Source organism: Mytilus trossulus, chromosome 10 (assembly GCF_036588685.1).
Source record: "Mytilus trossulus isolate FHL-02 chromosome 10, PNRI_Mtr1.1.1.hap1, whole genome shotgun sequence".
Taxonomy (NCBI): Eukaryota; Metazoa; Mollusca; class Bivalvia; order Mytilida; family Mytilidae; genus Mytilus; species Mytilus trossulus.
In genome coordinates, this window is record NC_086382.1 from 67,970,244 (window position 1) to 68,041,274 (window position 71,031).

The 71,031-nt window shown below is 31.9% G+C and overlaps 2 protein-coding genes across 2 annotated transcripts; both read right to left on the reverse strand.

Moving 5' to 3' along the window:
- Positions 1–6,862: 6,862 nt before the first annotated feature.
- Positions 6,863–40,165, reverse strand: LOC134688107 (protein O-mannosyl-transferase TMTC1-like). Its single transcript, XM_063548577.1, has 18 exons — positions 39,813–40,165; positions 36,736–36,913; positions 28,845–28,918; positions 26,486–26,659; positions 25,554–25,626; positions 24,876–24,979; positions 18,258–18,447; positions 17,396–17,529; positions 14,834–14,998; positions 13,894–14,007; positions 13,107–13,250; positions 12,461–12,672; positions 11,597–11,732; positions 10,821–10,965; positions 9,655–9,792; positions 8,592–8,720; positions 8,183–8,260; positions 6,863–6,976 (listed from the first exon to the last, which is right to left on the reverse strand). Exons 1-18 carry the CDS (start codon positions 40,103–40,105, stop codon positions 6,863–6,865), a joined length of 2,595 nt encoding a protein of 864 aa, XP_063404647.1. The 5' UTR covers positions 40,106–40,165.
- A 17,393-nt stretch (positions 40,166–57,558) lies between these two features.
- On the reverse strand, positions 57,559–63,470 carry LOC134686529 (uncharacterized). Its single transcript, XM_063546195.1, has 5 exons — positions 63,344–63,470; positions 61,486–61,546; positions 60,197–60,439; positions 59,188–59,372; positions 57,559–57,867 (listed from the first exon to the last, which is right to left on the reverse strand). Exons 1-5 carry the CDS (start codon positions 63,344–63,346, stop codon positions 57,814–57,816), a joined length of 546 nt encoding a protein of 181 aa, XP_063402265.1. The 5' UTR covers positions 63,347–63,470; the 3' UTR covers positions 57,559–57,813.
- Between the last annotated feature and the right edge of the window lie 7,561 nt (positions 63,471–71,031).

Genomic DNA, 71,031 nt, shown 5'->3' on the forward strand with positions numbered 1-71,031 from the left:
ATTTCATTCAATAATTGATTAATTTCACAGAAGACCACAGGGACCATATTTATAATCCCCAGTTACCTTTGGCGTCATTGGTAAATTATGGGTTGAGCAAAGCATCGATCAACAACCTAACCTTAGACATTTGCTGTGTTTCTTCTTTCATGTTGGTGCTTAACAACATATGGACCCTTCTTTTATTTGTTTATGACACGCGTACGTAATGGCTGATTGTTGGTTGCTTAACGTTGACTTGCAAATATTTCATGCATGTTCAGGATAAGCACAAAGTAGCAACACATACTACATGCAAGTCCTAGAAGTAGACCCTCCGGAATTACGTCAGAGACGTTTTGACTACCACTGGATAAAATGATGTATACTTTGTAAGAACACAAATGGTGCCTTTCAACAGGCTATTTAGGGACCTCTCTTGACGTTTTTGCAGGGGTTCGTAAAGTGTAGTTAGCATGGTACTCTCTTTACACGAGACATTGGATTTTATATTCCCTTTTTCGGACTGGACGTGACTGTGTACTTTTACATCCCACACAACTAAACGGGTGGCCAACTTCGGTCAGTTTTTACTGCCAATCGGAAAAAGACCAAAGTGATCATATCTAATAGTATATTTCCCAGTCACCTTTCACCAAATTCTTTCATAAATAAAAAAACAGGTACAGCTAAACTTTCAAATATTGTGGCCAATTTTTTTTTTTGGCCACAATATAGAAAGTTTTGCTGTACCTGTTAAATCAAAACATCACTTAGCATTATTACGATTTATGCACACTTATGAGAACTCATAATATCGTACATCCTAATCCTCGATACTGTTTATAATTTGCATTGCACAAGTTCATGCGTTTTATTACGTCTTTACGTAAAAGCGTAGGATATACTGATTTACACTTTAGATACATGATTTACATCTTAGCTGTAATTCGCTTTTTGTTTTTGTGCCTTGTATCGACATTTTGAGTTAAGCCAATGGCAACTGAACTTTTTTTATTATGTTGTGCTGTCACACCAGTGTTCTAGGTTAAGGAGAGGGTTGGGGCTCACATGTTTAATCCCGCCGCACTTTTTTTGTCGGTACAACGTCAGAATCCTGTAGTACATTGGTTATATAGATCTGTCATTGTTTTTCTACTTTACATAATTCATAAGTTATAAATTAATAACCGTAAGTTGTATCGTTTTAATTTTCATATTTTTTCTTCATATCTAGGCCTTTTTTAGTCGACTTTATGGTATAGGTTTTCCTCATTGCTAAATGTTGTACATTGGACTATAATAGTTGCTTTATACACTCACTTTATTTAAACTTTGATGGAAAGTTATCTCACTGGCCATAACACCACATCTACAAAGCTTCATATGTAAAAAAAATAATAAAAAAATATAGCAGTTGGAATGCCATCTGTGGCATTCAGCAAATGAAGTTCAACGAGCTCCTACATGTATGTCTGCTTTCGTCTAGGCGAATTTGGACCAACATGGACATTTGGAAGAGCCTCAAATTGTAAAAAGGATGTCATTATATATTTTTTGAAACTTTATTTCCTTTGGAATATTTTAATCATCTGTTCATTTCATCTGGAAAAACATTGAAATTCTCAATTTACAATAGAAACATTCCAAGCAGGTGTACGCTGGTTAAATGTTTCAATTTTGGCTTTGTATGACAGATATTTTAAGTTCAATTTCTTTGACTAAGTTAACAGATGAAAATTTAAAATAAAATAAAGAAAAAGGGTCGCCGACACCATCTCGAAAACCTTGACAAGAATGTGATTTGTGACGGTTTTTGTCAACGAACTGTACAGTGATTATTTCAAAACGCACAACGAACGCGACACATTTGGTGGCACGAACAGTAAGAGAAAATTTATTTTGAATGATATTGCGTTTATCCTAAGTTCTAGGGAACATTTGAAGGCACGTGGTAGTTCAATGTAAAGTTATTTAGTATTGCTTAAGGTATTGATACGCAAAGATGTATGCACGAAAAGATATTCAGCATTGGTTATATCATAAACCGTATGAAATTGCACCATGTGTGTGCGTTTTGCATCTAGCATTTTTATCAAACGTTTTATACAATATCTAAAACTTACAACAACTGTATAATTGAATAAATAAACTAACATGCTCATTGACATATTTATATATACTCAAATAAGTTCTAGAAAAGCATTCGAAATTATTGTCATCCCAAATGTTGTCCTGATTATCGCTTCGAACGCGTCAACATCCGGATTCATTTGTATCGGGGTTATACGGGATGCTAATGTTTTAAAGATATTGATATAGTTTAAACGCGACACGCGAAGAGGACCCATAATGAACTGTTATACAAAAAGGAATATTTATATCACCGTTTGCTCAATATGGAAGCGGGGTTACAGGAGACTTTAATTGTTCTAGTACAAAAGTCTCCTGTCAAACTCTACAAATTTATTTAATAATGTAAATGCAAAATCATCATATAAGTATCCCATTTTGATAATTATTTAAAGATTTATAAACTATTCATTAGTTTGTCTATTTCTAAAATAGAAGACGGAAGTTTAATTAAATAATTTTGCAAGTTCCTCGGCATATAGGTTCATGCGCTTAGCTAGGCGAAATAGAAAACAATCGTGTTATAAAAACATCCCAGCTTAAGAAATGAAATAGAGGAGAAAGACAGCAAATTGGCTTTCAAACATAACGTTTAAGAATTAACTGGCAACACTATGGTTAAAACAGAAATAAATTACAATCAAACAAAGTACACAAAAAACAACATCGAAAACTAAAGACAAAAAGTACAATCATAAATAAAAACTGCACTCCGAGAAAATTCAAAACAGAAATTCCCTTTATTAAATGGCAAAACCAAGAGCTTAAACACTTCAAACGAATGGATAACAAGCAACACTAACTGCACAAAAAACTGAGAGTGATCTCAGGTGTTCCGGATTTGTGAGTACATCCTTCTCAATATTTGGCATCCGTCGTGTTGCTAATTACAATACAATCCTGGTATTAAGGCTTATTCAGTATGTAATATTCCAGGAAACTGGGATGGGATTATAATTATGCCAATTGAAAAATATCCGCTATCATCTGTAAAACATATATTACATATTATTCTTTATTATGTTTATTTATCAGTCCTTTTAAAATTAAGAAAAATACTGTTTTCAAATATTAAGTTTTTAATTAAGTGTGATCTTTTGTTTCAAATAATTTTTTTTCAGAATAAAGTACAGAAAACGAACTATGGGAAGCAATTTCAGCTTTGACATGGGAAACACATCTAGGCAAGATGATGTTAAACCAATGAATTTCGTCCAACGGCCACAGTTTTTAAATATTGAAAAGACAAGATCTTATTGACTAGACAAAACATGAAGCGATATTCATCAAATAACGTTTTAATTAATATGTTTAGTTAGCTATTATACCAGATTTAGTACACCATGTTCTACATAATGAAATAAATGCCTGTACCTTAGGTATATAACAGTTGTTTCAACTTCGGTGTGTGTGTTTGAGTTTTTAATATTCCCTATTGATGAGGTACTTTTCTTTTTGAATCTTACATGAAATTTGGTATATTTGTCATTTAACTTTATATAGGGAGATGATTTTTATAAAAGAAATCACATTACGACGAACGACAGACGACAGGCACGAAAAATGCTTATTTTGCCCTACTATCCAGGTGAGCTGTAATCTAGTGTATCGGAAGTCACCTTAGGAGCGCTTTGATATGATGTGAGGGAATAATGTATTTTATATTCACACCTGTTCAATAACTGCAGTGTCAATCCTCCATCGTTGTCACAATTTGTAAGATATTATTACGGCGTTCAATACGGAGCCTCGACATATACCGAACAGCAAGCTACAAGGGGACATAAGAGACTAGTGTAAAACAATTCAAACAGGAAACCAACGACCTAATCAATATAAAACAAAAACAAAAGAAACGAGAAACACTTATGAACCCTATCATATCAACAAACGATAACCACTGAACAACAGGTTGCTGGCCTAGGTTGGGTGCAAACAAATTTAGCGGGTATATCTTACAGCCACCTACCTTCACTCTAATCTGAACAAGTTATAAAACACATCGGAAGACCAACTCTAAAATATCAATTAAAATAGATTCACTCAATCAAAAAGAAATATCAATAAAACATACCTTTCATAGAATTAATGTAAATTCATGGTCGGCATTGAGAACATAAATACGTTCCATTCGAAGATGACCAAGCCATTATTGACCGTGTATCACGGTATCATACTAAAATGACGAGGTCAAATTTGTCAGCCGTCATCACGTAAAAAAAGCGAATCAAAGAATTCAACTTTATATATAACTAATATAGTACAAAGGTGTAGATTAAATATAACACTACTCCAGGTACATTTGTTTTCCATGTAATTAAAATATTGCAAATAACGCAGTTTTCCTGTATGCCAACTTCTAATGCAACTAGTGTTGATCCCTTTGAATATACCAAGCTTTACCAATATTAAAACTGGTGGGAAATTTCCATGATATGATCTATCAAGTGACTTTAATAAAGTTACCATTAACGATGGTTGTGTGAATCATGGTTCATTGATATGGTACACTTACTGAAACGGATGCGATTTATCTCAATATATGTTCATGTTTGAGAAACAGTACAGGTACCCCTTATTGAGCAGGAACTCTTTATCCTCCAGGAACTTCTGATTTTAACCACTTTTTTTTTAATATGCGTCATTTAATTACTGAGTCTTTAGGTTTCAGTGTGATATACTACTACAGGCATTTATTTGTTTTCGATTTTCATATTGTCCATGCTGAGTCCTGATGTTAAAAGACTTGTGCTTTTAAAATGTTTAATTGTCCCATTTGTTATTGTTCTGTCTCTCTCTAAAGATAAAAGAAAGTGTTGAATGTTTTTTGGAATCCGTGACAAAAACAATTTTTCCGATTTAGGCATCTGCATTTTTTTCAATTCCAGTTAGCCGAATTTCGTTTGTTATCATTATATAAGATGACTGTGATTGAACGAACTCAACTTCATCCTTGATATTAGATTGCATATACGAATAAAATGCATGTCTGGTAAAAAGAATAGCTTTTAGTAACATAGGGAAAATTTCAATCGTCTAATTTAACATTTTATTGTCGAGGGATTCGGTGATTCGTTTGTGTAAATGTTACGGTGCATTTGTCAAATGAGTAAGTACAGGTAAAATGCTGATGCACTCAGTTAATACAAGTAATTCACGAAACTGCCCAGCGATTACCAATACTATTAGTTACATAGTATGCTAGTGACCTAATACGGTATATATGGGGTAAGACCCATATATATCGTATTAGGTCACTAGCACACTATGTACCGAATTTATCTTACCGACTATCTTAACGTGTGAAATTTATACCTATTAAAATGAGCAAGTCCTCAATATTGTTAGCATTAAGAAACTACTTCCATTGATCCTACAAAAACAGATTACCAACAATAACAACTTGTTAGGGTTAAATGTGTTATATGAATTTATTTCAATCTTAATCATCAATATCTTCGTCTGTTGAAACCTTTACGATTTTTTTCTCAGAACCGTTTTGTTTTTATAAAGGGACGTAACACCACTACAATCCGTGTATGAAATAAGCCCCGCCTCCCTACTACCTTATATGGAATATAAAGGGACGTAACTCCACTACTTACCGTGTATGAGATAAGCCCCGCCTCCCTACTAACCTAATATCAAATATACACGGTCTCCACGAGGACGCATTTAACCAATCACAACCCTAGAAATATAGGAGGTAAGATAATAGTAATTACTTTTCTAGTGAATTTTACCCTTAATTTTTAGCTGATCAAACAATTTTGTAGGATGGTCATTAGGATAATAACATCAGGCAGTACTATTACAAAAGATCATTCCATTATTGTCAACCCTAAGCCCATACCAGTTTCGTTTCCTGGACCCCTATGACAGGCTAACGCAATACTATAATTAATTAAGTTTTGTCATATATATACCCTATCCGATGTATATTTGTGATTAATGATGAATAGAAATACAGTCATAGACACGTCGTCAAAGGTTTTACCAGAAAACACCAGATTATCCGGAAATCGGAAATAATGTCCCTCTGCCTTTGTTTGTTCGTAAATCAGGAAGAAATGCTTATTAGGGGTAATTGCACCCGTGTCCTTATCCGACATTCTCAATACATCAATAACTACTAAACATCTAATTATCATATACACTTTTTTCTTGTCCTGAAAGAATATTCATATTTTGTACAGAAAATGTGAGGTGACAACAATATGACATGCAATAATTTGTTGCAAGCATTAAGTTGGTTATTCTAGAAAAACTCTTACAAATACATTAATGAAACACGGAAGATGATCCTAGACTGTACTTTTCCGCTTTGACAGAAACATTTGTTGTAGTAAAAGAAAAACAGTAGTTTCATAAACTTAAACATACGGACAGACATTAAAAACGTATGTCCATGCCCTTTCACCAGGGAAATTATAAATTTACATGCATATTCATTATTAAACAGATAACATGCAACAAAATTAATTAATCTGAAATTTATTCAGGTAAGCACCATGTAAATAACATTGTAAAAATGACAATAACAATTATAATATAAAATTTTGTAAATAAATAACAATAATAAATACAAAACAAATCCCTTCTATCAAAATCACAATACGAAAATGCTGTAATAAATAAACATAAAGTACGTATTGAAATTATAATCCTTTTACGTTTGATAACTATTGAAAGAAACTTAGTTTTTAACATTGTGTAGTTGGAACTATTAAAGTTATTCGGCTTCAGTGATTTAATTCTGTTTTCGAATATTCTGTAGTTTTTCCAGATTTTTTAATGCTATGCTGTTATGTGGTTCATGTTGTAATACACTTTCATAATACCTCCTTGCCACTACAAAATCACCCTGTCAAGGAAATAAATCTTTGCATTACTATTGATTTTAATACTGACAGACTTCACTACGATATACAAATGTCTATAAAAGTGGTATTCTAAAATTAATTTATTAATCTAGCTGTGAACTTTGATTTTAGAAATTAATAATTTATTACAGTGTGCTCTGACAAACAAAGAAATATTCATGCTATGCGACAACTTTTAGTGAAAATGTACAGAACAGTATAACAATAAGGTATAACGTAAGACGTACTTTGAAAATAAGTTTCAACGTAGGCCGTGCTTTGAAAATAAGTTTCAATGTAAACCGTGCTTTGAAAATAAGTTTCAACGTAAGCCCTGCTTTGCATAGTCATTCTGCAAACGTAATATACATGCAGGAACCACCGACAAGAATATATTAGTCACTGAAACACATTAAACTAATTCAATTATGGGAAGTCTAAATGATTGTTATTTTCAAACAAAATATTTTTTTCTACTAATATTCAGTCTAAAACAATGGTATCTGACAAAAAAGATACTTTTGTCTGCCTTATTCCAATGATCAACCTCAAATGTTTCAGCAATTGCATTGATTAGTTTGAAGTTTTCAATTCAAGTTGAGCAATTGTCAAATCCAAGATCATTGTGTAAGGCAATAGCCTTCCAAACATATTGAATCAGAACATTAACAAAACTTATTTTTCCTGTGTTTTCGGCGTTGTGTCGTTTTTCTCCTCTTATATTTAATGCGTTTCCCTCGGTTTCAGTTTGTTACCCCGATTTTGTTTTTTGTCCATGGATTTATGAGTTTTGAACAGCGGTATACTACTGTTGCCTTTATTAATACTTTTTTGAAAGATGGTATAATTCTAATATAGTCAAAAGTAAAATCACAAAAATACTGAACTCAGATGAAAATCAAAAAGGAAAAAGGAAAGTCGCTAATCAGGTGGTAAAATCAAAAGCTCAAACACATCAAACGAAAGCATGTATACCAAATATGATATTCCTGACTGTGTACACACATATTCTTCGTGTAGATTAAACATGGGTTTATAGCTAGCTTTACTTCTCACTTGTACATGTATGACAAAATGCCATTATATTGACAATGATGTGTGAAAAAACCAAACAGACATAATAAGTAAAAATTTAAAAATAATGCATGTTCGATTGAAAAAACAATTTACGAAAAATAAACTATTACAAAAGATAAAGTTATTATTACCTTCAAATGATATATAGCACCTATATTCAAAAGAGCCTTTGTTCTATTCGGATTGAGCTTAATTGTTTTCTGGTAACTCTGAAATACAGATTAAGTGAAAAGTTATTCAGATATGATATATTTTACTGATGTGACTTAATGTACAGTGATAACAACGAAAAAGTGTATATGGGCAGGTTTTAATATCTTTAACTTTAAAATAAGATTAGGTATTGAAATCAAATTCACAACAGTTTCCAATTTATGTCTGATAGAGCAAGTACATAATTTGAGTGTTTAACGTAATTAGCTCTATATTTTGAAACATCGCATTATCCTTTTGTCTTATGTATCAAGCTATAGGAAAGAAAAAAATATGTCTATTTAAATAAAATTGTTCAGGAACCAAGTGTGATGTTTTTTTACTTACAATAAGTGCTTGGTCATATCGCTTTAGATCTTTAAGATGGTTACCATGCTGAAAATACATGTTTTCCAGGTCGCCAATGTCTTCTGAATGTTCCTCCAATGTTATGGCTTGTTCCAAATACGCAAGTGCCTAAAACATACCCGGTACAAGAATTTAAATAAACATCTTACCAATTTCTGAGATCAATGAATATAACACATTGAAAATAAATGCATAGAATCCTAATAATCTGATAAAAATGCCGAAAACAATATTTTATAAATAGTATGTGAACGAAGCCCTTCTCTTGATTTTTTTTCATAGGGAATGCTCAAAGCCGAATATTTTTAAGTCAAGAATGAAACGGAAAAAAACATTTGAAGAGCTATATATGCAATAATAGCAAAATACATCTAAAGTCAACTTTGCCCGAAGGAATGGAAATATTAATATCTTAATTATGCATAATTAAAAAAAAAACCGGAAAGTCTTGGGAACTGGTCTGAGTATAGGCATGCTTTTGCACAAGAGGGGTATTGACCAAGTGGAATTAAAATGAAACACGTTATTCAATAGTTATAGTTGATATAGTTTATTTTCCAATTAAAGACTATTTCCATGAAACCTGATTTTTAAATCCGTATTTTATATAATTGACAGCTAACCTTCTCTGTGGTAGAACATTTTGAAACTTGGTCAAGAACACCCAGTACAAGAAGTAAAATAAAGTTTACAATTGATGAAATTTTGAGAAGTTACTTGTTTATGTATTAACCGTTTTCCCCAAAATTGGACAGGTTGTGAGCTTGGTTGTACATCTTATAATTGCTCTTTACTGGCCGAGTTCCATAATGTCAAACCACATAGTTAATTACATGTCGACAAAGAACATACTCCTGGGTCAAAAATGGTTTATATGAAAAATTAGTTCCTTGTACCCATAGATATATATAACATAAAATCAATTCAGAATATTTATTTCATTAACTTGTTTTGTACAAATGAATGTACGTCAAGTGCTAATTTAAAATGTTGTTTTTTTTTAACTTGTGAACACCTTGTTCATTAAAGGGTATTTTATTACCTCTTGGTGTCGTTGCAATTTACCAAGTACGTTAGAAAGAAAGTGTAAAGCTTCTGTATGATTTGGACTACGATTTAAAACGTCAATAAGTATATGCTCAGCCTTGTTAACGTCACCATCGTTCGCCAACACTTGTGCCTGTGTGACATATACATCTTTACATTAAAATAACATACTGAACATTAACTTTTACTAGAATTATTTTATGAAACAAACTCATTGTCGATAATTTGATGTACAATCCTAAATTACAAATAAATCAGTATTATATAAGGCGCTTATCAATATGAAATAATAAGTGAGTTTGAAACAATTATAATTATATCAATTAACATGTAAAGATGAGTGTCTATACAAACTGTTTATCTAGATCTCAATACGTACTACAAGTTGTATTACATGACAATCTGCTTTAGAATCAGGCAGTAGTAAAAACATAACAATAAAAACTCATACAAGTTGACACTAATTTATGTTCAACTTCTATACTGCTGCCGAATATAACATTTTTTTTTGTTTGCTGTACTGGTAATTTAAGTTATGATTTCGTTGTAATGGGCTTGAAATTAATATTCAAGGGGAGCTAACTCAGTACTTGCTTCCATTCCAATTAAAGTCTATCTTGAGATTTATCAAGTTACCAGATACACAGAAAGGATGAGATACGATTTAAAATAGGATTGTAAGGTCGGTGGATGATGTTTCGACCATGTTTTTGATTTTGTTTTAAAGTTGCCTGACACTTACAAATATATATATCAGTTTCTGTTAATTTCAAATTCATAAAGTATTGTAACTTGGTGGAAACATATGGTGCAATTTTGTCGACCATAGACGATAGCGAATGTGCAATTGAAGCCTTTGTACACTGTTTGTAAAGATCGCACCCGGTGAAGATTATTTAAAAAAACATGTCATGCATGCACAGTAATCATATTATTTCGTAAAGGTTAGTAAATGAAAGTGTTGCTATAATGCAAGTTGTTTTTTTTAATGTCAGAGTATGTAGTTTTTAGCATTATTAGTTCTTTATCAGTTTCATCCCTTCGAGACATAAATTGTCAAAATAAGCCTTTGGTGCCATACAATTTGTACCGTTAATGTTATAACATTAAAATATAGACAAAATCCTAATCAAACAAGGCACAATTATAGACAGAACTTACATAGTGCGTCATTACATCTGTATTATTTGGATTATCTCCCAGAATTTCCTCAAATAAACGGACAGATTCTGAATACCTTCCCATCTGATAATATACAAGTCCTAGCATATCAAGTACTTCGGAACTTCTACCAAAACCTAACGCTCTGTAAAAACAATAGTTTCATTAAAATGTGTTTCCCTGTAGTCAAAATTCTTTTAAAACGTACATGTTAGATAAGATACACAATTTTCTCATTTAACATACATATACGTCTACATAATTGTAACTTTCACTTGAACAGGTTGAAAAAATCAATTAAATGTGTATTCATTAAGATACTTTGTCGTGTATATTTTTGATTATTTGTGGTTAAACTTTCCAACCGATTGTGTGTGGTTCTCTCCGGCGATCGGGCTTTCCCAGCCAATGAATAGCAAAAACATGTTGAAAGATGACAGTGGCGTTAGACTAATCAACCATTTAATCAATAGACAATTACACTAGCAAAAAAGACTTTAAAAGATACAAGAACATATCGTAATAAGTATTTGAACTAAAACGAAATAACTGCGCGTGTATTAGAAAACTGTTGAATAATTTATTTTAAACTGTGTGAACAAATGATCGAAAGCTATTAAATAAGAAAAATAAACACCATAACAAAGCAGGCAAAAACTGAATGATATGCAGTTGGAACATTATCTGTTTGACAGTTCTGATCGTCAGATAAAAATTACGTTTTATAGAGATTATCACAAATGCACTTTTGTATATGTTTGACTTCATGCACTTACCGATCAAGAATTGACACTGCCTCATTTAACCTCCCTATCTGACGTAAACCTCTTGCTGCATTCACCATAGAAACAGAGTGTTGAGAGTCCAGTGAATATGCTAGTTGATAGTAACGGACTGCCTCTTCAATATCACCTTCAAATATATTAATTCCAATACTATATTTTTAAGTGAAATAAGACGTTATGGTATATTTTCTTAATCATGAACAAATATGATAGACGATTGCACTTATGTTTTGTGGATCTTGAAGACGTTTATCATATTTCCGTATTCTTATGCAGATTCTATTTATGAGTTTGACTGTCCCTTTGGTATCTTTCGTCCCTCTTTTTCTATACAGAACACACCAACAATGAAAAGAAACTATTATTAATCTCAAACTCCACATTTCTTTGTACATATATGATGTTTTAACTGACGGATTCAAAATTTGATGACACTGTATCTTGAACCTATCCAAAATGAACATGAAATGAAGGATATCACAGATTACTTTGGTTGATTGTCTCAACACATTGACAATGAGGGTCTAAGAACGTTTTTTAAAACTATAAAAAAAATATTTCAATTATCTCATTGTGAACTTTCCATTTCCATGCAGCAGAATCCCAGCAGCAATTGCATTTGGTGAAGGGACCTCTTATTGCTGTTTAATTATTTGTATATTTTGTCATTCGTTCGGTTTTTTCTAATTGGCTTGAGATTTCTTGTATCCCTCTTAAGTCTCTTTTCTCTTTTATAACGCCTGACATCACCTCTTCATTCTGTTTATTAAATCTAAAAACAGTACTAGGTTTTATCAATAGCTTCTTGAGTTGTTTAACCTTTTTTCTTTTGGATTGAAATTTCGATATGTTTACCTTTCAAATGCAGATAAGTTCCATAATTATGATAAACTTCAGCAAAATCTGGCTTTTCCGTTATGGCCCTACTATAAAGATCTTCTGCTTCTTTCCATCTGTTTAGTTCAGCCATCATACTACCCAATGTCATTAAAGCCTCTATATTATGTGGGTCTATATCAACAGCCTTTTGTAACATCCTTAAGCTGTCTTCTTGATTCCCAAGTTTACTATAACATCATAAGATATTCAAATATTTTGAAATACAAATATATTATAAGAGTGTATACATTAATAATAAAATATCAATTGAATACCGATATGTATATAAATATATATAATAATAACAAAACAAGTATCCAACAGTATGATACAAAGAAAAAAGACAACGTCATAATAATCATCATTATAAGCAAAAAACAATAATACCTGTTAAAGCTGTTTCCTTTTTTTTTAAATTTAAAAACAATATATAAAACGCAGATAAAATCAAATAAATGGTATACAACATACTTGAATGCGTCAATTACTACAGAGTTATCAAATTCTTTATTCTTCATGTACTGTATGAATTTGAATGAGTTATTTCTTATTGACTCATTGATGTATACTGCACATTTCCTGCCATGCACATCTAAACGAAGTACAGCATTGATTTACTCACAATTTACGAGCTCCGAGGTTAATAAGTGCTCCCTGGTGATGTGGGAGAATCTCCAAAGCTTTCTCAAAATGATGTATGGCTTCTGTTGTATTACTTAGTATTGTACCAAGGTTGTTATGTGAACTGGCATGATCTGGATATAATCTGTAAATATTTAGACAGTTATAAGATATATAACAAAAATGTGGTATGATTGCCAATGAGACAAATCTCCACAAGAGACCAAAATGACACAGAATTTTTTATAACTATAATTACCGCATTTAAATGATTGGACTAAAGAATCAGTTTCTATGTTTTTGTTTTGTAAACATGTTCCGAACCATATGAGTATTTGGACCATACGCTTATGGTCATGACCATATGGATAAATACTCATATGGTCGGGGTAATTAACAGGTACATTTACAATGCTGAAAATAGTATCAAATGATTTTGTTTCGAACTTCTACTGCTTTATAAATGCATGAACAAAAAAGAAGCTTTCTTTTTAAAATAATGCTGCTCAATGATATTAGCATTATAATGGTGTATTCCAGACGGGTGTTAGTATTAAGCTGAAGATACAAGACATCGATAGGTTATGCCAAATTGCAGTTGGGGTATTCTAATCATAGAATAAATAAATTCTTAGTACTTCGGACAATTTTAAGTTTTAAAAACATTTACAAATTCATAAATATGACATAACCAATAATAACTCGTGTCAACAAAGAAGTGCTGACTACTGGGCTAGTGAATCATCCGTGGTACGAAACCGACTAAATTGAAACATAATCATAAATACCTAATAGCAAACCGATATTCATGGATGGCGTCTTCTATGTGTCCTTTATCTTTCAATAAATTTGCGTAATTGTAATGAACTTTGGCATTATTTGACAATTTTTTCACGCCTGATCTACGAATGAAATATTGATACTGAATATTGTTGGTATTTATGTGGTACACTTTGCATATAAGACAGAACACAAGCAGTCATCTGTAGATTTTAAGGAATGTAACAAAAAACAAATCGCACACTATTTCCACACAAATCATACATTTAAGTAGATCAACCTTTTAATGAGGTAAATTTATGTAATTTCTGATATAAATGCATTTGCTTTGCTTTTGTTTTATTATTAGTTGACAGTAAATATCTTTTGAAATTTTGGAGCATTCTTTCTTTAATATCCTTACTCGGATCAATATTTTCGAATAACATTTAATTTGTTGCGCTCTTTGATCAATCAATTAATATATTCTACATAAGACAATGCCTCTTCCAAGTTCGAAATAAGACAGTTAATATCCTTTTGTTTGAGCTTTTGATTTTGCCAGCCATTTGAGACTTTCCGTTTTAAATTTTCCTCAGAGTTCAGTATTTTGTGATTTTACTTTTAGTGAAATAAACATAAAATTAACGTGGTTATTTACATCTAACTTATCCATATAAGTTACTGTTTGGGGACCAGTCAACACTTGAGAAATAGATCAAAAGTGTATGTTTTTAAAGACCACTATACAATTTTTAAAGGATTATTTTCCTTTCTTCTGTTTCTTTCCGATTTCTTAAAACATGAGAACGTTGAGTTTTTCTGGATTTGTTTCTGGATTTTTGGCTTAAAACGAAATGAAGTATTACAGTGGTCAATCGGCGATAAATTTCCTGTCGTTTATTATAAATTTAACATACAGGTAAGCAATAACAAACTAGTCACAAATTATGTATAACAACAACTTACTCAAAAAGAGTTTCTCTGGAATTCCATACTTTGTTCTGTGTCCATGTTTTGCATAATAACAATATCAGAAGAAATAATGTTACAGCTACGATGAAATGTCGATATTTAAAAAATCTTTCAGCTAACAAACATATCCCATGAGCTACCAGTATACAATAACCAGTACTGAAAATATAAACAACAGACATGCAACAATATTAACCTGATAATGTGGTTAAATTAAATGAGTTTTCTTAAAAGAGAATAAAAATTGTGGTAAGATTAGTTATCAAAGGTACCAGAATTATAATTTATACGCCAGACGAGCGTTTCGTCTACACAAGACTCATCAGTGACGCTCAGGTCAAAATAGTTAAAAAGCCAAAAAAATACAAAGTTGAAGAGCATTGAGGACCCAAAATTCCAAAAAGTTGTGCCAAATACGGCTAAGGTAATCTACTCCTGGGGTAAGAAAATCCTTAGTTTTATTAAGCCAAAACAGTACAAAATTGACGGGCATTGAGGATCCACAATTCCAAAAAGATTCGTCAAATACGACTAAGGTTAGAAAACGCATTAGACCCCAAAAAGGCTAATCATAAAAATACAAATTTCGTGACTATGAATGAATTGAAAATAAAATCCACGACGAATTAAAAAATTGTGAATGTTTAAGTATTTTTGTAATAAGTATAAAGTTATGATAGGACAAAGCAAGATGTAGTGTAATTTTCAACCATGAAAGGGTCACAAACTTTTCACATACATTTTCTATTGATCAAGTGATACCTGATTCTGTGTAATTTTCTCCTGACAGCGTAGATAATATCATATTCAATAAGGTTACAATGTATCAGATATCTAATAACGACAATAAGGAGGAAAATTACCATTTCAAATGAATACTACCTGATGGTATTAATCAATTTAGGTGTTTACAAAAGCTCAGTTATATTTATACACTATGAAATTAACAACGCTATGGGTAGCTATTATCATTGACGTTTCGGAAATAATTCATTTTTATCAACGCAAGCTAAATATTTCATTATAAGAAAAAGACGATTTTTTTATGGACAAGTGTCTTAATATACTTAAATCAATCAAATGTTTATCAAATATCACTATGTTTGCCAAGACAACGGCAGATACACAAACATCTCCTGATAATTTTATTAGTATTGAAAAATTTGGTTTATATCTGATTTATTGCTTAACACAGAACTATATCCGGATTCGAACTTTATTTATGATGCTCAAATTTCAACTTATCTCTTGCTTGATATCTTTCACATAGTGACTTTAACCTCGGGGTTAATACTAGATAAATCTAAAGAAATAGTTGCTTAAAACGTATTTCAGTACTTAAATAAATATTGTTGAGAACATAAATGTTGACTTGCGAACGACCACGAGCATTATATTTATAAAGCTATAAAAGAAATAAGACGACGTGGTATGATTGCAAATACTTCAACTTATCACCAGATACTAAATGGCGTAGAAGATAGCAACTTTAGGTTCCGTATTTGGCTTTTTTTACTTTTATGGATTCGAGCGTCACTGATGAGTCTTTTGTAGACGAAACGCGTATATACAGAATTTAGTCCTGTTATCTATGAAGAGTTTAATTATGATAAACCATATTGAAAGAGAAGACAAACCGCATGATAGCAAGCCAAAATAACCACAAACTAACAAATGCAGAAGAACTAACGGTCTGATGTATGTACAAAATAATAAACTAACTCATTCACATAACATATAGTTTCTCCTGACCACTAACATTAATTAATCAACTGTGTCTGCACATTTTTCTTCTCCATTTACCCCTTGTTTTCAAATCGATTGAAACTTACTGAATGCAATTGAGCTATCTCATACATGTATCAAGGAAGAAAATAAGTTGTATGATACCACGGACTGAAATCAAGCTATCTATCATTACGGAAGTAAATACTCATACATTAAGTACAAGATGATTTCTCGCTTAAAAATTATAGTGTTCCGGCAAACTTGCAAACAAATCTTCACAATGAAGATTATCTTAAATTATATTGGACTTTAAATTTAACTAAAATACATATTGTTGTTGGTTAACAACATTGCAGAACAAAATGTTTAAAATATCTGATATTGTTTTAAAACAGGAATCTTGATTCTATCCTATACTAATATAAATATTTTAAGGTTTCCTTTATCATTTATTAAACAAAATGTAAAAATTATATTAAGAGAAAAACATACCAAATGCACATTCGTTAAAAAATACAACAGTGGTTTACCGCTGTTCAATAGTCATAAACGATTTATCGAAAACAAATCCGGGTCACAAACGAAAACAGAGGGAAACATATGAACTATAATTATCGTAAATTATAGTTCAGATATTTACAGTTAACACCATGAACACAAATGAAAACGACAAAAAGAATAATTAAGAACTGTAATGCAAGACATTGCATAGAAAACTAAAGGCAGAGCAGTACGAATCTACAAAACAAATGTGGGTTACTGTTCTATAGTACTTCACGATCCACATAATGAATAACTAACCGCCAATAATCTATGTATATCGCCTACCTTGGTATATATAGAGTTCTCTCTGCTATCACAAATCCTACTCTAAATATCAGGTTAGAGGCTGGTATAAATGGCAAGATGGAGAAAATAAAAACAATGAAGATAACATCTGGATGATGGAAAGAGTTAGATTTCTGAAAAAGAAAGAAAAGATGGTTGCACTCAAAGAATAACTATAATATAATTATTGATCCTTTATTCTACATTTTGTGTGTATACAAAAATAATGCATTCATTGAACTCACATAAATCGTTTCTAAAATACACCGACTGATGATCATCTTAAAATATTTGAGTAAACGTAAAACATCAGTATTAAAAAAATTTCAGAACAGAAAAAAAACTATCAATGGGGCTGCCATGACAGGGGCAATTACACATATTTAAAAAGGAATATGAAAAATACAACAACTGCAACACAAAATTCAAAAAGACACATTTTAGTTACTTGCATCCCTTTGAAGACCAAAACGTTAGTGTTGCAGTTCCGTCGAATATATGTAAAATGCAATGAACATGATGAACGAGGAAAAGGATTGACTCGGCTCTAGATATACAAACGAAAGATATCGGTAGTCACATGAAACGATGATATCGATGAATAGTAAAACGATTCTCGACAAAGGCCAACATCCTACTACTTTTTTCCTGTGTGATTGTTAACAACATCAGTAGTTACAAACATATTAAATGTGTTACTGTACATTTCGATATGGCTTTACACAGCTTTGACAATTGTTATCCATTCGTTTGATGTGTTTGAGCTTTTGATTTTGCCATTGGATTAGGGACCTTCCGTTTTGAATTTTCTTTTGAAGCAAATATGGTTTCCAATGAAAATCAATAATTAAGATCTTTTTACCTTCAAACTAGAGATCCATTTTAAAGCAAAAAGAGTCGTAACCGTTAACAGAAACAATGTTGCTAAGTTACGAGGGTCCAAAATAGTTTCGACCAATGGAATGCTTCCTACTTGCCAATCGTAGCATAGTGTAGATGGTAACAGCAAAATAAAAATGTTGTAAAACCATATATATGGATAACTGAGACATCTGAAAATAGATTTGTAAATAAATAGCAATTCAAAACAAAATGCATCAGATTTGATGAAGATGAAGATTATGTGATGCCAAGAAAGCTAGATACAAAATAAAAAATGATAACATTCCATTATTCTAAGTTCATGCGTTAATTGAATATAAAACTGCTTTATATATATGATTCAATTTGCATACAACTCCATGGTGACATTATGATTTCCATAATTGAGGCATTATTTCATACGTAATTTGAGAGACAGGTGCCATATTTTGGGTCAGGATCTTGGATAACCCTGGATGTTGTGGGCTTCGTATTGGGTCAGGGTCTTAGATAATCCTGGATGTTGTGGGCTTCGTATTGGGTCAGGATCTAAGATAACCCTGGATGTTGTGGGCTTCGTATTGGGTCAGGATCTTAGATAACCATGGATGTTGTGAGCTTCGTATTGGGTCAGGATCTTAGATAACCCTGGATTTTGTGGGCTTCGTATAGGGTCAGGATCTTAGATAACCCTGGATGTTATGGGCTTCGTATTGGGTCAGGATCTTGGATAACCCTGGATGTTGTGGGCTTCGTATTGGGTCAGGATCTTAGATAACCCTGGATGTTGTGGGCTTCGTATTGGGTCAGGATATTAGATAACCCTGGATGTAGTGGGCTTCGTATTTGGTCAGTATCTTAGGTAACCCTGGATGTTGTGGGCTTGGTATTGGGTCAGGATCTTAGATAACCCTAGATGTTGTGGGCTTCGTATTTGGTCAGGATCTTAGATAACCCTGGATGTTGTGGGCTACGTATTGGGTCAGGATCGTAGATAACCCTGGATGTTGTGAGCTTCGTATTGTGTCAGGATATTAGATAACCCTGGATGTCGTGGGCTTGGTATTTGGTCAGGATCCTAGATAACCCTGGATGTTGTGGGCTTCGTATTGGGTCAGGATCCTAGATAACCCTGGATGTAGTGGGCTTCGTATAGGGTCAGAATCCTAGATAACCCTGGATGTTGTGGGCTTCGTATATGGTCAGGGTCCTAGATAACCCTGGATGTTGTGGGCTACGTATTGGGTCAGGATCGTAGATAACCCTGGATGTTGTGGGCTTCGTATAGGGTCAGAATCCTAGATAACCCTGGATGTTGTGGGCTTCGTATATGGTCAGGGTCCTAGATAACCCTGGATGTTATGGGCTTTGTATTGCTCCGTCATTACTTCTCTATGATGTGTTTTGTAGGGGTGCTTGTCTTTTTGTAAGTAATCTTCGTTTTGCCAAGGCGTTATCATTTTTTTTTCTACTTGTGACTTTGTAAATCACTCTGTAACCAATCGTAAAGATCAAACCGGATATGATATGCAGCAACAACACGTTTGAAACATGGTGTATATGATGGTTAGATCTAATATAAGAAGAGAGAAAACGGGTTTTTAAAGAATATGACACTGTTACATTCATAACATCTCTGTGAAAGTACCCCAATATAAAATATTTATCTCTTGTGAAAAGTGTCGATGTGTTGTTATATTATTCCAAGGCTGTATTCAAATGAAATGTAGTAATTGTGGTATAAAAACATAATTAAAAGAAAATTAAATACAATATAATTGTTAACGATCAATAAAAACTCAATTTACTTTACAAATGAAATTGGCAGAAACATAACTTGTCTCAATTCAAAAGTAAAATAAAAGATTTAAATAATTAACACCAATCCTTGAAAAAAGTGACACAGGATAATTTGTGTTTTTATTGTTTTGTATTATTCATTGTATTGTTGAATGTTCTCTCCCTATAAACAAGTCTTACTCATCACTAGTCTTTAAATACCTAAGATGTTAGATGCTATCGTTAGGAGACGTTATTTGTGGGATGTTAAAGGTATTATGGCAGTCCATTAACAGTTCGTTTACTTAAGTGGGGAAACTATAATAGCCTCGGGATATTGTTTATAGTTCGACAGATAAGGTCACCTTTATTATTGGATTTGTAGCCAATATTTAAATACAGCCAGTTAAAATTTGTAACAGTTTTCAATGACTGAATAGCCCTCGGACATAGATGAAACATTGTGGTCTGAATCGTCATAAACTCGTGAGCCTGTTATTCGGTGGTTGTCGTTTGTTGATGACTGTTACATTTTTGTTTTTCGTTCATTTTTTGTACAAAAAATAGGCCGTTAATTTTCTCGTTTGAATTGTTTTACATTGTCTTATCGGAGCCCTTTATAGCTGACTATGCGGTATGGGCAGTGCTCATTGTTGAAGGCCGTACGGTGACCTATAGTTGTTAGTTTCTGTATCATTTGGATTCTTTTGAAGAGTTATCTCATTGGAAATCATGCAACATTTTTTTTTATATTATGTAATGAATGCTCAAATATCTATTAGAAATTCAAATTAGTAAAACTTTGGCCCATTAATGTTTATGTTTAACTGCAACTCTTTTACCCCTGGGAGTAAATCACAAGATACACATACATGATGTTTTGTAATTCTAGATGGTCTTCAGAACCCCCATCTTGATTAAATTGTGACATCCAAATATAATTATAAATAGATGCAATTCAGGCGGTACCATAAATTTTATGACCCTTCTTAAAAAGGCAATAAAATATGAATTTTATCTATATTAAATTCAAATGCATGGATAATATATATAAAAATGGCATTAATTATGGAAATATGAGCTGTTAATAGTTGCATAGGAAATTTTAAGTTTATTTGAATTCGAATATAAAAAGTGTTTCGGCACTTTCTCGGGGAATTTGAATAATAACATTAGTAGTGTAATAATACCTGTTGGTTTTGGTGATAAAAACCTCAAAATTCGTAAAAAAAAAAACCAGTCAAGTTCTCTTTATGTATCAGTACAAGGACAATACTTCAATATTTCATTGTGTATAAAAATCTGAATACATTTTTTCCGGTGATATTACGGTGATGCATATCACCTTTTTAGCTTCTGACAGACTAGCTTTACTCTGGGTTTGAGAATTACTTGCATAAAACAAGAAAACGTATAAAAAAATTGGTGCACATTGTTAAAAAACCCGCTACGCGCGTTATTCAGTGCGCACCATATTTTTTATGGTATTTCTTCATAGACAGAAAAAATATTACAGTCATTCCTTAATTAGACAAGAATACTGTAAATGTTAGTTTTCATAATTTCAAACTGAAACTGTCCCAGTGATGATCTGAAAATAACATACATTGTATAAAATAAGAGTATATATATATTGTTTGATTTCAATTGAGACAATTATTCAACAGTCCAGTTATAATGTAAGCACTTGTAGTCCATTTATACACAAAATACATGTTGCATCTATTATAATGGTCAAGCAAAATAACAAATATGTTAAAAGTAATAGGCCTATATATTGTAATATGCATATCGTTTCTTTACATATTTCCTTTTTATGTAGAGTGCAGTTTATCATTTTCGTTTTTAATTCACGCAAAGATAATTTGATATTCACACAGTTTATAGACTCAAATTGTAATTGTATAATCCCGAACAAAAGAGAAGGTGTACAGTTGTGAAGAAAGCATTAACTGTACAGCCTATGTCATAAACGCAACCTTACTTAATAAAAATATCATATATCATAAAAGTGAATAAATGTCATCTAAACAAAAAAAGTATGGTATAATACAGTAAAGTAGTATATTGCTATATGCACTATGTCACACCATCTGATATACTGAACGACTTTAGAAACGCAACACTCATTTTGTTGGTTTTTTTTACCAAATCTTGTTTGATTTTCTTACAACTACTTTGCATGATTATCATACTTCTTTTTCCGTACAAAAAAATCAAAATTTGACTTACCTGTGGTTATTGAACATACCGAATTTTTGAAGTCGCACGAATTTCTTAAAGCGAAATTATGGACCCATGAAAGATTGTTTCAGTTGTTTTGCTTCGTGAAACAGTTCTTTCAATCCTTTGCCTCATTTTTAAACCAGTTTAGAAATGTTGCATCTCCATTTTGCAAAGACTGAGAAACAAAAAAACTGAATTACCCCTTAAAAATACTGCAAACATTAAAACATAAACGTACTGCAACCATACTGTATGACTTCAGAAACTCGTCTTACTGTCCTTCCGACAACGATACAAGAAGACAAGATGTGTTGCTGGCCATCAATGAACAGATAAACGTTTAGTGACAATGAAACGTCAACAGAATTTGATTACGCAACGTCATTTGCCAGACATGTTTACGGCCGCAACGTCAACTGCTAATCAAATTGCCGAAATCCATTGTGTACAGATTCATGCCATAAATTTTCCCATCAACTGAATTGCCAAAGAATCGACTGAAGGAAAACCTTAAAAGCCCTCAAGTTCCAACCGTATAATTGCCAAAACCTATTAATGGGTTGAACAAATGCAAAACCAGAAGGTGTAAAACAGAACCCAAAACATGTCAGACAGAATTTGTTGACCTTTCTGGAAACTATTTTGGCGTTTGTAACATGCAGTCATCGCTTTTGACGGGGACACATTCCTTCAAAAATAACACAAAAATAATCTAGTGCTGCGTTTCTAAAGTCGGTCAGTATACATTTACTATTTAAGAACATTCTCATTTCTGATAGATACTGAGTGTGTCATCAACTCAAACCAAATTGAAAAATTAATCTTTTAAATAAAGAAAAATATAATTTACATGTTTAAATTCCATTATTAAGAATATTGAATAAAATGCAGGGAATATAATAAAAGGTCTCAGACATTTAAAGATGAAAAAAACAAGGTCAAATAGAAAAGTTTAAGTTAATGAAATTTTTTTTTTTATCATCGTTTAATATACATGTACAAATGTATGTAGGCCACTTGATACAATATGTTTCTGATTAGTTTACATATCGTAAGATTACCTGAAGTTGTGATATATGAACTATTTTCCATAGCTGATATAAAAATAAAAATCGTTCATTACCAATAAAACAAATTCAACTAAATGTTTAAACCGCTTCATCAAAAGTATATAAAGCAATCATTTATATTTGATATACTTGATGCCCGTCCAATTAACCTCGAACTTCTTTAAATGGTACAACAACTTTAATGGTCAATGTTTCTTTTCGGTTTATAAATCTATGCAAAGCATAAACTATCATGGGAATTCGCCTTGTACTTAAGAAATACAAAATAGACCACTTTCGAGTTTGAGCGTCACCTGAAAAAACTCGTCAATTATGCGCACCTAAGTGACATCCTTTACCAGATAGAGGGGATCGCTTGTATCTATTAACGTTCATCAAGCATCTAAGTGATCATCATTGTGCAGGACAAACTAGAAATAATGTTTAATCTTTAGGTACAATCACAATTCCCTAAAAACAGCTGTGCTGATTGTCAATTATGAAAATTGAATTTGCCGAATAATTTATGCAATATAGCATCATGGTTTTGCAACCACTCCCTCAACATTGGAACGAAAGTGACGATGCCCCTTATCGCACGAATAATGTTTACTAAAATCAAAGTTTTTGACGGAAATGCATCAAACTCGAAAGTTGTCTATTGCGATGTGATTCCAACAGGACATATTTTGAACAAGTAAATATCAGTGTGGCTTTAAACTTGAAAATGAATTGAAATGATCTTTTGTATAATTGCCTCCTTGGTAGTATATTTACCAAACGATAAAGGCGATGATTACCTTGTGACAAGATAAGGTGATGATTACCTTGTGACTAGATAAGGTGATGATTACCTTGTGGGTGATGATTACATTGTGACTAGATACGGTGATGAGTACCTTGTGACAAGATAAGGTGATGATTACCTTGTGACTAGATAAGGTGATGATTACCTTGTGACTAGATAAGGCGATGATTATCTTGTGACTAGATAAGGTGATGATTACCTTGTGACTAGATAAGGTGATGATTACCTTGTGACTAGATAAGGTGATGATTACCTTGTGACTAGATAAGGTGATGGTAACCTTGTGACTAGATAAGGCGATGGTTACCTTGTGACTAGATAAGGTGATGATTACCTTGTGACTAGATAAGGTGATGATTACCTTGTGACTAGATAAGGTGATGATTACCTTGTGACTAGATAAGGTGATGATTACCTTGTGACTAGATAATGTGATGATTGCCTTGTGACTAGATAAGGTGATGATTACCTTGTGACTAGGTAAGGTGATAATTACCTTGTGGGTGATGATTACATTGTGACTAGATACGGTGATGAGTACCTTGTGACTAGATAAGGTGATGATTACCTTGTGACTAGATAAGGTGATGATTACCTTGTGACTAGATAAGGTGATGATTACCTTGTGACTAGATAAGGTGATGATTACCTTGTGACTAGATAAGGTGATGATTACCTTGTGACTAGATAAGGTGATGATTACCTTGTGACTAGATAAGGCGATGATTAACTTGTGACTAGATAAGGCGATGATTACCTTGTGACTAGATCAGATGAAAATGAGGCTGGATTATCTTGATGTTGAAATAAGGGTAGCTGCCCATTCATAATCCACCATCTAAACAATAACAAGCAAAATATCTACAACAGAAAACAGTTGAAGATATATTGTGAATATGTTTGGGTTTTTGTTGTTAAAAATGGGGGTTTAGTTCTTAACCTTTTAATCCAGAAGCAGATAAAGATTATAGTAAAAACCAAACCTAGACAACACAGCACAAAAGAACTGAAACAAAAACCCTTGTCATACATCACATATTTTAGAAGGCCACTGGTCAGGTTAATAAATATTTTACAATAAAACATAATTCAGATAAGTCCCAATTCGAGATGTAAAGGCATAAAGCTATTTAGATGGTCGTCATCATTTTTTGATAACAATGCCCGAAGTCTAAGGCAGAATTTTAGTATCTTAATGAATAATTCATGTCTGATGAGAAAAATGTTATCAAATTGAATGTAAGACTCAAACTTGTAAGTTTCTTGTTCTGCCTATATTTCTCTGTTTTTTATTTCTATTGCTCCTTATTCTTCTTTTTTTGCCGATTCTCATCATTTAGCATCGTGTGACATACACAACCGAAGGACTATTTTAAACGTCAGTCTCTTCCGCATTTTAAGTATAATCATATTCTAATTGTCATACTATACTTACAATTAATGTAGTGACTAACAAACGCTTTACTAATGGAAGACAATCTTTGGAGAGATTCTTATCTCTCAGACATCTGTAAAAGTAAACATATTCTTCAAGTAAGAAATATTTTATATTAGTATGATACTTCTGGCATTTTGATTGGTTAACACGAGGGAAATAGTCTACTTTATTCAATCAATTGCAAATACTGTATTGCCCTTGACCGGAACGCTTTATTCAAGTGTACATATTTGAGAGGGTGATTGTTGCCCCTCGAAACTTGGCTTCGCCTCGTTTGACAATGCTTTCTGGGGGTAAAAATCAACTCTATAACTCTCTCAGCTACAATGTATGTGTTATTAGTACAAGAATAATTTTTTGTTCTGTTGTGCAATGGTGCTATTGATTCTGTTGTGTAATAAAACATCTCACTGTGAGTTAATTAAAACTGTACCGGAATCATACAACAGAAATTAACTTGTCTTAGATCTCTAAATATTGATGATCGTATATTAGTAATAAGCATAATATTGAACACAAAAAAGAAATACTATAAAGTATGTCCGAAATATTTATAAGCTTTTCGGCGGTATGCCTCTTTATATATATATATATATATATGTATATCTTAAACTAAAAAACTATTGAAACAGATAGATAGGTAATACGCTAAATATGTGTTGCGTAGTACCTTGGAAGCCGACATTTTCCCATCTAGTTTAGGTGAAATTTTCGACGAGCATTATAATATTCGCATTTAATCTTGCATCGTTAAAAATAATCTAAACATGTATACGCACGACAGTAAATTTACAACTGTAAAAAAAAAGCTCGTATCAAAGCACTGGCCTTCCATTTCATTATAATAAATATGTGATCAACATCAAAATCAAATATTATCAAAGAAAAAAACATACAAATATCCAACATATATATGACGTTATACTTACTGTATTACTCCTGGTTTACAACATATAAATACATCATACAACATACAAACAGGTAGAACCATTATACCCTGTTCTTTGCACAACATGGCCAGGATACCACATACTATGCTGACCATAAACATAGGAACACTTTCTACATGGGCAAAGTGTTCAAACTTACGAATGCGTAGATTTCTGAAATGATATGCGTATAAAGACGTTATAGAAATTCATAAAACATATATATTCAAGATTTTTTTCAGGTTGATATTGTAATAAACATGAATATTAATACATTGGACAGAGCTCATAATGCTTTAGAAGTGATTTGACTTTAAAAAGTGTGTCAGTATACAGGTGTCAAAAGCAACTTGGCAACATTTAGCATCTTCTCTAGGTGGGAAACATCTTCTGTACCCTCTATAACATAATTTGGTGTTTGGGAAGTTGATTGGTGAATATGAAAACAAGATGTAGAAAGGTAGTGTAACCAAATACCAGGTTGCTCTGGGAAAATTCGATAAATATTTCAATCATTTCTATAAGGTGATAGTGTATTTATTTGAGTGGAAATGGACGTTGAAGAAAAAGTAATATCAAAACTAATCACAAGTGATACATGTAACTAGGAATTGCGCACATGACGCTTGTTATCCAATCCCATGAACCTCTTGGTTCGTAGTTCTCATAAACAATATAATGTAATATTTGTAGACGAACGGACGGACTTAAGGACACTTAGAATGGACGGGCGGAAGAACAGATAAAGTAAAGCAGAATCCCTCATTTTGAGCGAGTATATAATTAGTATACTTCAATTGTATATAAGATGTCTATCGAAATCAAGATAACAATGATCTAAATGTATTCGTCAAATCTGATTTGATTTTTTAATAAGATAACATTCATAATAAGGATGTTTTTGTAATCATATTACAGGTGAAAAATAGATTATATAATTACATTTCGCACTGACATCACCTGTAAGGCTATTGTTAAACTTGTCAATTCAGTTTTCAGTCAGATAATTAACTTTTACGTTCATCATTATATTGAACAGCTACTTCTATTTATTATATTAACTTTAATACAGATCTAGTGACATTTCTGTATATATACAAGTGGCATAACATATCTCGCATTTTTTATAATTCGGTGATTCAATTGATCGAATACAAATATAGTCTGAATTTTAAAGAAAAATACAAATATATATATAGCTTAAGATGACATTTTCACAATAGATATATGACATTTTTTACCAAGTGTCATTTTTTATATTTATTATGTCAACAGATTAAAAAATGTCAAAGACAATGCATTCTTTTTTATATAAATAATGATGCCTGTTATTTGATGCATAACATATGTACAAATATTTTTTTAGTCTTTTATGAACCGAAATGATTAATTGGAGTGTAAAAAAGGGGATATCATCAGATTTCTCCGATCCAGCAATAAAAACTCTGGCGTCATATGGATACGATGATATTTAAACACGCAGTGTTCAATGTCTGGACGAATAGCGGACTTTTTTTCATACAAAGTGAAGTGTAAGTCCAACGCTTTCTGTAACAACTCTCTATGCGTCCGTACAATTATTCACCTTTCATCCCTATCGGTATACCGCACATAAGCTGCAAATTGTATTAATTGTTGAGTTGTTCTTACACAAGTTTGCATGAAATTATTTGCTTCTAGTGGTGAATAAGTGGTAAAGCAAACAACAATCAACAAAGTAATGCTGTATGTTTAGTCTCATTTTACGGAGCAGTGACGTTTTTACGAATATGAATTCTAGTCTAACCAATTCATACTAAAATGCATCTTATTCATTACTTTCGTTAACCGGACCACATTGTATTGCACTTTTTTTTTATAGGAACTCAAAGCAATGGAAAGTATTTGACACCGCAATTGTTGATGTGTTCCACTTACAGAATTTAAAGTCACAAGGAACTACGTTTTACTTTCCTTTGCTTGAATCGTTTTTAAGAATTGATAAAAACCATGCTTACTAATTATAAATGAAAGAACGGTTGCCATGATTCTTTTTATTGTTTGTGGTCTATGTCTTTGTTGACGTTTTAGAAATATACTCCATCCAAAAGTACATTTTTCCCAATGCCACGTTGACTTTCAACGCATAACCTTCTTTGCTATAATGATGTGCTCTCATCCAAAATATGCATTGGAAATTCATACCAAACAATTATACGCAAAAAAACAAAAAATTAAATAAAAAAACAAAAACAAAAATAAGAAGTTTATAGGGATTGTTTGTAAACTTAACCAAAATTACAAAACAAATCTGCAATGACCAAAAACTGTAACATATTTATGATAGATGTTAATGTCTTTCACAATGATATGAACTTACTTGGCGTACAATATAAAACATAACATAAAGAAGAAAGCTGATAGTACTTCTGCTCTGCCAACTAATCCTGTCACCTAAATAAATAGAAATATTCATTATGTATACTTTTAAGGTGATGTATATATTTTAAACAATTAAAAAATATTATAGAATAATTGGACGTGATTACTGATTCGAAACATAAAGACATAGCAGCAACTGCTGCTGATTCACAGAAGTTTGTGACTCGAGATAGAGTAACCGAACAACCATTGACGAGGTTTCTGATTCCTAACAAAGAGACAACAAAAAAAACCAAACCACTCCAAAGCTCTTGACTCAGTAAACAGAATCAGACGCATCTACAAACGATGTTCTTGACTCGGAATAACAGAGAGACAAAAACGAATGCGCATGTTCTGACGCTATAGAAAGATATTAAAGAAAACTTTCTGACAAAAGACAAAGTAAAATTGAAATTACCCTGCACGTTGGCTTAATCTAAGTTTTAATCTGTTCCAAGACAGAGAGACAACATTAACGACCAATGAACCAGACATCGAAAAAAAAACTGCATCATTGACCAAGTCACCTTACAGAAGACAAAGAGACGACAACAGACAACACAATGATCAAAATGCCTGAGTCCAGACAAAGAAAAAACAACAACTTCCAACCATACCGAACTACTAACAAAACGACAACAATTACACCAAAATACGTAGTCCTGACCAAAAGACAATAACAACAAATAAAGCACTTGACACCGGACGAAAAGACAACAACGACCAAAATAGCATATGAATTTTGACAAAGTGACAAAGTAATGACCAAAATGACTTGACTCCGAGCAAAGAAACAATCACCAAAACAGCTCATTCAGGACAAAAAGAAAACAACAAAAACAACCAAAGCAACAAAGATGCTGACTTCGAACAACGATTGATCATGAGCAAATTGGGCATTTTTCGGACGTGCGGTAAACATATAATAACTTGTACATTGTAATCTTCGTATATATGCTTTCATCTATTTTTCGACCCCATAAGTTTATAAATTTAGTAAGATTCTGAATTTAAATAGTACAACCTGGTGATGTTTACCTACAGATCAAAATCAAAGTTTAGTTCTACCTCTACAAGTATCTATATTCTTATTTGTATGACATCTTCTGTAAGCCCATGCGTGTCACGTACAAGAATTATTAATATCACATAAATTTTTACAACCTTTTAACCTATAAATGAAATATGTGAATATTAAATTTAAAGCCAAGCTGAGCTTATCAACGAAATTGCAAGCAAGGCTTAAATTTATTTCTTGACAAGCATTAAAGTATACATTAAGTATTCTATACATAATATCGCGATTTGAATTTTTTAATTTAAGTACGTAAATGAACGATGAAGATCTACCTCGTAATCTAAAGAATAGGAAAAAGTCTATTAGTTAATTTCCCCGATCAACTTCAAAGCTAGTCTAATAAAGCTGAAACTTTAATCTTCAATTATAGTTAATTGTCAAATAAAAGAGGCAAACAAGGGTAATTAAAAAGAAAACCAATTAAGCAAGCTCTAGTTCTTTCCATCGTTTCCTTTTTTGCTCGTGGATCCAGAGCTTAACACGTATAATATCATGTTTTGTTACTGATTAAACTCAGAACACTGAGAAAAACACTATCTCTAAATCAGGTGACTTAAGCCGGAATAGTAACAATATGGAAAGGTATTAATTGTCTATGAACAACACTTTCCGAAGATGCAGGAACTTGCCATGGTCTATTTATAATTGTTTTAATTAGTTTAAACATATGTTTTTATAGTGGATTGGGAAACAAGTTTTGCAACTTATATTAATCCCTTTCCACTTTGCGGGTGCGAGTGCTGCCTTGTAGCGGCATTAGCCTACTCTTTTACGAAATCTACAAGGGTGTCTTTAACGTGCAAGAGATATGGCTCTCTCTTAACACGGGTCAGCCATTCATCGTCCCCGTCCGACGGACTATCATCGTTTCCTCAAGACCATACTCGCAAATGGTGTCAAGTTGTTTTACTAGTAATTGTTTGGATGTTTATCATTTGTAGATATAATGATCTTTTGATAGGGAAGTAAGTATGTACACTTTTGTCATATTTAAAACGCAGATTTAAATTGAAAGTTTAAGTTAAGTTTTTTCAGAAATTGCCAAAAACTGTCTTCCTGTATTTTAGATTGTGAAATAAAGGTAAGTTAAAAGGAAGGGTACATAATAACGTCTTAGTTTCATTTGGCATAAAATAATCTAACAAGAGAAAGACGACGCCAGATTATCCGCGGAAGTACCTTGGAATTCTTCTTTAAACTATATATCTTCGGTTTATAAGGATATCCTTGACAAGTTCCATGATAAAAGTCAGCATTTATTCTTACAGACTAACAACACAGCAACACGAAGACATTTTAAGTACAAAATAAACTACATTACTATTAGATATTTTTTTACGTTAAAACCCAGCATTCAATAGTTTATACTTTCACAAAATCAAATATGGTTATTTACAAAGTGCAAATATTATGCACAGAAACCTCTATTTGCTTTTAATTTTCTGTAATTGATATCTTAGTGTTATACCCTATCTGAAATCGTTAACGTACTTCACAAGTAACATCTTAAAATGTAATGATGTTTATGGAATGAGTTTTTAATACGGATAAATCTTTCAAGTGGAGCCATTGAAGGATAAGAGTTCAATATTACACTCTATTATATTTACAAATGTATTCATGAGCATTTAATATAATCTAGGTCTATTTGATGATACATTCTGAATGGCTAATCAGCATAAAACAGCGTTCAAACTGATAACTTTCAAAGGAATTCATATTTGCTCATATAACTGCAAATGTAAAAGGTGAATCGAAATGGCGAGTGTCGTCAAAAACCAGTTCTCATTTAAAATAAGAAAAAAGTAAAAAGAAAAATTAACATAAAGTATAAAAATCCCCAGCGTTAAATATTCATATGTATTCATCCTATACATGGATCAGTGGATTAAATTTTAGGTCAAATATGTACAATGACTTTTTGGACAAATAACTTATCATTTTCAAGTCAAGATTCACTTTAAAGAATATAAAACCAATTTGTCTTCTATTCATTATAAAGAGAGGATTACAAAAAAGAATTCATCAGTTGAATGACATTACGTAGAGAAATTCTTATTCAATGTATCAAATTAAAAACTTCACAAGGGTTCCTTATCATACTGAAGAACAGGTTCAAGTGTTTTGAAACGTTTACAAACATGTCAACAGATGTCCAACGAATATTTAAATAGGGTCTTTGATTTCTATGTAATATTGTATAGACTACTGACGGTTAGATTGTATTATTCGAAAGAAAAGAAACACCCCCCCCCCAAAAAAAAACAACAACAAAAAAACAGGGTCGTTAACGATATATTTCCCAAAGAATTATTGCAGATGTGGATGTATTTTTTTAGTATTTTGTTTTTGTTTTGTTCTGTGTGGTTGTCGATAAGTTGAACCATTTGACATTCATGTTATATCATATCAATTCTTAACGTTTCATGTTACCAGAGTTAATCATATCATTATTTGTGACAATATGATAGGCTAAAAATATATATATAAATATATATAAAATATATTTATATTTATATTGATGATTATATATTCTTAAAATGTTTATTAAATTGAATAAAATAAATACAGGGGAATATCTATTAAGAAAATCATGACCTTGTAAAAGGTTGTTCAATTGACCGCTACTGCATATGAAATATTTACATGCAGATCATGAGGTGACATGTAACAATTAGTTAAACACTGGACATACGTGTATTGCATACCATGTGGAGACATGTAGCAATAACAATTAGTTAAAACACTGGACATGCGTGTATTCTTTGATCATTAATTTCCAGGTTGGCCAAAACATGTCAATTAGAGTCAACTTAATAGATATTCATCCCTGTATCTTTTAATTTAAGACTGTGATGGTCAAATTAATAGAAACCTTGACACTGTTTATATTCTGTATATATACTTGTGTATTTTACTGTATAGAGGAGACCGTCCGTTATGGACACTGGTCCAGACGGGCTTGAATAAACTACTATTCCAAATAACCATGTGTTGTGTCACATGTGGTTATTTTTGGTTAACCGTGACCAAAGGATATTAAGGTAAAGTGACTTTTTATTTGATACTCTTTACTTAATTTCTCAAAATGGCTAGACAAGAATTTAATGCAGGGTCTGTTTTTCAAAATTTAGAAACACAAGTTCAAAGTTTCACTCAAAAAGTATTTAAAAAAGGCATTAATTCGATTGAAAGCTTTGATGGTTCAAAATCTGACAAATTAGGAATAGGTGTATCAGATGTGAGCACAATTGTTCATGATCAATTTGCTGATTAACTCATTAAAAAAAATATTTATTAGATAATGGTTTTTTTAAGCGAAAAATGTAGATGTTTTTTATTTTTCTTATCAATCAATGGTGAAGGTTTTATTTTTTATTGATATTTCTTTTATGTAATCATTATAATAAGGGTGAAGGTACTTATGATAGGTATTTGATTGTTTTAGTCAATATAAAAGACTGGCAACTTTGTAGGTATTTGAAAGTATAAGTCAATATATAAGTTTTGCGTACATATTGTAATGATATAATGTGAAGTTTTTATATGCTGTTTTTTAAAAGACAGAATAGATATTTAAATAAGAAAAAAACAACACTTGAATATTAATATTTAAGAATTAAATAACAATAAGTAAAAATATTTTAAAGATGTTGGTTATATTTTAAATTATTTAAATGCATGAATAATGATAATATCAAAACATTTTTAAATATATCTTGATTTTGAATATAATAATTTAATTTTTGAATCATATTTTGATCTGTTTTCTGAAGAGACAATCTGTAATTCTAAAATATGCGCGCCTATATACATTGGTATAAGAAAGCTTCAAAAGAACACTTTTGGCGACGGATTTAAGGGTATTTCTGCGATGTTATAATCATATGGTTGTTCTAATATGGTTGACGCAGTTTGGTAAGTGCGTAAGCACATTTGTTTAGAGAAACAAAATATTCTATGGTATTTAGAATCCAAACCTTTATTTTCGCACAGTTATTGTGGTATTTTTAAAGAATGACGGACCTATCTTCAGAAAATAGCTCCTAAATGATGAAAATTGATATAAGTGGTAGGTCCACTCTTAGGGAAATGTAGGTTTCTATAAATTTTAAAAGTATTGACAGTTTTTAGCGATAGATGAGACAAAGGATTATTTATAGAGTACATAAATCTATACTAAGGGTTAGAAATGAAAATGTGTTCATAAGAAAACAATTTAGGATTTAAAATATGGAAATAAGTATCATATGATTAATCGTTATAAACAATAACGCGATACGTCTTCCGCAAATATTTTAATGTGATGCTGATTGAATTAAAAGAAAATTAGCAAACCAAGAACAAAATGAGAAAACATAGACTGAGGAACATAAGGTCATCTATAACTTCAAGTTTAAGTGATATGAAAAATGATAATAGTTCTGATAGATATAATTTAAAAAGTAGTCAAGATATGCCTGTTGATGAAATTAGAATACCAAAGAAAACTAAACGAACTGTTAAAAAGTCTGAAAAAAAAGACGAATTAATTTTAAGTTTTCTCTCAAACATTTCTAGTTATCTTAATAAAATGCACGACTAACATGTCGTAGACGTAGGCTTCGTGATGATTGTTTTTAAATGAAAATCTATGTGTATATAAAATAATTTTGTTTTGATTAATCATTCTAATTCTCGATTCAGATTGCTCGCTGAAAAATTGTTAATTGTTTAGAAATCCTATAAATATCAGTAATCTCTGAATCACAGCTTTGTTTATGAAAAAGGAAGGAAAGAGTTGGTTGAATGTCAAACCTTTATTAAACAATTTTTCAGTACAAATACTAGAGAAAAGTTTATCTTATAAGTTTATTGTTTTTGTATTTGAGTTCAATTGTTTTATTCTTATTTTAAATAGATAACATATTGATACTTTATTTTTTCAAAATTGAAGCAGTTAAAACTTGAGGACGACTTTGAACTATCAAATTTAGTAAATGCATTAATTTATTTTGTTGTTATTTTTATAGGTATTTTGTTATTAATATATTCTAAAGTTTAATAATAGGTGTTTAGCCAAGATAATTTAGTAATAGAGAGATTCAAATAGTCACACGATACCTTGGTGGCGATCAAATGGTGTCAACTGATGTTGAGGGCGATGGTACTGCCTACAGAGATGTTAAAATAGCTTCTGCACCATTACTAAGAACCAGCCACTAAGAACCATTATCCAGTCCTGGATATTGGCTTTGATCATTGGACACAACGCAGACGTTTAGATGTACATAAAACTATACGATCACATAACTTTATATTGGTACAGGGAATCGTTCTACAGCATCACAGGTAGATTTTCCTGTAATGTTTCAGCCGGTGATAACTGAGCAACCTAGTCAGGGACTCTGAGTTAACAGAGTAGGTAAGCTAGGTCAGTTAGGAGTAAATCAACAACGGATGGTGGATCACATGAAGGACGGATGGTGGATCACATGAAGTACGGATGGTGGATCACATGCAGTACGGATGGTGGATCACATGAAGTACGGATGGTGGATCACATGAAGGACGGATGGTGGATCACATGCACGTCGAAGTTACAAACAACGGATGGTGGATTACATGCAGGATGGAGTTTCAACAATGGATGGTGGATCACATGCACGTCGCAGTTATAAACGACGGATGGTGGATCACATGCAAGTCGGAATGATTGCAGAACTTCTAAATGACGGAAATTGGTGTCGCAGATAAACAAATGGATTGTTGGAGTTGACAACGACGATCAGAGGAGCAGTTCACTGGAGTCGGGGTTATGAAGACGGTCCGTAGTTGATGGTTGCGCCTTTTTCTGGAAATAAGAAGTTCCGATATTTGATGTTACGAACTTAGTTATTCACACAAGAATTGTATGAACTATACATTGCTGAACATTTAGATGTTGTTGAACTTTTGAAATGATTTTATTTATGAATATTTTTGTTGTTTTTAGGGAAATTTGCAAGCATTCATATTGTCACCGATTTTAACTAAAATATAAATTATATTTCTTAAGAAAGGGAGGAATGTGACAATATGATAGGCTAAAAATATATATATAAATATATATAAAATATATTTATATTTATATTGATGATTATATATTCTTAAAATGTTTATTAAATTGAATAAAATAAATACAGGGGAATATCTATTAAGAAAATCATGACCTTGTAAAAGGTTGTTCAATTGACCGCTACTGCATATGAAATATTTACATGCAGATCATGAGGTGACATGTAACAATTAGTTAAACACTGGACATACGTGTATTGCATACCATGTGGAGACATGTAGCAATAACAATTAGTTAAAACACTGGACATGCGTGTATTCTTTGATCATTAATTTCCAGGTTGGCCAAAACATGTCAATTAGAGTCAACTTAATAGATATTCATCCCTGTATCTTTTAATTTAAGACTGTGATGGTCAAATTAATAGAAACCTTGACACTGTTTATATTCTGTATATATACTTGTGTATTTTACTGTATAGAGGAGACCGTCCGTTATGGACACTGGTCCAGACGGGCTTGAATAAACTACTATTCCAAATAACCATGTGTTGTGTCACATATTTTGATAACACTATAATGAATTTTGAAATAACTTCGCCTAGAGCTTTTTTTTTAATCTATTTTAACATTAGTTTTGATACCAACTTGAATATAATTATACAAAATATCTGTATTTTATAACGGTCATTTCGAGGCAGATTTATAAATCAAAAAGAAGTATGTGACTTACTGCTTCTACGTGAACAGGATGAACAGCAAACAACAGTCCTGCCAGCAGTGAACACTGAGGAGACAGATACAAAACATACTGACATGTCCATGAAAATAAACTGGTCACTAACGCATGGAGAACAACATTTACAAGGTGGAAATATAATGGTTCATGGCCATTCACAAGGTAGTTCAATCTGGAATAAAAGCAAATGATTAGAAGAGCCACTTTAAAGTAAATTATGATTCAAATATCTAACATTTTTATAAATTAACTGCTTAAAAAACTTATCATTTTTTAAATATAAGGCTGTTCTACCTCAGGAACGGAGTACCTTAGCTGTATTTAGATTTTTTTTTAGGAATTGTTGGTCCCCAATACTCTTCGACTTCGTACTTTATTTATTTGACCTTTTTAACTTATTTATGCCCCACCTGCGATAGTAGAGGGGCATTATGTTTTCTGGTCTGTGCGTCCGTTCGTCCGTTCGTTCGTCCGTTCGTCCGTCCGTCCGTCCGTCCGTCCGACCGTCGGTCCGTCCGTCCGTCTGTTTGTTCGTCCGTCTGTTACACTTCAGGTTAAAGTTTTTGGTCAAGGTAGTTTTTGATGAAGTTGAAGTCCAATCAACTTGAAACTTAGTATACATGTTCCCTTTGATAAGATCATTCTAATTGTAATGCCAAATTAGAGAATTTATTCCAATTTCAAGGTCCAGCAAGCATAGCAAATGATTGTGTGAGTGGGGCATCCGTGTACTGTGGACACATTCTTGTTTATTCGAGCTCTACTGCTGAGTCTTTTGTAGGCGGATCGCGCGTCTGGCGCAAAAACAAAATTTCAATCCTTGTATCTATAATGAATTTATTTCCATAATAACTTTTTTGTCATAAATGTATCATGATTACATTAATGTGTTGTTTTTTTAACTGCACGATTAAAATTAAAAAAAACTCAAACGAATAGTATCTCAGTTCAATTCACTCCTAGTTCTGTCAGGTTCTTTTTAAACGAAACAGTTATTAACGACACAATGTTAAGATCTATTGGTAAAGACGAACAGAACATTTTAGATACCCGTTGTCCCGTTGTATGCAATGTTTAGATGGAAGGATGTCTACCAAGATAAGTACTTATGACATGATAAATGAGCTATATAATTTATTACTTTGAGAAGTACTTTTCCGTCTTTCATGTGTTATTGAAAACCAATTTCTCATCATTTAAACAACTTTTAATTTAAAAATAATAACTTGAAACTAATTTACACTTACTTGTAACCAAACACAAATTAACAAATGAAATTTGACACAGAATTTTGTTCATGCATTTAAATTAAATGTTTAAAAGGAACATCAAAAATGGATTCAGGAAAGCTGACACAGTAATTTAAATGAAAAATTTGAGAATTCGATTGACATTCGGTCACAAATGAAGAAAGTTCACACAGCGAGTAGAGTACCGTTTTTGTTTTAAAACGTTTTGTTATACAAAAATACCTGGGAAATAATATAACAATAAACAATTGCAAGCAACTGAGAGAAATTTAAAAGATATATGACTGTTAAATAACTTTAATGCATTAAGAATTATAGTTTGTTGGTTTTAATTGGTAACTAGAACAAATTGACATATAAGAACTAAAGTTCTAGTATCCAATCGTAGTACGAATATATCTAATAATTTATGGTAGGAAATGTTGAAGAATCCGTCCGTTCGGAACGATAAAGTAGCTTTATCCATACGGGCCAGACGAATAACGGATGGATAATCAAGAACCTCTAGCGCTGCTCTGGCTAGTATGATTAAAACGGTATTTTATATTTCTTTACTTCTATTTACATATAAATTATGTTTGTTGTTTTTATGATTTAAGTTTTATTTACATGCTATCTATCGTTGTTTCTGTATGAGATAAGACCCCTAGCAGTCCCTACAGACATTGCTTTTATGCATTGGGTATACATGTTCATGATACGGGCACACCTGTAGACATGTTGACAAAATATGAATTTAATTTGAATTATCAAACTAAAACATACAAGGAACGTTTTTGAAACAGTAATCGGATTACGTTTAAATTTAAATTTCAAATGTAAATATTTACGATCAAAATGGACAGACAGCATGTAGATTTTTATACAGACATTTAATCTGTCAGATATTAAGCAAATACATATCATAAGTACACATTTGAAGAAAAACATCATAATATTGCAGGGGTTTACAAATACATCACAATCCATGTAGATTATAGACATATTTTTTTTTAAATGTTTGGTCATTCACTACTAGCCATAAAATTATAACGAGCTTTTCAACTGCTATATTTTGAAGTAATGTTTTAAAAACGACGATCTTTCTATTGCAATAAATCAAAATAATGTATATTGCGGTTTGAAGTTTTTAAGTGCGTCACTGAAGAAAACAAAACATTAATTTTCACAATAATAATTTCTTGACATTGATTTAGTTTAGTGAGAAAGAATATGTATCAAATGTTAAAATATTCAAAAATAAATATATATATATATTTTATATATAAAGCTATAATAAATGTCTCTATTATTTGACTCTTGTGTTGTACATTGCTAATTACTTGTATTGAATAATACCAAAAAAGTTATCAACATAATGACATAGTAATACTTTCGATTCATCAAATGTGAAGATCCTTTCGTCATTCTATATATGTGTACTTACATGGTGCAACTGTATTTTGCTGGAGCTGAGACAGTCTTATATATAAATATAGTTATGTTAGAGCGTCAGCTTGTTAGGGTGCATTGATACTTCGACAATGTAAGGACAGACTTGAGGTGAATCTCGCGAGTTATCCTTATTGAAGACAGTAATTCAAATTTTATCGACTTTGGTTTATTTGATGCACCAGAATTGTAGTTCTTACTTTGTAATAATATTTCACCAAAATACTGGTTGTGACAATGTTATAAAGTCAAAGTCAAAATCTACGATTTTGTTAATATAAAATCCAAAATCTGGATTGTTATATATTAATTATACCAAGTCATATCAAAACACTGACTTTGTCATCTTAGTGATAACAACGTTATTATATTAAAACAAAACTTACTTACCTGAATGATAATATTGTTAAAGGTCTGTATGATTTATGGCTGGTATTATCCGACATTGATTTACCCCAGAAATCATTGCAGAATGTTTTAAGAATTGGATTGTGTCCTGTCACATCAGCATTATGTTTTATTGCAAATATATCATCATGTAAAAAATCTCCATGAAGACCATTAATAAAAGATACACAAGCCACAAGTAACGTTAAAACTTCATTCATATATTTCTTACTTTGATCCAATCCAATAAATCTATAATTTACATGATTTTTAATGTAATTATTGTTAACTTCCATTATACTTGAACAAGGAAATATTAAGAAGACAAGATGTCGTTATCCTTCAAATCTGTCATAATATCCATTTACCTGTGAAATGAACAAATTAAAGTTCTACCGCTACTTATGTTGATGATCTTTAAACGTCACATGATCGCAATGTGACTTCTCTCGTGCGTGTCAAGAAAGTAGAAGATGAATAGGCAGGAAAGTCATAATCGGAAATACAAAATGAACACTTCTTAATTTTCTAGCAACTTTTTCAAAAATAAAAAAGGGCCATATAGCAATTGGTGTTGCCGTTCATGTCGCAACTACTATTATATTACTAGTATATATTTGCTAGTCAGTGGCATGCGCAGATTCACGATCTTAAAAAAGGGTCCCATGACAAGTAAACGTTTAGAGATTTGTAGTGAGACTAATAAAAAGACCATACAATTATCATATATGAAGCACCTTTACCCTTTTATCCGCCCCTTAGTACAAAAAAAGTAGTTTTAGCATGACAAAACCACTAATGATACTAATAAATATGTTCATATAAAACAAGGAGAAGTTGTATGATTGCCAATGGGACAGCTATTCACCAAAGTTCAAATCGTCGAAGTGGATGTAATCAATTATAATAGGCAACAATATGACCTTCAACAATGGGGAAATCCCATATCATATAGTGTCGGCTATAAAATGCTCCGCCACGGAAAATGTGAACTAATTCAATTGGGAAAATACCGAAATACCGTTTTATAAATGTATATGGGACGCAGAAACCATATTGAAAGGATCATTTTAGATTTACGGTAGTTTATTTTAGGTTGGATGGATGTTAATTGTCACTAGATATCATCGTCAAGATTGATCTGTGTGGTTGACTCCAATTAGATTTTATTTTTTTCTCTCCTTGTTTGTTTTCAATGACGACCACACAAGTTGCTGCTAAATATACCCAAAGTACTTTTTTATTTGACAAAGAAAGCGTTAAGTATTTGCAAACAATTTAGTTGAAGAGAACTTAAAGATAATGGAGGTTAATAGATTTTTTGAGAAACATGTAAACAAACATTTTTTGTCTTTTTACGTTTATATGATACATGGTGCTTTAGTTCGACACATAAATTTTCTAGTACTAGTATATGAAACAGCAAGAAACATAAATTCGTTTACCAATTAAGAGATAACATGAAAAAATATGTTTGAACGTCATTGCGCATGTAAATCTATTTAACTTCGTGTTCATAAATTTTGAAAGAGGATTATCTTTTCAAAGCGTCCTATGATATAAATTAAAAAGCCCCGTGTGATAATCTGGAATAATAAAACACGTTAACATTCGTTGATAAGTTGTTCTACCTCAACTGTTGTGTGTCAGGTAATTGGTATGAAATGTTTACCCAAGACTCTTCAGAGTCTTACTGCATGACTAACACCTTATGCATAACATTCTGTGTAATGGGATTTACAATCATCGTTCATTTGTCTGGTTTTTGTTCGCATCAAACTAACTAAGTCGTGTATTCCAATATATCTTATTAATATTAATATTGTAAAGAAATGTTTTCTTTCTTTTTAGCGCATGTTATAGTGAAAATCTTTACCATGTTTGAGAACGGAAAAAAATCTCCCCCTCCCAACTAAGTCCTGACATAAAGCCAAAAGAATCCATCTTGGTAACACCTTCTGTTATGGTTCTACATGGCACAGAGATACAAAGTAACTCTTTATTCTAATATGACGTGCTTCTTTCGCTTTGTAAACAACACTGTGATAAAATTCTCGATATATCTATACTTAGCGCAGACTCCGTGGTGTACATAATAATGGCTGTTACAATATACTTCCCACGTAAATCCACATGTATTGAAACCTATTTGCAAACCCTTTGTCGATTTAATTGTTTTAAAAATTGCAATTCAGAAAAGACAAAATCACTTTTATTCTTATTCGGATGCATAATAAAAAGAAGTCATGCATAAGAGCTCAGAGAAACCAACAAAATAAACATAAAATAAAATTCCGCGAAAGTCTATTAATGTTTTTGGCGCATTTAAGTCATTTCAAAACATGACGTCATACAAATGAAAACTCTAACGTTAGAGTTGAACGTTTTCTGTTACGTTAACTATTGACATGTCGTTTACTATTGTATTAAAATTGATTATCAAGGTAGGTTATGTTTGATTTTCTATTCTATTGCATTATTCGCATATGTACTGATTTCAGCAAGTCAACATGGCGGCTCATTGGTTACGAAATGTCAACTTTGGATTTGACGGTAGCTCACGGGAAAAACATATAAATAAACATTATACCGTTGGTTTTCCCGTTTGAATGGTTTTACACTAGTAATTTTGGGGCCCTTTATAGCTTGTTGTTCGGTGTGAGCCAAGGCTCCGTGTTGAAGGCCGTACTTTAACCTATAATGGTTTAATTTTTAAATTGTTATTTGGATGGAGAGTTGTCTCATTGGCACTCACACCACATCTTCCTATATCTATGACAATTGTTGGTTTTGAGAATGAATCATATTTTTTTTCAGCGGTTGTTCACGAAATAATCCGTGCAAGCTACGGATCTATTAAAATGATGAGCTTTATCTAACAGGGAGTAAAAAAGAACAGCCATACACACAGATTTACCCACCCTCGCTTCAGTTTTTTTAATGATCGTATTTGTCCTATTAGAATCGAAATAATTCATGGAAGCCATAGATTATTGGAAATTTACACATGGCCTGGGCCGTGAATCTGATATTCGTTGATTTTATCCCTCGCTAACGCTCAGGATAAAATTCGAATATCACGGCCCAGGCCATGTGTAAATTTCCAATAATCTATGGCTTCCATGAATTATTTCTTAAATAAAACATAAGTACATTTTTTGTAAGACGCTTTCTTAAAGCTATTCACTACATCCTTTGCTGCCAATAAAGACGTTAATATTTTTATTATAAATTCAGACACAGATAATGCGTTCGGTATATATTATGCTTTTAAACCTTTTTCATGAGTAACATTGGAATGTAGACTTTTTAACAATTGTTAATAAAACGTTTGAATGCGGAAATATTATGTTTAGATTTCCCATAGATAAGTTGTTACTTTAGCAGACCGCTCTCTTTAGGGTATTTCATTTTAAAAAATGTCACCCATTTAACATTTAAGGTATAATTAAGATATATTTCCCGATAATATAACAGATATAAATCTAATATTACAGACCTCTTTGAGGTTCTAAGGTTGAGGGAACAAAAACGTTAAACATATTTTGCTCTTTTCAGCAATTGTTCAGATACACACAAGAGTTAATAACAATGAAAACATAAATTTAGATCACTTAGTATATGCTTAAAGGCCTTTTATAGCTGACTATATGCGGTATGGGTTTTGCTCATTGTTGAAGGCCGTACGGTGACCTATAATTGTTTGTGTCATTTTGGTCTTTTGTGGATAGTTGTCTCATTGGCAATTATACCACATCTTCTTTTTAAAAAAATTAAAGCACATTTAGTAGAATAGTTATTGCCCTTAGTTTTACATGAACATATTCAAAATAATCGTTCATAATTATCTCGGAGTCTAAAAGGCAAAGTAACAAGCTGTTAAAATAAAAGAACGACCATATTGCAATTCACTTGTTGCAAAGAGAAGTTTTCCGAGCAAATGATATTGCGTAGACCTTGTAGTGCAACCTTATATAACTATAAGCATGCCGAAAGTATTATTGTTTGTTTATTTGTGCCTGTTACGTTACGTTTCAACTTGCAACTCTAAAAAAAAAAAAGAAAAAGTTTTAACTACCGCATCCCGGAGTCGATCCTCAGCTGTGCCCTAAATAAAAGTATGAAATGGACGACACACTAAACTCCTAAACATATAAATAACTTGAATTAAAAAAAACCTTCAAGACTAACAAAGGCCAGACATATGCTCCTAACTTTGGACAGGCGCAAAAATGCAGCTGGGTTAAATATGTCTTATGAGATCTCAACCCTTCCCCTATTTACCTTTTGCCAATGTAGAATAAAGAAACACACGACAATATCCCAGTTAAATTCGGGTTAAAAGAAGTCTGAGCCTGATGTCAGAAAAGTTAAAAACGAAACTAAGCAAATTGGCAATGACTCATAAAAGTGGGACGAAAGATACCAGAGGGACAGTCAAACTCATAAATCGAAAATAAACTAACACGCCATGGCCAAAAATGAAAAGGACAAACAGACAAACAATAGTACACATGACACCACATAGTAAACTAAAGAATAAACAACACGAACCCCATCAAAAACTAGGGGTGATCTCAGGTTCTCCGGAAGGGTAAACAGGTCCTGCTCCACATTTGGCACCCGTCGTATTGCTTATGAGATAACAAATCCGGTAAATAGTCTAATTCGATAGGTCACATTTATGAAAGGGAAGGGGATTGTAGTTACGACGTAAGAAACATATCCGATATCATTTGTGAAACGGTTATTTCATAACGGCCGACCAGCTCATAAATTATCCAAGGACTAATAGCAATTACTGACAAGCCAGTTCCAGACCTCAATTAAACATGTTATATGAATGAAATTCCCTCATATTGTCTCTCGCTATCTTTTGTTATAATCAGGATTTCCAAATATTATATATTATGTATTATATTTGATGAGATATGGTTCATTTTTTTCTCAATGAAACAGTGTTTCTTTATTTCTAACGCAAAGGAAAACGATTTTATGTAAGAAGATATAAGAAGATGTGGTATGAGTGCTAATTAGACAACTCTCCATTCAAAAAACAATTTATAAAAGTAAACCATTGTAGGTCAATGTAGGATCTTCAACACACAGCCTTGGCTCGCACCGAACAAACTATAAAACTATAAAGGGCCCCAAAATTACTAGTGTAAAACCAATCAAACGGGAAAATCTAATCTATATAAAAAAAACATGTTTTTTTAAATTGTAATTGTTGTACGTGATACATACTAAATTTGTAAAAGCACTATTTCATACGTTTAACACCAAAAATATAAATATTCATTTATTAAAATGCATTTAAAAACGGTCATAAGATACCATATACAATGCTTTTTTTTTGTGAGCTCTTTAAGTCTCTACTAAAATAATGTTAAAAATAACATAGTGACGTCATAAAAAATAGAGATTTTTATCATTCGGTGATAAAAATGATATAAATCTTCTTTTTCATGCAAAGTGCATTTCAAATACTATTTTTCTCCCTACATAATTACTAAATGTGTTCTTTTTGAATTTTCTCTTAATTAACTGAGCATAAGATGGTAGCAGAATAAAAAAATATCACATAAAATTCAAAAACAAAACTGAAATGTACCATACATTTTAGGGTCTTTATTTCATCAACCGCGGTGAATCCAAGGTTGACAATGCTATTTCGAGGGGAACCAATTTCTCAGCTATGTGTTATTCAATTTATTATACTGAATGTCCTAACACTATTGTTTTATACAGATTAATTTTATTTTAAAAGTTCCTATGACGATACGTACATTACACCGTTATTGGTATTAGAAAAAAAAGTTATGCAAGATGTTTTTTTTTTTTATTTTGAAAGTCAAATAATAAAATCTGAGCCAAAACGTAGAACTTAAGCATTGTGTTTAATTACTTGATGAAAACTAAATACATTGTCCTTTTGTCCTTTTGATTATCGATGTTTGATTGGTCTCAACGAGAGGGTACCAAAATAATTTCAACCGCTCAGCCATGTGATAGACTAACGCTCTCGTGCCAATCAAATAATGGCATTTTAACATGTTTAACGTGAAGTATAATAAAATAAATTGAGACATTGAGATCACAAATGTTGACAGACTACACATCTTCTTTTTTATATATAAAAAGGCAAATACTTGGGCATTTCTTTTTGGAACAGTTATTGTGTTAAATTACAAACGAAATGATCTTAATGTTGAAATTATGATTTCCCGCACCTGAGTAGTAATATACCAACTTCACCTGCATATGGGATATATATTCCTAGCTGCTATTCAGATATGGTAAAACGTCACTAGTATCAGAATAGAAATTTGACAAACCAGAGGTATTTTAAAGTAATGTCTTGTCCTTTTTCTAAAACAAAAAAAATCATCGGAAGGTACCATGACCTTGTTATAAATTATAATTCGTATTAACTTTAGAAAAAATACCCGAAGTTCTTGAAGGATAGGTTCCGTGTACTGACGTTGTTAAACCATATTAACACGTGTTATAGTATTCTTTTATCTGTCTGTATGAATATACCCTTTACTGTTTAGGTTATTTGTGATGATATCCATTTGACATACCTGTCATGATTGTGTTATTGTGCTATGATTGATTTCTTGCCTTTCATTTCTGATAATGTGCCTTGTCTATATGCCTGTTTGTGTTTCTTTATTTTCATAGTGATTAAGATTATAACAAAACGATGACTGCTGTATCCATATTTGTAACATTTTTACCTATTATGTTCATTGTATGTTGGTTTTGTTCACACATCGTTGTCAATATAATGGGATTTAGTGTGATTGTCATACAAGTGAGAGGTTTAGCTTGCTATAAATAAAGGCAACAGTAGTATACCACTGTTCGATCGAGAGATAAATAAATCCGGGTTACAAACTAAACCCGAGGGAAACACTTCGAATTTAAGAGGAAAACAGCGTTACAACTAAAACACTGAGGTGCAACCAAAAACAAACGACAATGGCAACACACAGAAACGACCCATAAGATAACAACTGCCATTTTCCTGACTTGGTACAGGACATTTTAAGGAAGAGAAGTGGGACCTGTTTTTTTTGGCTACTCAAACCTCGCGCTTTTATGGCAATGTTAAAAAAGCACTCTAAAATGCGACATTACATGACAGGAATACAGTACAAATAAATGCAAGAACAGTTAGGACAGAGAAATACACAAATAAACACTACAATAGAACATTTCAACATGCTAACCACATAATAAAAACGAACACGTAAAACGTCAAACCAATTTCAAACCACCATTTCCGCATAAGCAAATGTCTGTTCTAAGTCAGAAATATTACAGTTGTTACCATTTCGTGTTTGAGCTTTTGATTTTGACATTTTATTAGGTACTTTCCGTTTCGAAATTTCCACGGAGTTCAGTATTTTTTTATTTGTTTTTTTTTCAATGCAAATGACGAAGCGTAAACAAAATAAAATGTTTCGCTTTTTCACATCATTCCTAAGGCGAACACACAAAAATGCTTGCATCTGGCAAATATCTGGGTAATAATAGGAATGTCAATACGGTAATAAACGAATGAAAAGTGTCATTTCTGCTTGTTTGTTTTATATTATGAATAGAGTGATGCTTACCTTAGCTGTATTTGGCAAAACATTTAGGATTTTTTGGTCCTCAATGCTCTTCTTTATTTGGCCTTTTATAACAATTTTAATTCGAGCGTCACTGATGAGTTTTTTGTAGACGAAACGCCTCTGGCGTAAATTTTAAATTCTATTTCTGGTATCAATGATGTGTTAATTCATAAATGTATCCATATAGTTTGCTAACTATGACAAAAGAAAAACGAAAGATATCAATGAGACATTCAAACTTTTTTTAAAGTCTGAAACAAACGAGCAATGTCATGACAATAGACGAAAAAAGAAGAAAGGGCGAACAGCAGTACATAACATACAACATCGAAAACTAAAAACTGAGCAAAACAAACAACTTACAAAAAACCTACTGCGATATCAGTTATTCCGGAAGGGTAGAAGGTACTTAAAGGGTAAACAAAGAGGACGGAATTGTGGTTACAACAAAAAGACCCGTCGTGAATCAGATAGTGCAAAACAGTCAACAATTGGTGATGACGTTCGTAAAATTATAGAAAACATGTTTTAAACTTTACCACTTTGAACTCTTTATTAATTCGCTTCTTTGTAAGCATCAACCACGGATAAAGGAAATCATGATAAAAAAAATGGAAGCTGTGGAATAAATTGTAATAATTTTATGGTTAACGATACCAATGTTCTTGAGCAGATATGCATTTCGTTGGTACGTGTCGCCAGGGATGCTCGATTTCATCATTAATGACAAATGGAAACATAAAACTATATAAGTACATTAGATGTATGTTTCATTATAATACGTTATTCTGATTGGCTAACTAGCAATCTCGTGATATTCCTTCATCAATTGCATTACACAATGCAACCTTTATTCATGATGACAAGAGGTCCCACAATAAAGTGAACAGGTAAATGAAATAAAAACTTGATAAAAGGCGTGTTTTCATGATCCTATAGGTAAAATTTTATTATAAGTATTGAAAGCTTTTTTTTTTTAACTTGATAGGGTTGTAAAAGCGTTGACCGTGTGCACATTTTTAGTATGAAGCGCTTCCGCGCTTCATACAAAATGTACTTCAGTCAACGCTTTTACACCCCAATAAATTTACAAAAAAGAGCATTCAATTCTTAAATGCAACTTTGAAGATCTCCTTAAAATTATAATGACTGAATAGCACGGAACCTAACACAAACTCTTCAGTTGGTATTTATTCATATGACAATGAAATGCTACGATAACATGTAAATTGTTTTATACATTTAAATAAACCATTAAAGTATGTATATTTGTATTTATTTGAATTGCATGCATTCACATTTAAGATTCTTTAAAATCCTAAATACGCTAACGGAAATATTTAAGTCAAAGAGTCAACAAAATGAGTTAATTTCTTTGTTAGGAAAATAATCATACACCTTACAAGTAATCTTGTATAATTTAGTAAGTTTAAAAGATCAACTGAAATTGTAAACCATAATAATTTACTTGATCCGTTATCGTGGCTTAAATTTTTGTAATTACAATTTTACATCAATTCAAAGATTACTAAAAGTCAAATAATTTCATATTTCATTCGTCTTTATTCATACGATTTTGAAATTAAGACCTAGGGTTCATGCAAGAAATAGACATTTGTCAAAATGTCACAATCGAAAATAGAACAAAATCAGAAAAAAATACAGAATAGACGACTGTTCTTTTATCTTAGGATCAAAAACTGCGAAAACAAGTGGAAAGTGTAGAAGCAATTGATGGATAGTCGATTTTAGTATTTCTTCTTCATAACTCTGTTTGGTCAGTTCTTTATGTAAGGTTCGCATTATTAATTTAATTAGGGATTGGAATAACTGTAAAAAAAATTCTGTCTATGAAGAAACAACATTTAAACATTTGTAAGGGTTCCGCGGAACCCAGTGTCTCGCCTACTTTTGCTGTAAATCGCAGGTTCAACATAAAGGAGGAAAAAAATCAATAAAAATATTCCTTTTGATTGTAAGAAGCATCTGTCCAAGTTTGGTAAAAATGTAGGATAGTTAATGAATCTAATTAATGTTTTGAAAACTTAAACTGCAGACTGTATGTTATGTTAACTGGAAGAAAATGTAAGTCCCTTTAAAAGTAAAATACAGAAAAAATGGAAATATCTTTTAACAAAATTTACTTCTGGATACTATCTTATGATCATAAATAAGCTTCTGTCCAAGTTTGGTACAAACCCAGCTAGTTTAAGAAAGTTATTAAATTTTTAAAAACTTTAACCACAGAGTAAATGTGATGTTTCTCTGTAGAAAAACTAAGTCCATTTAAAAGTAAAATACGGAAATAATAGATTTATTTTTTTACAAAATTTACTTCTGGTTACTATCTTATGATCATAAACAAGCTTTTGTCCAAGTTTGGTTCAAACAAAGGATAGTTTAAGAAAGTTATTAAAATTCTAAAAACTTTAACCACAGACTGAATGTAATGTTTCCCCGCAGAAAAAACTAAGTCCATTTATAAGTAAAATACGGAAAAAATGGAATTTTATTTTTACAACTTTTCTTCTGGATACTATCTTATGATCATACACAAGCTTCTGTCCAAGTTTGGTAGAAATCCAGTGTAGTTTAAGAAAGTTATTAAAATTTCAAAAACTTTAACCACAGAGTGAATATTTGTGGACGCCGCCGACGACGACGCCGACGGAAAGTAGGATCGCTTAGTCTCGCTTTTTCGACTTAAGTCGAAGGCTCGACAAAAATTGGTGCACGCGCGTAGCGGGTTATTTAACAGAGTGCACAACATTTTTTATGTTATTTCGAATAGACAAAAAAAATATTGCAGTCATTTCTTATAATTTAATTCTAAATTCCATTTTAAACCGTAGAAACCCATTATAAACGTTGATGACGTCACGGTCACATGACTTAAGTATGTCTATGGACTGATAACAAAATAACGTCAGCCATTCAGAAGACGCGTTACATCCAAAATTTAAATATTTGTTCATATTGTGAACACAAATTAGTATAATGAAGTTAACCAAGAGACAACCTTAAAATTAGATTAATTAGGTTTTTTCGATATCATTTGACTCAAAATCAATGAAAATCCAACCGAAACTCTAATACGTGATCGCATGCAAATGGCGAAATGTAAACAAGATAACGCGAACCGGAGACTTACGACTGTACACATTTTCCTAAAGCAGAATCGCAAATTACATTCATCAAGCATTTAAAATGCATATTTTAATATGTAAATATCGGTACGCGTCTAAACGAAATAAAAAGTTTCAGTCATGTGTATAGATTGTAGTACGATGTATACTGCAATGCTCTTATTAATGTATCCACTTAACTTGCAAAATATAATGAAAGAGAGGTAAACTATACTTAAGAGACTTTAAAATTCTTTATTGGAAAACAAACTTACAATGTCTTTGTAATAAAAATGAAAAGACAAAGCACAGTTCACAAAGACACAATCTAGATAACTAACGGCTGGGTAACACGAACCCCAAAAAGGTGCTCCGGAAGGGCAAGCTGATCCAGTACTAATTTTGAAACACATTATGTCGCCCATGTAAGTACACATTTCTTGATTAGAAGATCACATACGATGAAAAAAGGGATAGTGGTTATAACATTTGAAACTGTCCGTCTTGGTTGTGACAAAGATAGAAGTAATAGTCAAACAACTCATGATAGTCTTCGAAAAAAAAGAAACATTCTATTATCAAATGTCAGTTGTATATATTTTATTAAATCATTTCTATATCTGTAATATATTTAAAATCCTAAACACGCTAAATTTAATAAATGAATTATTTTAAGTCAAAGAGTCAACAAATTTATATAAGCTCTTTGTTACCAAAATAATTACACATTATCCAAATAATGTTGTATAATTAAGGAAGATTAAAAGATCAACTGAAATTGTATACCATAATTATTTGCTTGATCTTATATTTTGGTTTTAATGTCCTTTTAAATCAGTTAAAAAATTTCAAATAATGACTAATTTAATCTGCTTTAATTCATAAGGTATAAAATGAACACATAGGGTTCATGCAATTAACAGACATTTGTTTAAAATTGTTTGTTGTTAAACGAATTTGTTAAATGTCTGATTTGAAAAGAGAATGATACGAATTCTTTCCACAATGATACCAAACAATTATCTCCTTCGAAGTGGTATAAATTTATTGCACTTTTAAACCTGAATTAGTGCTAAAGATAGCTTGATTTTTTGTTGCTTACGTATTCCGAACTAAACTTTTAAAGAGTGGTAGATCATAAACATATCTACCCTTATGAAAGGAGAAAATAGGAAATCGGCATACAGAAAAATACAGATTTTGTCAATAAAAAAGTTTAGGTGGTCTTAATTGCTTTATTGTCTTATTCTTTAAATATGTATATTTAACTAGAATTCGTTTGTCGGTAAACAAGTTGATTCCGTACAACAGGTTTAAAAGGTGAAGGTTTAAAAGTTTAGTGCTTGTATTCACACAACAGAACCTGTATGCCTGTATGTAATAATGATTGGATACCAAAAAATACCTGATATGAAAATATGTGATTGGTAAATGATACACTTGTTCTTCACTTTTACGTTTATTAGGAAATAATTTTTACCACAACATTTATTTCGAAAACTGACTTACTGATTTGGATTTAATGAATCGTTAGAATTGCAGTATCGGCTACATTAGCCAACATCTACGTTTGAAAATATTTATACCACACAGCTATATAGATGATGTTCTTTCACTAAATAATTCAAAATTTGGTGACTATGTGGAACGTGTCTCCCATCGAACTAGAGATAAGGATACTTCAGATACAGTTAGGTCAGCCTCATATTTTGACTTACATCTAGAAATTGACAATAACGGTCGGCTAAAAAAAACACCTTACGACAAAAGAGATGATTTCAGCTTTCCAATTGTGAATTTTCTATTTCGCAGTAGCAACATGCCAGCAGCACCTGCATACGGGGTATATATATATTCCAATTGATACGATACTCCTGTGCTTGCATTTCCTATCATTACTTTCTTGATTGTGGGTTGTCGCTGACAAGGAAGCTATTAAACCAAGAGTTCCAAAAAGTTGAAATCATCCCTTCGTAAATTGGTTGACCGTTATGGAAAAACCGTTTCACAAATGATATCAGATATGTTCCTTATGTCTTTACTACAATACCCTACCCTCTCATGAATATGCCCTACCGAATTTAGGCTATTTACCATAATAAACATGACGGGTGCTACATGTGGAGCAGGATCTGCTTGCCCTTCCAGAACACATGAGATCCCCCTTAGTTTTTGATGGGGTTTGTGTTATTTATTCTTTAGTTTTCTATTTTGTGTCATGTGGACTATTGTTTGGCTGTTTGTCTTTTTGTAATTTTTAGCCATGGCGTTGTCAGTTTATTTTCGATTTATGAGTTTGACTGTCCCTTTGGTATCTTTATTTCCTCTTTTAAAGATATGAAAATCAGCAATCCCTACTTTTTTCTTTCTATTTCTTGACTTGGCTTTGGTTGGAATATAAAATCATGAAACTTAATTTAAAAAAAAAACTACACAAATAGATAAAACATTCATTTAAGTCCTGCCCTAGCAATACCAACAGTTTTGTTCCTTTAAGAGTTCATATTTTTTGTTTACTTTTGTTTCTACTGATGAATTGATGAGATTTGAAACTAATGGTGCCTCTAATATATAACTCCAATTATTGTGTACGTAATTACACAACAACTATAGTCGTTCTGGAAACAAGTCATCGAAGTGTTATAAAGTACAGTAATCTCCTATTTATACAGAAGGTTTAATGCAAAGATCCCCGACATCACGGAGAGATTTGTTATTTTATCAGCACCATTATGAAGATGTTGATGATGTTTGCTATGTCTGTCATGGCCAAAAAGAATATTACCGTTCTCTGCAGTCTAAATTATATATATATATCTGTGAACCAGGTTGAGTACGACGCCTTACTCAGGCTTCAGTACAGGGTTTTAACATTATTTAAGGAATTTATTCATCCTACCAAACATCGATATTAAAACAAATATCAGCATATTTATTATTTGTATAATATTCAAGATTGTAGTACGGTAAACTTGTTTTCTTGTCTTCAATTTTTGCTAATAAGGTCGTTCTATATGCCATTTTGTGCTTCGTTGTTGCATATTAATTTTGTTTGTGGTTTTTTAGTAATTAAGATTATAACACAATGTTGACTGTTGTATTAATGAAATTTTTGTATCTTGTGTTTGATTGCTTTGTTCACATATCGTTGTCAATATAACGGAATTTGATGCGAATGTCATACAAGTGAGAGCTTTGGGTAGCTATAAAGCCAGGTGCAATTCACCAATTTCTACATAGGAAAATGCCAGTACCTGATCAGGAATATGACAGTTGTTATCCATTCGTTTGATGTGTTTGAGCTTTTTATTTTGCCATTTGATTAGGAACTTTCCGTTTTGAATTTTCCTCGAAGTTCAGTATTTTTGTGGTTTTACTTTTTACTCAAAATATCAGTATATCTATAATACTAAAATAACGAGGTCCAATTTGTCAGCCGTCATCACGTGAAAACAACGAATCAAAGAATTCAACTTTATATATAACTAATATAGTACAAAGGTGTAGATTAAAATTTACACCACTCCAGGCCCTTTTGTTTTCCATGAAATTAATATTGCAAATAATTAAGAAGTTCCAGGTCAAGTCCGATACCGATAGTATATTCACCTGTTACCTAATACCTTATCTGTACGTTCCGCATCTGACAGGCGCACCAGCAAACGATGTATTCAGGATTAGTATGCTTATTCAGGATTGATATGCTATATACACGGGTCATAATCACAGGGTTGACACTACTAAATTGTCAAATTGTTACAGGTCTATTGTAGTATTTTAATCAGTAAGACTTTCTAAGATAACAATAAGAATACTAAAAATATGGACTAAAAAATAAGGCGTATAGGTACAGTTTTTTATACACCTTATCGCTATTAGCCTACTCGGCCGGCCGACCCGTCCGCTTGACCTTTTGACGCATACAACAAATACTTTTCCATTGTGGCGTCATATATTTTGTTTTATGACGTCAAAATTTTACGGGAACCTGTGTGATATCCAGTAATGGCGGACAAATAGCGATAAGGCGTATTTGTTAGCGTGCATGACGTAAAATAGCGAATCACAGAATTCAACTTTATTTGTAACTAATATAGGACAATGATGTTGATTAAAAAATACTCCATTCCAGGACCTTTTGTTTTCATAATAATTAATATTACCAATAATTGATAAGTTCCAGTTCAACGGGTTCAAACAGAAAGATTTGAAAGCAGAGAAAACTGTATCATATAATCGGCATGACTTTATCAGATGACAATTCTTATATTAAAATAAGGCTTGCGCATAGTTATATACTTTAATTCAGTCACGGACCCGCGACATCACGGGTGTGTTCTAGTAAAAGTTAAACACACATTTTTTGTTTTACCTCACGATCTGAACGAACGTACGTAGGAGACAAGATTGAACAACTCATTGAGATACGAGACAACACCGCCTGCACTGTGTCCAGCACTTCAGACCACTCGACCACCTTGATTGATATGCTATTAAATATCGAGACACCACCTCCTGCACCGTGTCAAGCGCTCACATAGTTCAGTCTGGTTTGGTCGAGTAGGCTAGAGTGCTTAACACAGTACAGGCGGTGTCGTTTTGATATTTCAATGTTCTGATCAAACACTAGGATTTTCATGCGGTTAAAGTAATCAAGTTTGTGACCCGACTGTCTGAAAAAACATTTGCGGTCGTATAAAAACAGTTGAGTATTCTTTTCAATGTATATCAGCAACAAAAATGAAATACAATGTGCTGATTGAGTCATCACATAGAACTGGTGAGTACTTATACTCGACGATACATATTATAAACTCATACACATTTTGTGGAAAAATATGAAATAAATGCAGAAAAGTAAAACATATGGTGAAAATTTGCGTTTTGAAATGTAATGCAAAACATTCCTCAACAGTCTATGAAAAGTAAAATCACAAAAATACTGAGCTCCGTGGAAAATTCATAACCAAGAGGTTCCTAATCAAATGGCAAAATCAAAAGCTAAAAAAAAATCAAACGAATGGATAACAACTGTCATATTCCTGACTTGGCACAGGCATATGTCTATGTAGAAAATGGTGGATTGAACCTGGTTTTATAGCTAGCCAAACCTCTCACTTATGAAAAACATAATCAGCTATGAATTGGTGTACAATTGTGTTATAGTTCTCGCATATTTCTGATTCGACCACTAAAACTAGCATAACGCACCATGTAATTTTAGTGCTGAATTTTAAAATAGTTTTTAATTCTAAGTTTTTGTGTATTATTGTCTATCTTATTTTATCTCCCTCTTGCAAATGAATTTTAAATTCAAGAATATAAGTTAAACTTCTTGATTACCGATTGTTTTCATCAATTTCTGTATGGGGAAAACAGTCAAAGATATACTATGATTTAGATTTTAACGAGAGAAATTTATGTATTACTGAAAAATTATTACACCAGAGTTTTCGATATCACAAACTAGTCAAAACATTTACTAAATTTTATCATCGGTATAAAGACATCATTCGTAAGTATAGCTCAACATGCAGACTTCTTATACGTTCAGGTATTTCACATCCAATTTTTTATGGAAATATTCTTTATAAAGCACAAAGGTGTCAGTATTCACCTCAGAAACTTACAAAACCTTTGAATAGACTTATTAAGAAGGGATATAATTACGATACTGTTGTCAAGTCATTAAATATTACATATTTTGGCGTTAATATTGAGTCACTGATAAGGTCTTTGCATCGGAACTAAACAAATTTATTCTAAAAACAGTTGTTGGCATGACACGGTTTATGTTCTTCTAATATATGTTATGACGGTATGATACTAAAACCCTAACGGGAAAGATTGTGCCTGATGTTCATATGATGAAACCATAATCTTTCTGTCAGTTTAATTGAAGTCTGGAGCTGGCATGTCAGTTAACTGCTAGTAGTCTGTTGTTATTTATGTATTATTGTCATTTTGTTTATTTTCTTTGGTTACATCTTCGGACATCCGACTCGGACTTCTCTTGAACTGAATTTTAATTGTGCGTAGTGTTATGCGTTTACTTTTCTACATTGGTTAGAGGTATAGGGGGAGGGTTGCGATCTCACAAACATGTTTTACCCCGCCGCATTTTAGCGCCTGTCCCAAGTCAGAGCCTCTGGCCTTTGTTCGTCTTGTATTATTTTAACTTTAGTTTCTTGTGTACAATTTGGAAATTAGTATGGCGTTCATTATCACTGGACTAGTATATATTTGTTTAGGGGCCAGCTGAAGGACGCCTCCGGGTGCGGGTATTTCTCGCTACATTGAAGATCTGTTGGTGACCTTCTGCTGTTGTTTTTTATTTGGTCGGGTTGTTGTCTCTTTGACACATTCCCCATTTCCATTCTCAATTTTATGGTAGGAAATTCATAAACAACACATAATTGATGTAGGCGAAGTCGAAATGAAGTTAAACTTTGGATAGATTATATAGAATAATATTCCTAACTGATGGATTCACAAGAGGCAACCTGAAAAGAACCATAACATAATTTAACATAACACAAAGGAACACTACAGAGGGGATCCTGGTAGAGTTATCAGATTCCTTGCAATGTTAATGGCATTAAGTCTAGAGGCAAAAGTTTCACACACACCCAAGGAGAGATCAAATACAAACAAATGGCACACTCTGCAAAGTAAGTGTACCAGGATGCAGGATAGGGACTATAGATTGCTACTTGAGAGGGTATTTCGGATATTTGTCAAATTTACCTTGCGACAGACCAATTAATGCCAAGCAAAAAGTTGATACAGTGGTTCTTTAACTAGCAAAGTGAGTTGAACTCTAGTAACTTCAGATTTAAGTGATAACATATGATTTTCTGGACGAGAATGCATATTTAAACATCCTACATATGATAGCACCACCTCCCCCTTTTGAACCTATTTTTATCTAATGGATGAGTGATGCCCTGAAGACCAATTGGGTACTAGTATATTGATAAATAATTAGTATAACACACATTTATATATAATTTTCAAAACATTACATGTCATTTATTTTATGTTTATAACAATCTTTCTAAATAACAATTTGACATTTCCTCAGAGTTTTTATCAGGTCACACACAATATTCTTTCTATGATGTAATTCATTCAGTGAAATTGATATTTATCTACACTTCCATCACATTCACAGCTTATGATGCTGTTGAATAACTGTAAAAACCCATTCATTTATGATTTCACTCATTCTATGGGTATACAGCCACATTTTCCTTATAACCTGAAGTTAATTGTCATTCTGTTCATTATTTCATGGTCAGGAATCATCTAAAACAAACACAATAGACATTTTATTATCTAATGATATATTTAATTGTGCTTTTTCTATCGAAACCTTTTTCAGGTGGTATTTACAGATATTCCTGCAGCTCAGTGAAATGTTTATCTCTTTCACATTATGTATGTTCTTAGCTTAAGTCTTAAGATCTCTGGTAGATAGTTGTTTAATTGTCAATCATACAACATTTTCAATTTTTTTAATATTATTGAGGTCATCAGCTACCTACTTTTAGATTCATTCCTTAGAAAATTATAATAATTGGTTATTCAGAAAAGGTGTTTTATTAATTTGATATCTTTCCTTGGAAAATGAGGTTTTTAATGTTATCACTGTTATCAATAATATTTATTGGTACTTCATATCCAATTAAAGTATACGTATCATATCTCAAACTTGTCACATGTATTATGTTATTGGTTCCAATCTGTCGAGGAATTAAAAAAATATATAATATGCCTGGCATCCTGACCAAATCTAATACTTCATCTATAATCGAGCAGTGAGCTATGATCCCAGGTTAGAAAATGAAAACAATATACTTAATACTTTTAATACTTGGTAAATAAAACCAAAATCAAACTTTTCTCATAACGATATTTGGGTAAATCAGTAAATAAATATACTAAATCAGGGACCACCAATTTGGGGGAGAGCTTTCTGTATAAAACTGAAGTCAGGTGCTTTTCTGATTGGTAGATAATGTTTATACTAAATATGTTTTGATAAATAGATCAAAACTACAGTTGCAAAAAATAATAAATGCTGAATGTACTATTTTTTTTTATTACAGAGTTGAAAAGTAATGAGGATCAGTGAAGGAATTAAGTGCGAATCTACAGTGTTTGTAAACAAGGCCATGTGAATGCCCAAAAATGCCACATGACCCTGTTTTTATTGTTGCAAAAGATAGGGCTACATTTGTACTTTCATGAATGATATATAAATTTTTCGAATTTCTGAAGGTAAATCAGGTATAAATTTAATTCAAGACATAAATTAGCATTAAAGTCAATGGGAGATTTTTTACTGAATTTATCCCTATATCATCATCATAAACATACTATGTAATAACTATGTAATCAGATCAAAGAGGGATAACTCAATATTTCAACATAAAAAGACACAAAAACAAGTTCAATTCAAACCTGATCAAGCACTGTATAAAAAGATCAAGGGATGTATATTTGAGAGAAAAATGTGTTTTTCAGATTAAAAGCTAAATATATGGACAAATATCTTGCTTTGTCTTTTGTGCTCTATTCAAACTTTTTAAAAACGTTTTGTATATTTCTCAGAAACATAGTTACCTTTAAAAATTCTGACTTAGTAAGTTGTCCCTTGTTTTGTAGTGTTGGATGGTTGAGAGCTTTAAATGTCAATGCTAAGATATGATCATCAGATATCGTGTGAGAGAATAGTAGTTTATACATTCTATATATCTCATCATGTGTCAATAGTCCTGTTCCATAGATGTTCAATAACTCAAACAAATCTGGAAATATAATGTCTTTTGTTCAAAATTGATTCAGAACTGTCAGTCAAACAAAATATTGAAACATTCTTGGAATAAATGAATAGGGGATGGCAGATAACAAATTGGAGTTGATCCAGCCATTATTAAAAAGGGGGTTCCCTACCAAGGAGAAAGTGGGGTTCCAACTATATATGTCCCCATTCAAATGCATTGATCATCCCCCATCAAGGGGGGTTCCCCTGGATCTGCCTCTGGACAGACATATGTTACTTTATCCTAAATGTCCCACCATGACAAATATATCAAATAATCATGTCTTATATCTTTCAGATAGATCAAAATAAACATTAAGAAATGATTAAACATGTTTTCCTACAATTAAACTAGATTAACTATTGCACTTTGATAAAGTGCAGTGCAATGAATGGATAAGGAATATATAATAAATGGACTTCACTGGAACAGATACAATTTCTGCTTTTACAAATTGCTTCGATCTTTATCAATTGATTTTTTTTATATGTCCAGTCACAAATATTTCATGCATGTTGGGAAGTTCAATCTTGAAACACAATCTTTGTCTGACAGAAGCTATATAAATTTGCAGGTTTAATAAAAACTCCTTGAATATGATAATCATAAACTAACAGATATCTTCCTTCATAATTGGTCAGTGCACGATTAAATTTTTTAAGGTAGTTGGAAAAAGTAGTATTTGTCCACCTAGAAAACTTAGTAATGGGATAGCTTGTTTTCAGATATTATACATTTTGTGGTTTGATTTCGGGGAATTATCATAACAGATTTAATGTATGGCTCCAGGAGGAAACAAGTTTACTTACATTTTTTTTTCTCTTCAGCCTTGATCTGTGTACTTAATGTGGAACATATTTTTATAAACTGTCTGGCATAGATACGTTTTGTTTTGGTATCCACATTAGCTGCTATAACAAGTGGGGCGAACACACTTCCTATAAATTCTGGCATATATAGAACGTCATCATAGCTGAGTCCTTTTGAGTTGTTTTCTGAGATGTCCACCTCGTCATATCTGTTTAGCAATGATTTCACTTCAGCATCAGTAACTATAAAACAAGATGAGATATAAACACCTGAATGTGACAAATATGAGCTGCGTACGATAGAAATTTACCTTATGCAAGTGCATGTATTCATGTACATGCATAAGGGCTTAAATAATTAATTATTATGTGTATGATTTAGTTCTTGAATATTCAAATACAAAATAAAAGATTTTGGTCTTTATTGTAGGGTTGTTACATTTATATCAACTCAATTTTCATTTTTGTAGTACTTTTTTTATATTTTGTGAAATTTTGTCTTCTTTGTTTTATCATTATTATTATAATGACTATCTACTTTATATTTTAGCACCATATTACTTTCAAATCTTAATGTCTATGTCGCTAAGTAAAAGTAGGGGGCATATATTACTATCCCTGTATCTTTGTAGTCTGTATATCCCAAAATGAGTTTTCATTCTGTAACTTTAGTTTGTCTAAATGTACACCAGATATATTATGAAACTTATATACATAAACCAAGGTTTTTACCATAAACCACAGATAAAATTTGGTTGGCGGAACTTTTAGTTCTCTATCTATGTCTTTATAATGTTATATGCAAGCAAGGACATCTTCCATCTATTATCCCAAATTTCTATATTTTTTGCCCACCATTTTTTTTTTTGTGAACTCATAATATTCCAGCCCTGATAACAATGAATAATGGTCATCTCAACTTGATCGCTTTTCTCAATTTCTTCTAAAGGGTTCAAGCAAGAAAATCAATCTTGTTGAGATGATCAGCAATAATCTATAATTATATAAAAACAAAATAATATAACACAAAAACTCAATATAATGACTTTAATGGGGGCATCAATTCACAAGAGTAAATGTATTAAACGAATAATTGGTAAAATTTCAGTGGTTGTTTATCATGTTTATCTTCAAAGTTGTTATTTTTTATATATTTTTTTAATAATTAATTGGATTGAACGGAGGGATGAACAGACTTACAGGCTGAAAAACATCATGATCATTGGACCAACAAAAATTGATAATTCCATTACATGGATTACAAGACTATCAAACACAAAAATACTAACATGGTGTTTCATCTCTTATTTCTTGAATTTCTTTTTCTGTTAGGATGGCCTGACCATTTCCCTGAAAAGATAAGAAACTTATAGCATGTTTTTTTTATCATACAAGAAGACTTCTTTCTAATCTGATATTTGTTGCCTTCAAGACTACCAGTTTACAAAAGACAAAAACTTGGGAGCCACTTATATATTCATTACAATGTAACATGTGTAACATGTGGCTACATGTAAGTTCAAAATATATGAGAAATTAACAGCTGTATTTACAAAGTACAACCTATACAAACATTTATTATTAAAATAGAGATGCATGTAAAATATATGACAAGGTTTCTGATTAAATCATTAGTATATCTATCTATATCATAACTTAGTAATTCAATTTTATATGAGCTGAAAGTTTTTTTACCATCAGCTCATAGAAAAAATTTTTAACGTTTTTTCATGATTTCCTCCATAAAAATGGAATTTCGAATTAAATTCTAAGGAATGACTAATATTTTTTGTGTCTATTTTGAATAACCTCAAAACTGTGATGCACATTTTCAATAACCACAGTTATATATTCAGTGTGCACCACATTTATGATGTTATTTCTTCATTGACAGTAATTCATTAATTGAATGTTATTTTTAATTTACAGATACAATGTACTAAAAACCACTGTTGTAAATATATCAGATATTTTCAAATCTATTTATTTCTCCATAAAATAAAATTATCATGATATACACATGTACAAATGTTATGAATGAAGCTTTAAATACATTTTTACTTGTACAATCACAATTTATATTTAAAAAAAACAAACTTTCTGATTACTTCATTGCATTTTTCATATTAGATGTTTCATCAGACCAAGAGCCAATGGCTCAACAGCTGATATTGACCGAGGGCTGATATTTGTCTGATGACATGTTATAATTTTTTTTATTCATATATATATATACATGTATATTTTGCATATAATGAACAATGGAGAAAAATTATAGTTTTATATCAAAATGATCTTTTTAAGTCTGAGGTTAAAATTTGTTTATTTGTTTGTAGTGTAACTGTTTATTGACTATCGTTTTGTAATTTTAATATGCCTGTTTGTTTGTTTTTTTTGTTGTGTATTTTAGTAACAATCCTATTGTTTGGATTTCAAACTAATAAAATTCTTATTCTTATTCTTATTCTTATTCTTATTCTTATTCTTATTCTTATAATCCTCCATGCGGAAACATTTCAAATATTATAATTACCAGATGCAGTCGATAAAATTTTCTTATATCAGCCTCCTAAGCATCTTTTCCCATTTGTGAATGTATGTAAATTTAATTATATTATATAAGTATATGATAAATTTGGTAATGACACCTCAGGTTTTAGTGATTGGTTAAACTCCACCACACCCTAGTCCTATGGATCATTAGTTGGGTCAGTAGATTTCATAGAGGTATTAAAATATCATGTCTTCTATAAACATCTATTTCCTCTATCACTGCTATTGAATTTCATTATTTATTTTTATACAAAACTTGACCCAAGTGGGAAAAAAGGGGGTGGAATGGTTCAGATGAATACCCTGGACTTGAGAGAGCTGACCATACTTTAAAAAAATAAATATTCTGCAACACAAGATGTAGGAAATATAATTTTCCGAGGGAAATAAACTTGTATAGTTAAGCATGCATATTGTCATTGACCATGTTGACAAATGAAAATGAATTAATATTTATTTCTAGAGACCTTCGCACCAAATCATGAAATAGTCGTGCCTTGAAAGTAAATGTTCTTCATAACCCTTTAGTTTTTAATGGTTTAAATCAAGGATTTGTGTGGTAAAATATTAGTTTACACATCATGAGAATCTTACCATGTTCTTTGTACTTTTGTTTACATATTTGTCAAGGAAGTTTAAACTTCCAACACTAAAGATTATTCCAAGGGGAAACAATCCTTCATGGTTTTAATAATTCGCTGAGATAATTTTGCAGCTTAATAAATGAAAGTTAAATTGATTGATTTAAAATAAAAGATCTAATTACATAAAACTTAAATAAATAAAATCGAAAACTGAAAAATGTTAATAGAGAGGGAAAAAGGGGGAGGCACATGGGTCCTGGCCCCCAGTCCCCCCCCCCTGGATCCGCCTATGCCATTGGGGAAATTAACCGCAAATGATGACAGTTGAAAGGTTTGACCACCAAAAGCCGGGACAGGAGAAAAGGCCAGTCAAACTTTACGACTACCGTGAGCGGCAATTACAACAACGCGAGCAACAACGTCATGGAACACCACTGACCAGCCAAATAGAGATTCACTTTAGTAAATTTGAGATACCAAATGGGTTAGTTATTGCCACAGGCACTTGTCTCAGACAAACAAAATCGTATATATACCTTGATATATTATGTTATAGATAGGAAAACAATTTCTGAGACAAGTGCCTGTGGTTATTATTTATAAGTACTGCATGTTTATGTGAATTTAGTTGCCAAAAGATTTTTTATAAACCCAAATAGGCCTAATTTTATGAGTATATGCAAAATAATTAGTATAAGGTTTTCTGTCGGACTGCACAAAAAAAAAAAAGGAAATAAAAGAAAAGAAAACTCAAGTGTGTATTGTGTATGTATATATATATTTTACATTTGACTGGTATAGCCTAATGTTATTGCAGGACTGTAAATTGAGTGATAACTAGTACACCGGAACGCTGTCCTAATTGATACCCCTCCCCTTCCCAGCTTTAAAGAAAATATATTGGACATTTTTTTTTAGCAAATTCTAACAAAAAACTATAATATTTATCCCCCAAACAATATTTCCCTATTCCTAATATGATTTATTTGTAATCTTCTTGGTATGTTTGTCTCCATTCTTTCAAGTTATTGTCTATTCTGTTATCCCACTCAGAACCTCATATTAAGAGACACAAGTTGTAGCATCACGACGGGTGCCCCATGTGGAGCAGGATCTGCGTGTCTTCCGGAACACCACCAGTTTTAGGTGGGGTTTTCGTGTTGCTTAGTCTTTAGTTTTCTATGTTTTGTCTTGTGTACTAGTGTACTATTATTTTTCTGTTTGTCATTTTCTTTTTTAGCCATGGCGTTGTTAGTTTATTTTGATCTGTGACGGTTTGACTGTCACTCTGGTATATTTCGCCCCTCTTTTACATGCATCACCAGTTATAATTATATTTTATACGATTTATACGGAAATGATAAATGATACAATGAAAATAAATATTGAATATGTTCTGTCCACATCAGTATCCTTTTGCATCTTATTGATTAAGGACATGCGCAGATGTTTAATCATTTCTAAAAGATTGTACTTACACCGCTGTCCCAGATTATGGGAGGGTTGGTACCTTCATACATGTTGAATCATGTAATGTATTTTATACTCATTGTAGTTGACTTGTATATTTGTTTTGTAATTTAAGAAAATTGTTTTATGGTCTCTCTTAACTCTTTATAGAGTGGCTCTTGTTGTTAATTTGTGTTTTAAAAAGCTGTATATTCTATATATAACAAGTGGTGAGACTTTAATAAAGTATTTGTCTTGTCTTGTCTTGTAAGGTTTTTTATGTGCCTGTCCCAAGCCTGTAATTCATTGGTTGAAGTTTTTTTATGTGTACATAGTTTTTCTTTCATTATTGAATCAAGCCGTTTAAATTAATTGTTGAACATAAATTTCTCATTTCGGAGCACACAGAAATTAACAATTATAAGTCACAGTACGGCCTTCAACAATGAGCAAAGCCCATACTGCATAGTCAGCTTGCCCCGAAATGACAATGTAAAACAATTCAAATGAGAAAACTAACGGCCTAATTTATGTACAAAAAGTGAACGAAAAACTAATTTGTAAAACATACACAAACGACAACCACGTGCACACATACATACAGACATACTGCGGCGGGGTTAAATATGTGAGCGGGATTTCAACCCTCCCACCTGCGACAGTGGTTTAACACTACAACATGCATAAGAACGAACTATTAAAATCATCAGATGGGTACAAATACAAATAATACACAGAGTGGACGTGGACGGATTTATAATTTCTTTGTTTCAGTGTGCTTGCTGGTGTGTTCCCGACTTGGGACAGCCATATGCAGTATGTTGTTTTTCTGCTTTATATAGATCTTGTGACTGCCTGGCGAAAACGATTTACGTAACAGTTGTGATTCGTGTTAAACAAGCGTTCAGTGTCTGCGAGTACTCTTATATCGATACTTGCTTTCTATTGTTTAAATGTTGCGGTATTATTTTTTAGTGCAAGGTCCGTTACGATCTTTTTTTTATTTGAAGTTAAGCCATCTGTAGCACTATTCTTATATTGTGCTGTTAAATGGCTGCCTAAAATTAGATACATGGCTGACACCTTACTAACATCTTTAATGTCACATTTTGGAATGCATGTCCAAGGTTAAACGCCTGTAATTCAGTAGTTGTTGATGGTTCGTGTCTCTCTGACTTATTTGTCCAGTTGTACTGAAGCTTTAATTACGTTTGAACGGTTTCATAATTGTCATGTCTGGGCCTTCACCACTGAATATAAGGTATTGTTTTAATCTCCTTGTTGAAGGCCGTACGTAGGCCTACAATTTCGTACACCAGCGTAGTTAAAACTCTGGACAACAGAAATTGTAGGTCTACAAGGAAGTCATACCAGATCTCCTTATGTTTATTTAATTGAAAAGGAACTGAAAACTGATATTTTCAAGTATATTTTCGATCTCATATACTTTCAAACACATTCGCAAAAAAACACCGCTCCACTAGAACGATATTTAAAGTGATGGTGCCTTGTTAATGCTCTTTCACAAACAGGGTCATCTGATAATTTTGATCTATACGTAGTGCATAACCAAACATGTTTCCAAAACTTGAAGAAGACCAAATAACTTAAAACAAAAGCATTTTTATTTTTAACAATGGTAAAATGTAAAATGTATGCATATATATTTCATATTTCAAATAACATGAATAAACAATGAATCTTGCAAAAATAATCACAACAATTAAATGCCCTTATTTTTTCACAATGTATTACTGGCCGTTATATAAAATTATGTAAAAAAAAAATACAAACATAATAAATGAAGTGTTTAACAAGAGTCTGACTAGCTTATATAACTACAACGGTTAAGATCACAATTTTATGGTAGAAACATATGTTGAAAAACTCAAAAGTTCATTTAATACCATTAAAGTGATGCAGCTGAATGAAATGATCATTCCACGACCATGTAAATATTTTCGCCTATTATTTTTTAGTCCGAATCCAAGAAGTTCTAGCACAGCAGTGTTGTCAGGACGTAGAAATACTCCGCCGACTACAGATGAAACGACAGCAATTATCCCCACTGCATACAAAGTCACTGTTCCAAAGTATGTGTACTCTATCACAAATTTGGCACAATAAATAATGTAAATCGGTCCTAATTTACTCCGTAGTCCTTGTAGTTTGGCTTTCAACTGTGATGGCCTCCGTAAAAACTGTGGAATGACAACTAGCACGATTCTTACAAAATTCATGTAACACGAACAGTTTTGTGCGCCGACGCTGTATGGTATCCCAAATAAACGTCCAATTGTTATAGAAATATCAAACTTGTAGTCATATGCTGTCAGTAGGATTGCCAGAAAGAAGTCTAATCGTACAGTGTTCATCCATGTCAGATGTTTAACAGTGTTGTATACAACAGAGCAACACAAAATAAATGTAATAACACAGGCTGATCGAGAACTGCACATGCTCTCGACAGAACGATTTAACGATGTACTTAACAGGATGAGAAAGAACACTAACGGAAGTTTATCGCTCCGGAAATTTCTCTTATAATACACTGTCACAGCTCCAGCAAAACATGTACATGATAGTAAACAAGGTATCTGTTCCAAGATAAAATCTAATTCTCCCATTGTTAACGTGTTATGTTAGAATATATATATTAAATGTAATACTAAGAACAATTATACATTATTTTATTTATATACTACTTAAAAGCTATAAATTGCATGCACTTTGTGCATTGATGGGCTTTGACAGAAAATTTCCAATCAGTCGGACTTTTCGAAAGTAAAAGTTCTGGAAACATTGGAAAATGAAAGTACAAAAACCCATAAATTATAAATAGATCAACATAAAGTTTAACATGTTAAATATGTATTGGCATGCTCGCACAGTCAATATATATGATAAACTTATATAGCGTAATTAGAAAATTATTGGATAGTCATACATCTAATTAACAGTATATATATATACATAATTATCTATTATTTTTTTTAAATATTTTTTAAAATTTACTTATTTTGATAGATAGTTATAGATCGAGGTTGTTGAATTTATCCTATAGATCATTTAATATAATACTTTGTTCGTCCTGTTAGCATTGTGTGAGACAAATGCGTTTTTTTTTAGAATATACTATTTCACTTCTTTTGTTTTTTTTTGGAAAATGTTGTTTGTTTTGTATTTAGAACTCTCTACCAAGACATTAATTTTGCATGTACACGTATAAAAATAATTGCGGTTTTTATCAAACGCAATCAATTTAGGTTTGTACGTTGTTTTCAAATTAGACTTGTTTATATATTTTGTTGCGGCTTGTATTATATTTTCCTTCGGGTTTATATAAGATCCGCTCATCCTATTTCGACTCTCTAAAATCCAAGAGTCGATCCTAAAAAAAGGTAACCAAAAACCCTTCGATCCCTAACGTCAACGAGGAGGCATTATTTGAAGAAATCCGGATATGGTGTACTAATTTTACACCTTTTGTTTGCGGTATATTATCATCTTTTCCGTAAGTTTATTGTTAACATTTATAACTAAGATTCATTTGTTACATTTGGTGATCCGTTTATTTTGCAATAGCCAATGGCAATGAGCGGGGTTTAGAACATCATTGCTCAATATGTTGGTCAAATGCACCTTGTTAAAATAAACACTTTTTCACTGTTTTTTGGTATTATGATGTGTACAGTTTTCATCAATAACAAATCGACAACATATACATGTAACAAAACAATACGCAGAGGTAAACAAATAATCTACACAATAATCATAGTCCACACTGCGGGATTGAGGCTGGATTTAAAATTAACAAATAGTTTCTTGTTTATTGTTGTCATCGCGCCGAACTGAGCATGATGCAGCGATGCATTTTTTTACTCATCTTATTAAACGTGTTATTGTTTTGTTCTTATGATGTGCTGGTACATTAATTAAAATTGTTCTATGTTACATAAAGGGTTGAGCGTTCACAAAAGTATTAAATGCCGCCAAACTATCCTTCTTGTAATTCAAAGGTTGTCGTTGTATGCATGCTGTCTGTCATCTTTTTTCGATTATTGTTTTGAGCATACATTAGACGTTAGTTTTCTCCTTTGAACTGCTTGATATAAGTTTTGTTATGTCGACGTGTCTTATTGTCTACTATACAGTACATATTTTGCCCATTGTTGAAGGCCGTATGGTGACAAATAAATATTTACATTCTCGTACTTTTGTGTGAGGTTATTAATTACTCAATGGCAATGATACCACATCTTATTTTGATATTCCATATATTCATCTACAATTTATTCAAAATATATATGTGAAGCTACAAATTGCCCAAATCTAAAATTTAAGTGTTGTAAATAAAGTAAAAAGAAATAATCATAGATCTACAATCGACACGTAATTCTTCAAATAATAAAATCATTCAAAAATGGCCTTGACAAATGTATATCATATTGAAACACGCGCATGCATAAGGGATAGACTTGGATTAAATTGTGGTAGACTTGGGGTTCGTATTTTAAATTTTTGATATATTCCTCCTGGCTCATCTTCTGAATCTCAATCAACAGACTGACAAAAGGAATACAAAAAAGAACAAAATACATAATGCAGTAAAACAGGGGAGGGACAAACCCTTAAACTTATTATACAATAATTAGATAAAAAAAAAAAATACAAACAAAACAATAATAAACAAAGATTTTCGCCTCTCTTTTATATATTACACAATCTGGTTGGATACTTGGCAAGCAGAAGCATTATTACCTGGCATCAAAATGTGTCCCGAACTGCAACAAGTTCTCTCACATACATGTTCAAGTGGAAAATATCGACCTCATTTGAACATGTTATTATGACTATACTATTTGGTAAAATCAGTTGGTAGGTCATTGTAGAAAAGTGCATTTTGCTACACATCATATCGAAATATATTTATTTTTGTTTTACACCTTTTTAAAAGTTTAAAGAAATGCAGAAAGCTTTTTGATGAATTATATCAATGCTTAAAAGTAAAAGTAACATGAGTAAGCAATGATTACGAAAGTGAAAGTGCATGTTGTATTTACTTTTGATATATCACAACAACACATACATCACATGGCATGCATAGTTCGAGACATAGATACATGAGATATTTATCATATCTACTTTGGGAAAACCAGTAAACAGACAGAATGCACTTTATATGCGTTGTACGCTAAAAGATAGTCCTCTGTTTTAATGTACTCACTTTTAACATGTTTAAAGGCCAAACAAATTGCATACAGCAAATTAAAAAAAAATTAGGAATACTAAGATTAAAAGTCCATAAAGTGTGTATAATTGCATCATGCTTAAGCATGCAATGCTCCGTGTCTCTGGTCTTCACTTACAATGTTGCTACCACCAATATTGATAATGTAACATAAATAAAAGCCTCTTATTTTGAACATGTTTAAACTACAACCTGTCAGACAAAATTCTACGTGTTTCACCTAACCTCATTTGATTAAGAAGAATGTGATTCAACGATTTAGTTTTAAAAAATATTTTATTTGTTATATTTTAAAAAAATTGATGAGACACAAGTACATATATGTTACGAACGTATACTACTGCTTCAGATGTAATGATCAAAGGGAAATGAGGATAATAATTCGACTTTTTCATGTTTTGTGTCTTAGTGCTGACTGATTTCAAAAGGGAGCAATAATCGGCACGGTGTGAACGCTGTATTATGAGTAAAATTGAGAACGAAAACGGGGAATGTGTGTAAGAAACAACATCCCGACTAATAAAAAAAAACAAGCCGAAAGCCATTACAGAGTCTTCAACTTCTAGCATCCGTAGCCGAGCTTCTGATCAGCTGGTCACTAAACAATTATGTATACTAGTTCGGCGAAAATGGAGGTCACACTCACAAACAAACAGACAAAACCAACAAAGACCAGAGGTTCCAGACATATTCGGCGTGGTAAAACTTGTTTTGTGAAATCTAAACCCTCCCTTTTTCCTCTTAACAATGTGGAATAACAAACACACAGTAATACGCAAAGTATAACACAGTTTATAAGAATTCCAAGTCCGGTTAGAAAAGACTATAAAAATACGTAAAACGACAACATGAACATGATAAAGTCTTCATAATACTACTAGTAGTACAATACAAGTTTATATACAATCATTTACAATAAAACAATATTATACGAACAAAAAGAAGCAATTCATATTTTTCTCAGACGATGACTTAGGTTTTGATGATGATGAATGATT

Coding starts and splice junctions, on each gene's coding strand:
- LOC134688107 (XM_063548577.1), bottom strand. CDS start 40,105: ATGGAAGTTAACAATAATTACATTAAAAATCATGTAAATTATAGATTT. Junction 18,448..24,875: donor TCATCTGATCTAGTCACAAG/GTAATCATCGCC, acceptor ATCTATTTTCAG/ATGTCTCAGTTATCCATATA. Junction 9,793..10,820: donor CAGATGTAATGACGCACTAT/GTAAGTTCTGTC, acceptor TATGTCACACAG/GCACAAGTGTTGGCGAACGA.
- LOC134686529 (XM_063546195.1), bottom strand. Junction 60,440..61,485: donor AATAAGAGATGAAACACCAT/GTTAGTATTTTT, acceptor CTTGTTTTATAG/TTACTGATGCTGAAGTGAAA. Junction 59,373..60,196: donor GGCTGAAGAGAAAAAAAAAT/GTAAGTAAACTT, acceptor TTATATTTCCAG/ATTTGTTTGAGTTATTGAAC.